This window comes from Crocuta crocuta, unplaced genomic scaffold, assembly GCF_008692635.1.
Source record: "Crocuta crocuta isolate KB4526 unplaced genomic scaffold, BGI_CrCroc_1.0 scaffold1280, whole genome shotgun sequence".
Lineage (NCBI taxonomy): Eukaryota > Metazoa > Chordata > Mammalia > Carnivora > Hyaenidae > Crocuta > Crocuta crocuta.
The window spans coordinates 74,544-139,814 of record NW_027531014.1 but is presented as its reverse complement, the minus strand read 5'-3'; the positions used below and the strand labels follow the sequence as shown (position 1 = coordinate 139,814).

At 35.3% G+C, this 65,271-nt stretch overlaps 3 protein-coding genes across 3 annotated transcripts; all 3 read left to right on the top strand.

Moving 5' to 3' along the window:
- The first annotated feature begins 17,026 nt into the window (after window positions 1-17,026).
- On the top strand, window positions 17,027-17,965 carry LOC144237202 (olfactory receptor 6C2-like). Its single transcript, XM_077770878.1, has one exon. It carries the CDS (start codon window positions 17,027-17,029, stop codon window positions 17,963-17,965), a length of 939 nt encoding a protein of 312 aa, XP_077627004.1.
- Window positions 17,966-36,845: 18,880 nt separating this feature from the next.
- On the top strand, window positions 36,846-37,781 carry LOC144237204 (olfactory receptor 6C2-like). Its single transcript, XM_077770880.1, has one exon. It carries the CDS (start codon window positions 36,846-36,848, stop codon window positions 37,779-37,781), a length of 936 nt encoding a protein of 311 aa, XP_077627006.1.
- Window positions 37,782-53,581: 15,800 nt separating this feature from the next.
- Window positions 53,582-54,520, top strand: LOC144237196 (olfactory receptor 6C70-like). Its single transcript, XM_077770873.1, has one exon. The coding sequence runs from the start codon at window positions 53,582-53,584 to the stop codon at window positions 54,518-54,520; it is 939 nt and encodes a 312-aa protein (XP_077626999.1).
- Window positions 54,521-65,271: the final 10,751 nt, after the last annotated feature.

Genomic DNA, 65,271 nt, shown 5'->3' with positions numbered 1-65,271 from the left:
CTCTCTCTGACCCTCCCCTTTTCACACTGTCTCTCTCTCTCCCTCTCAGAAATAAATAAAACATTAAAAAAAAAAAGTCCAACATGAGTCTCACTGGGTTAGAAATCAAGATGTTTCTTTCCAGTGGGTCTAGTGGAGAATCCATTTCCTTGATTCTTCAACTTCTAGAGACTGCCCACTTTGTTTAATGCCCACACTGTTTAACCATCAAACTCAGCAATTGTATTACTCTGAATATTTCTCTATGGTCAAATAATCCTCTAACTCTTCTATGACTCTACTTCCACAGTAGCCTCCTTGTTATTGCTTTGGACCACCAGGATAATCCTCTATTTATTAATCCTCCAGATAATTTTCCATTTTAAAGCAGATTACTAGCAACCTTACTTAATACCATCTGTAACCTTAATTTTTCTTTGACACTTAAGATAATATGTTCACAGGATTTGGCACTAGGACATGAGCATCTTTAGGGATAACAGGAGAAACTACTCTTCCTAAAACATCTCCTTTGATGGCTTACTAGAAATAATACTTCAAATTGTTGTTTTAGTAATAGATTTAGAATTTATAGTATACATCTTCAATTTACCACAGTCTAACTTCAAGTAATATTATAGCACTTCCCATGCACTATAAGAACCTAACAACATAATTCCATTTCTCCCAATTTAGCATTTGTGCTATTGCTGTTATTTGTTTTACATTATTATTTTTATTATTATTAATTTTTAAGTAGTCAATCATCTTTCTAATGTTTCAAGTAATAAAAATATCATTTATATGAATGTTGTTATCATTTCTACTGCTTTTCATTCCTTTGTGTAGATCCATCTATATCATTTTCCTTTTTTCCTAATAGTTACATGTTATTTTCATGCAATTGTAATATTGAATTATGCACTTGAGATTTGTGCATTCCTTGTATACATATTTAAATTTAATCTTAAAATTAAATATAATAACTAGAAATGTATAATAGGAAACTATATAACCCTTATACTACAGTTGTGTAAATTAAGGGATATGTTACAATTCAGAGGGCATACTGATAATATAATTCATAAGCCTCATAATATTTATATATTTTTTTATTTAAATCCAAGTTAGTTAACATACAGTGTAATAATGATTCCAGGAATAGAATTTACTGATTCATCACTTACATATAACACCCAACACTTATCACCACAAGTGCCCTCCTTAATGTCCATCACCCATTTAGCCCATCCCTCAATCCAACACCCCACCAGCAACCCTCAGTTTGTTTTCTGTATTTAAGAGTCTCTTATGGTTTGTCTCCCTCTCTGTTTTTATCTTATTTTTGCTTGCCTTCTGCTATGTTCATCCATTTTGTTTCCTAAATTCTGGATTGAGTGAACATATGATATTTGTCTTTCTTTTATTGAATTATTTTGCTTAGCATAATATACTGTAGTTCCATCTGCATTGCTGCAAACGACAAGATTCCCTTCTTTTTGATCACCAAGGAATATTCCATTGTATATATAAACCACATTTCTTTATCTATTCATCTGTCAATGGACATTTGGGCTCTTTCCATAATTTGGCTATTGTCAATAGTACTGCTATAAGCATTGGGGTGCATCTACCCCTTCGAATCAGCATTTTTGTATCCTTTGGAAAAATATCTAGTAGTGCAATTGCTGGCTCATAGCATAGTTCTATTTTAATTTTTTGAGAAACCTCCCATATTGTTTTTCAGAGTAGCTGCACCAGTTTGCATTCCCACTGGCAGTGTAAAAAGGTTGCTCTTTCTCCACATCCTTGACAACATCTGTTCTTGCCTGAGTTGTTAATTTTACACATTCTAACAGGTGTGAGGTGGAATCTCATGGTGGTTTTGATTTTATTTCCCTGATGATGGTGATGTTGACCATCTTTTCATGTGTCTATTAGCCATCTGGATGTCTTCGGAAAAGTGTCTATTTATGTCTTTTGCCCATTTCTTCATTGGATTTTTTTAGGTGTTGAATTAGATAAGTGCTTTATAGATTTTGGATACTAACCCTTTATTTGATATGTCATTTGCAAATATCTTCTCCCATTCCACTGGTTGCCTTTTAGCTTTGCTTATTGTTTCCTTCGCTGTGCAGAAACTTTTTACCTTGATGAGCTCCCAATAGTTCATTTTTGGTTTTGTTTCCCTTGCCTCTCAAGTAAGAACTTGCTGTGGCCAACGTCAGAGATATTGTTTCCTGTTTTCTCTTCTAGGATTTTGATAACCTTGGGTTTAGGTCTTTCATTAATTTTTAGTTTATTTTTGTGGTTCAGGTTCATTCTTCTGCATGTTGCTGTCTAGTTTTCCCAACACCGTTTGTTGAAGAGACTGTCTCCCCCATCCCACCCCCCGCATTGGATATCCTTTCCCGCCCTGTCAAAGAAAGTTGACCATAAGTTTGTAGGTCCACTACTGGGTTCTCTTCTGTTCCACTGATCTGTATCTGTTTTTGTGCCAGTACTATACTGTCTTGATGATTACAGCTTTGTAATAACTTGAAGTGTTTATAAATTTTGTTAATACTTTCAAAGAACCAGCCCTGGTTTCATTGATCTGCTCTACTGTTTTGTGTGGTCTTTTTCTATATCATTGATTTCTGCTCTGATCTTTATTATTTCTGTTCTTCTGCTAGTTTTTGGCTTTGTTTGCTGTTCTTTTCCAACTCTTTTTTAGGCTGTGTATTTGACACCTTTCTTCCTTCTTTAGGAAGAAGGCCTGGATTACTATATACTTCCCTCTTATGACTGCCTTTGCTGCATCCCTGAGATTTTGGACTGTCATGTTTTAATTTTCATTGACTTCTATGAAAATTTTCTTTTTAATTTTCTCTTTAATTTCTTGGTTACCCCATTCAATCTTTAATAGAATGTTCTTTAATTTCCAAATATTCATAGCCTATCCAATTTTTTTCTTGTGGTTGATTTCAAGTTTCAAGCATTGTGATCTGAAAATATACATGGTATGTGATCGATCTTTTTGTACATGTTGAGGGCTGATTTGTGACCCAGTATGTGAACTGTTCTGGAGAATGTTCCATGTGCATTCGAGAAGAATGTGTATTATGTTGTTTTAGGATGAAATATTTTGAATATATCTATTAAGTCCATTTTGCTCAGTGTCTCATTCAAAACCATTGTTTCCTTGTTGATTTTCTGCTTACATTATCTGTCCATTGCTTTAAGTGGGGTGTTGAAGTCTCCTACTATTATGGTATTATTCTATATGAGTTTCTTTATGTTTGTGATTGATTTTTATATTTGGGTGCCATCAAGTAGGGGGCACAAATGTTTACAATTGTTAGGTCTTGGTAGATATACCCCTTAATTATGATATAATGCCCTTCTTCGTCTCTTGTTACAATCTTTGTTTTAAAATCTGTTTGTCTGATATAAGTATGGCTACTTCAGCTTTCTTTTGATGACCACTGGCATGATAGATGGTCATACTTACTTTCAATCTGCAGATGTCCTTTGGTCTAAAATGAGTCTCTTGTAAGCAGCATATAGATGGGTCCCCTTTTCTTATTCATTCTGATACCCTATATCTTTTGATTGGAGAATTCAGTCCATTTTCATTTAAAGTGAGTACTGAAAGATATGAATTTAGTGCCATTGTGTTGCCTGTAGAGTTGGAGTTTCTGGTGATGTTCTCTGGTCCTTTCTAGTCTTGTTTGCTTTTTGGTCTCTTTTGTTTTGTTTTGGTTTGGTTTTTTCTCCACTCAAAGAGTCCCTCTTAAAAATTTCTTGCAGGCCTGGTTTTGTGGTCATGAACACCTTTAGTTTTTGTTTTTCTGGGATATTCTCATTCTCCTTCTACTATGAATGACAGCCTTGCTGGATAAAGAATTCTTGGCTGCAGATTTTTCTGATTCAGCACATTGAATATATCCTGTCACTCCTTTCTGGCCTGCCAAGTTTCTGTGGATAGATCTGCAAACCTGATCTGCCTTCTCTTGTAGGTTAAGAATTTTTTTTCTTGCTGCTTTCATAATTCTTTCCTTATCTGTATATTATGTAAATTTGACTATGATATGACTTGATGATGGTCAGTTTTTGTCAAATCTAATGGGAGTTTCTGTGCTTCTTGGATTTTGATGTCTGTGTCCTTCTCCAGATTAGGAAAATTTTCTGCTATAATTTGCTCACATAAACCTCTGTCTCTTTTTCTCTCTCTTCATCTTCTGGGACTCATATGATTTGGATGTTCTTCCTTTTAATAAGTCACTGAGTTCTCTAAGTCTTTTTGTGTTTGTTTCCCTCTTTTTTTCCTCCTTCACTATTCTCCATAATTTTATCTTCTATATCACTGATTCACTGCTCTGCTTTATCCATCCTTGTCATCATGGCATCCTTCAAGACTGCATCTCAGTCATAGCATTTTTTTATTTCAGCCTGGCTAGATTTATTTCTTTTATCTCCACAGAAAGGGACTATCTAGTGTATTCTGTGCTTTTGTCAACCCCAGTAAGTATTCTAATTATCATGGTTAGAAATTCTAGTTCAGACATACATCCTACTTATATCAGTGTTGATTAAGTCTCTGGCTGTCATTTCTTCCTGTTCTTTCTCTTGAGGTGAATTCTTTTATTTTGTCATTTTGGAGTAAGAAGAAACTAACAAAATACAAATAATAAGAAATTAAAAAGAAAAAAATATCAAATTAAGGAAGCTAGGTCCTAGGTGTGTTTGGTCTGTTTGTTAGAAGAAGCTTGATAGAGTAGAGATAAAAGGGAAAGGGGGAAAAAAAGGCAAGAAAAAACATAAAAATTAAAAAAAATTACAAAGTAGAATAAAAATAAAGAAAATGAAACAGAATAAATATTTAGAAAATAAAAATAAATTAAAAAATAAATTTTTCTCTTTCTGCATATAACAAAGATAAAGAAAAGAAAGAAAAAACAAAACAATTTAAGCAAAAATAGATTCAAAGAAAATGAATAAATGAACCAGTAAACAGAATGAAACCCGATTAATTTACATCCATTTTCCCCTAGAACTGAACATCTGAAGCACTGTATAATCAGTACACTAAGCATGGAGTGACTTGTGCTGGTCTTCTGGGGAATGTGCTTGGAGGACACAGTTGGGTGGAACTTGGTGTAATGGCTCTGTTCACTACTAGGTGACCCTGCTTAGCTACTGGAGTGGATCAGTGTGCGTGCACACATGCGCATTCATTGAGAGGTGGAAATTGCCTCACCCACCTCCCTAGTCTCTGACACAAGAACTTCACACTCTCACCAACACACAATTCAAGCACCCCTTTTTTGTCTCAGTCCTCTGTCCACTCTCCGCCTCTACCCTGTTCATGTCCAAGCTGTCCACCTGCCAGGCATCATCTCCTTCCGAGTTTTATCTCAGAGGGGATTGTGTTTCAAAGTCCCACATTTCAGAGACCCCTATGGCTTGGACCAGCACCAACTTTCTGGGGGAGAGTCTCGTTGAGCAATGGCCAGGTGCCAGCTTTCCCCAGAAAACATTTGTGCAAATGCACAATGGCAGAGGTTCAGAGATTATGGCAAATCACAACACACAGATGGCATCAGTTTTCGCCCCACTCTGACATCTTTGTCCCAGTACCAGCAAACGTGGCTGCTTTCCAGGGTCCACTGGGACCTTGCCTGTAGAGAGACCATATGGCCTCTACCAAATGCACTCCAAGCGGCGGAACCACTTCTCCCCATGTGGCACATGAACCCTTCAGATGGCACTGCCTGCTCCTGTGCTGGGAGCCGTACTGGCCTCGCTGGATGACAGTCACAGTGAGGAGATGGTAGTGTTTGCACAGCTCCTGCCATGAGAAACCAAAACTGGTATCTCCTTCTGCTACTACTGGCTCATGTTGGAAATGAGGCTGCTGGTATTGACCAGGCCTCACAATATTCCAGATCAGAACGATATTCCCCACACATATTGCTCATAAGGGAAAGCATATCCCTGCCTTTTCAAAAGAGACTTCAGATGAAAGCATTGTGAATGATTGTCAAAAGGCTCTTCCTATGGGCCTTGCAGATCCAAGACTTACATAATAAAGGGGGCTAAGAATACAGAGTTACAATTGCGTCTGGCCCTGAGACAAAGAGCCTAATTTAGAGTTAAGGACAGATATCTACCCCCACCCAATTGTTCCTGCTTGGAGCATCTTGTGAGTGACTTATTCTGGCCTTGAATATGCTGATTACTCCCTGTGAAGTAACCTATTGAGGAATTTCTTTTGTGATTATGGGAGCAAAGGTGTTTCCTGAAAGATNCATATCAAAGAAGTTTGTCATCAGAAATCATTGTCTAAGGCAAATGCCACTTCTGTGCTGTCCCCCAAATACTTAATGAAATAAAGTTGAGCCCCAGCCAGGGTGGAGATGCCTGCCTGGTGACCAGAAAGACTCTCAGGCCTCTCTCACCCCTCCATTGCCGACACCGTCCATCCTTCAAGGACCCCTGGACCCTGGCCAGAGCCGGTCTCCGACACTCCTGGGGATTCATCCTACTTCCAGATCCCTGCCAGGCACTGAGCTCCAAACCTTCGGACTCTGCACTCCACTGTTTATAGAATCCTGGTGGTATCGAAACCATCTCCTTTCTCCCCATCAATGGTTCTGGGTAATAGATTTCTTGTTCAGTCCCCTAAGAGTGTTTTCACTCTTTCTCTCCAGCTACTCTCGAGGGGAATGCTTTTCTTGCACGATCCTGATGCACCCACTCTCCCTCTTTCTCTCTCTCTGTCCTCTCTCCATGAAAATGGCTCCCTACCCTCCTTGACTTTTCTCTCCCTGAGTTCACATCTCTGCACAGCATACCTGCCAAGTTCTGTGGCTCAAGTTATGCAGATTGTTGCATTAATTCTCAGATCAATTTCCTAGGTGTTCAAAATGGTTTGATGCTGATCTAGCTGTATTTCAGGGAAGAGACAAGCTCAGGCTCTCCATGCTACTCTGCCATCTTAACTCTTTCCTCTCTGTCCCTCAGAATATATTTTAACTGAAAATCTACTTCTAGGAATTTGGATTTTCATAAATGTATATTTTTATAACTGCTTTTTGTGACTTTTAAATAATTTTAAAATAAGAAAAATATCAATTTTAAAGATTTATATAACCATACAGTTAGATATTATAAAGCCCTTTTAATAATACAGAAATTACCCTTAAATTTTCAAATTTAGAATTATTTTAAAATGTGATGGGATAACCAAAAGATATAAAACAGAATGCTCAAAATGATGTATATTCATAAATTCTTCAAAGCATGTCATATTTTTAAGGAAAAATGCAAGTTATATAACATAAAATATATTTTTATATTTATAATAAATACAAAAATACATGAAATTCATTATATAATTTACATTGTATATAACTTATAAATGTGTTGGCTTACTTATATGTTCTATGTTTCAGTACATATGGTCATATGGTTGATTGTTTTTCTCCTTAAAGAAACGCAATTATATTTTTTGAACTTATTCATATAAAAAAGTGTTATAGTACAAAAAAATATTGAAAACATATATTCAAGAATATTAAAAGTAAAATAACTTGTGATTATTTATATGTTTTCTTATTTGATTACCTATATTTTTACTTTTTAAGTATATGAAATAAAAATAATAAAGAAGAAAAAAATGGTCTTTTATGATCATTTAGTTGCTATAAATGATGAAACAAAATTTTAAAAAGTCTGTCTGGTCAGTTTTAGGTTATAACCATAGGTCTATATGTCCATTTTTATAAAGTACCTGTGTTTGTTGTGGACAAGTTTCATTATTTTGTAACCACTAAGTTTTTTGGATGTCCTGATGTGACAATGTAGGATACAACATACAGCTAGTAAATTATCCAATTTATGTTTCTTTTTGTTATAAATGATAGGAGGGACGCATCTTGGGTAAGGAAGTGTTAAGCTGTCTCTGAGTAACGTACGTCAGGACTTACTCATTAGGCTGACAGCAAAGGGCAGAAAGAAGTGTAGTGGGAGAGATATGTGCAGATGTGTTCATATTTACATTTTAATGATAACCACTAATGTGTGTGCATCTCTCTGGCTTATACTATATAAGAATACAGTAAGTGATTCAGTGGAAACATACTTCCTTGCTAATATTTGAATAGTATAATGGAAATTGAATTCTTTTAGAAGCATTATACTTGTGTACACTGTTACTTTATGTCTCATTTTTCATTGAACATTAAAGAATGCAGTATTTTAATTTTAACTGTGCCAATATCTTTATCTAGAGGCCTATTGCCATTTTTGTCCTTTATGAAATTTTTGTCCCCAAGAAAGTCAGGATTACATTTTTTTTTCTTTCAGATGGAGTTGGTGTAGTGCATTTTTAGTTATCAAAATACTCATAGTTTTGGAACTTTGAAATGGTAGATATTCATGGTGTGTAAGAAGGCATGATACATAACTGTATGTCCTTAATTACATTAAAATTACATTAGAGACCTAGAAGTCAAACTGTAAAGTTCTTGTGATTATGGATGACTTTGTTTTTGCTTCTTGTGTTTTTCAGTTTCTTTTTATGCACATGTGAACTTTTAAAAAATAACTTTTTTAAAAACCTAAAGTTTTTTTAATAAAAAATATAAAAAGTCTGTCTGGCTCCTTATCAACTGATTGTCACTGTTTTGTATTAGACTGTGTCTGATGTTACTGTTGAGTCTTCATTTCCCTAAGGAACCAACCCCATCATTGCATTTTCAGGATTCTTGCTTAACCACCTTACACAAGGGATTCATTAGTGATTTTTTAAATCTGAGACACCAAGAAAATTTGTGTTTGTATACTTAGTTTCTGTCTTGTCAGCAACACCCAGTCCCCCCCCAAAAAAAGCAACCTTATTGGTACAAAATTAGAGTGATGAGAATTACCAACTCTTCAAACCAAATAGAGTTCCTCATAGTCTGGAAGCTTCTGAATAGTATTTTACTTTCAAGTATGAAAGAACGAGAAGATATTTCCTACGTTAGAAATGAAAAGTTCTAAGGGAGAAAATATTGCAATGCCTTGGAGATAAAAAAAAAAAATTCAGAGATGTATGAATGGCACCATCTCAGAGTGCCAGTGACTATGTCAGGCCATGAGTAAGAAAGAGTGGCCAGAAACCCAGAGACAACCCATTGTTACCATTGTCTTCTTCATCTTTTTAACCATCAGGGCTATCAATCAGCAGGAACTATTATCGACACACAGAAAAGTAAGTATAATGTTTGTGATTTCACTTATTGTTTCCTTTGAGAGATTTAGATGACAATTTCTTTTGAGTAACAGATTGGATCTATTTTTACCAATGTTGTGATGAAAAGGCTATTTAAGTAAATGTAAAATTGAATCACAGGATCTTTACTGATTGAAATATTTTCATCAAGGCTGCATGATGTTTGTGTAGATAGCTCACCAAATATTATAATTTTATTAGAAATACATGTAGATGATATAGACTAGGTATAGATATTTAATGACATATTGTTTGATGCTGATTTATTTAGTGAACTCTTTTAGACTGAAGAAAAAAAAAATCCCTCAAAGTCAATAAAGTAAATATAACTCAATCAGTCACAGTTCAGGGTCAGTTAATTCCCCAAACATTGCCTCTTAATAAATCTGAAAATAAAAGAGAAGTGAAAAGGAGAAGAAAGATTTGTTGGATATTGCCCAGACCACTTAGGGCTGAGAACATTACTATAAGATGCTTTAGGAATGTCTAGATTGAGGATAGGACAATGGAGAGAATTCAGGGGCTTGTAGAGCTTATGCTTTCAAATATATCACACTAAGTGGCTGGTAAGTGTGACAGCTCAGCATAAAACTATAGCCTCAGGTCAGTCTTCCCTCACCAACATGAGAGCAGTTTTATCTGCAGGAAGTAGACACAGAGTGGGGGCTGACAGAGCCAATAGCAATAGAATGGCAAAGTTTTAAACAAACCAATTAAAGTCAGTAACATAACAAATTAAATGGGATCTCCAGTGGGATCTCCAGGGGAAATTTTCTTTAAATGATCAACTTAAGAAAGATATAACCCCTGGAGATACTTATTCAAGACTAAAATTATTGACTAGCTGCTATTACAAATAATTGGGGGGGGGGATGGTGATAACTTAGGAACTATTATGGAACAGCTATGGTCCAAAATCCAGATTTACAAAGCCATTTTTGGCAGTATCTTACAGAAAGATGAATTGATATGCTATAATTGGCAGCAACAAAGAGAAAACTCTCTAGGGAAAACTTTTTTGTTAATATTTTATTTTTAAGCTATCTCCACACCCACATGGGGTTCAAACTCACAACCTCAATATCAAGAGTCGCATGTTCTACTGACTCAGCCAGACAGGCACCCCTCTATGGAAAACTATCTGCAGAAGGCAGAGGAGAAAATTTTTTGTTTTGCTTTGTTTTATGTGATAATTTTATGCATAGGCTGAATAGGTAACCATTACAAAGGTGATTTCAGAGCCACTAACAATTCCTACACCAAAGTGCCTGTATCCTTTAAAAATTTTTTAATAGAAAGCAATAGTGTTTTTCCTTTTTTTAATTTTTTTTTTTACATTTATTTATTTTTGAGAGACAGAGCATGAACAGGGTAGGGGTGGAAAAGAAAGAGACACAGAATCCGAAGAAGGCTCTAGGCTCCAGCCTAACACAGGGCTTGAACCCAGGAACCGTGAGATCATGACTTGAGCTGAAGTCAGGCGCTCAACTGACTGAGCCACCCAGGCGCCCCAGCCATAGTGTTCTTCATGTGAGCAAAATCAAATATTCATGTAGTGGCCTTGAGGTGTAATACTGATAAAAACTTTATGGGTGTCACTTTGGTAACATTCAAAAGTGTTTAAAAAGTAAGTACATCCTTGTCCTAGAAATTTCACTGATATTATGACAAATGTGAGATTTTTCTACAAGGATGCTATTGAAAAACTGTACAATTTTTAGAAGCAAATTTCTAAGGGGTATCTAAAAACTATAATGAGTCATCGTTTTATTTTATTTTTTTAATATTTTATTTATTTCTAGGAGAGAGAGAGAGACAGCGTGAGCAGGGGAGGGTCAGAGAGAGAGGGAATCACGGACTCTGAAACAGGCTCCAGGCTCTGAACTGGCAGTCAGCACAGAGCCTGACACGGGCCTCGAACCCATGAACCGCGAGATCATGACCTAAGCGAAAGTCGCATGCTTAACCGACTAAGCCACCCAGGCGCCCCATGAGTCATCGTTTTAAAATGAGGTGTATTGCCATATTAAAATGGAGAATTCTTAGGGGAAAAAAAAACATAAAATCTTGACATTAGAGATGAGTTTTAAAATATGATGATAAATAGACATAAAAACCTGAAGTTAAATAGATCCCTGTCTCTAATTATTGAGATGGAGACAGGTGCACAAAATGTTTAAGGATAATAGGATACGAGACAAGTGATGTATTCAATCATATGTCATGCATTTACTGATCCATTAGTATATAGTATTTCTGGGTAAAATCACAGAGAGTAAAGCTGGGGAAAATATACTCCCAAATAATTGGATTAGTTATTTCTACTCTATGATATTTTACATTTTTTTCTTTTGGCTTATCAGATTAAGCTTTTCAATAATATACATTGTTTCTATAACAAAATCATAATAAGGAAGAAAAAGAATATCTTGTAATTTTCCAAATACTTTACATGATAGAAAGAATAATCTAAACTTTTATCTTAAAATATGGTACTATTTTCGGCGTAGCAACTTGTGTCTGCTATTTCCATTATACCCTCCTGTCTCTGGAAGGTTTTTTCCAATATTGTTTCCTGTGAAACACAGAAAAGTTTCTTCATGTCTTTGGTACCTGGGTCTTCAAAAACATAAAAATGAAATCATTTTATTAATTTGCATAGTTAGCAAATAAAATAAATGTTAAATTTGATACTGTAAGAATATCAATATTTACAAGTCAAGAGAATTTATGATGTTTATAAGCTCTTTGCAACAGATTTTCTTTTAAATTATGGACAGCCTAAGAAAAGATTTATTCACTTATAATTGCACAAAAGCAACCAAAGGAAAACTTTTGCAATTATGGAAAAAAAAATATCTCAGAAAGAAGTAGGCAATTATTACTATGCTCCTCAGTAAGGTACTGCACTCAATATCCAACATTGGAAGTAAATTATGTACTAACATGATTTCTGTATCTATTGTATACGTCAGAGAAGCATTAGAAACAAAGGAAGGAGCCTGGAAATTGGTATTCCGTTTCAAACACACACACACACACACACACACACACACACACACACACACACGAGAAACAAAATTACCTTTAGTTTCAGTGATTAAACAGAAACCTCACTTTTTTTTTTTTAAATGTTTCATTTATTTCTAGGAGAGAGAGAGAGACAGCGTGAGCAGGAGAGGGTCAGAGAGAGAGGGAGTCACAGACTCTGAAACAGGCTCCAGGCTCTGAGCTGGCAATCAGCACAGAGCCTGACGCGGGACTCAAACCCACGAACCGCGAGATCATGACCTAAGCGAAAGTCGGACGCTTAACCAACTAAGCCACCCAGGCGCCCCGAAACCTCCCTTTTTAAAAGTAGATCTAGAAAGTCTGTTTAATGATAATGCAGCTATCATTTTGCAGCTATCATTAATGAAGCTTAATTTTATCAAGTTTCAAAACTTCCAGCAAAAACATAAAATTGATTATCAAGTTTAGAGTCAGCTAGTGAAGAGAGAAGCTTTTCGGGTATAAATGCAAGTGTTGTTACAGTACTTTTATGAGTCGATTCATATAGTATAAACAAATTAAATCTAAGCCATAGGTTAAGAATGTAGAGACACAGGGGCACCTGGGTGGCTCAGCTGATTAAGCATCTGACTCTTGACTTCAGCTCAGGTCATGATCTCATGATTCATGAGTTTGAGCCCCCCATGGGGCTCTGAGCTGACAAAACCAAGTCTCCCTGGGATTCTGTCCCCCTCTCTCTCTGCCTTTCCCACCTTGCTCTCTCTCAAAATAAAGAAATAAAAATAAAGAATGTGAAAATACAAAGGGAAATATAATGAAAGAACCTATATTTTTACATAATATTTATAGTTAAAAATCTATAAAGATATCTTTCCCATAACTACAAAAAATATACAGTTGAGGAATTATGTCAAACTATATAGACAATATTTATTAGACATTTAAAGAAATGCCAAGGGAAAGTTTGTTTAGCTTTATTAATCATTGCTTATCATGTCTGGACTTTTTAAATTATTGTTTTATTGAATTGTAATTCACATGCAGTAAAATCCAAATATCTTAAGTATTCTATAAGATTTGAGTATTGGGGCAACTGGGTGGCTCAGACGGTTAAGCATCCAACTCCTGATTTCAGTTCAGGTCATGATCTCATGGTTTGTGAGTTCAACCTCCACAATGGGCTCTGCACTGACAGTGTGGAGCCTGCTTGGGATTCTCTCTCTCTCCCTGTCTCTGCCCCTCCCCTGCTCATGTTCAGTCTCTCTTTCCCAAAATAAATAAATAAAACTTTTTTAAAACTTAAAAAAAAAATTGAATATTGTAAACACTGAAGCAAACCACCATTCATTCTAAGCAACATGTAGACTTCTACCACAATGTAAGTTTCCCTCATTCCACTGCTTCAACAACTGTTTCCCACATGCCCACAAGAGGCAAACACTGTAGAGACTATTGTTCATAGATATTTTGCCTGTTCAGGGACTTCATATAAATAAAATCATATGGCATTTTCTGAGTCTTATTGTTTTTACTCAGCATAACAGTATTAAGATTCATCATTTTTTTTAAATGATTATTTATTTTGAGAAAAAATGTGTGGGGGAAGGGGAAGGGGCAGACAGAGAAGGAGAGAGAGAATCCTAAGCAGTCTCCACAGTGTCATTACAAGAGCCCTACATGGGCCTCACTCAATCCCACAAACCATGAGATTCATCATTTTTGTTCCATGCATCAATAGCTTGTACTTTTCAATTTTATCAACATTTAGTATTGTTGGTCTTTAAGATTTTAACCATCCTAGGGGCACCTGGGTGGCTTAGTCAGTTAAGCATCTGACTGTGGCTCAGGTCATGAACTCATGTTTGGTGGGTTTGAGCCTGCACGGGGCTCTGTGCTGACAGCTTAAAGCCTGGAGCCTGCTTCACATTCTGTTTCTCCCTCTCTCTCTCTCTCTGCCCTTCCCCCACTCGTGTTCTGTCTCTGTCTCTCTCTCTCTCTCTCAAATAAGCATTAAAAATTTTTCTTTTAAGATTTAGCTATCCTAGCAAGTGTGAAAGGGAATTTCATTGTGATTTTAATTCACATTTTTCTGGTGACTTATGTTGACAATTTTGACAATTTTTATTGTGCTTATCAGCCATTCATATGTCTTTTGTGAAGTGCTCACGTATTTTGCCCATCTGAATTGGTTTATTTATTTTTTGATATTTGGATTTTTTATTTTTTTTTAATGCTTTATTTCTGAGAGAGAGAGAGACACCATGAGCAGGGGAGGGTCAGAAAGAGAGGGAGACACAGAATCCGAAATAGGCTCCAGGATCTGAGCTGGCTGTCAGCACAGAGCCCAACGTGGGACTCCAACCCACAACCGCGAGATCATGACCTGAGCCGCAGTCAGACACTTAACCAACTGAGCCACCAAAGCGCCCCTTTTGATATTTGATAAACAGAAGTTCTTTATATATTCTCAATGTGAGTCTTTTTTCAGATATATATGGTGCAAATATTTTCCTAGGATTACTTGCTTATTTCTTTACTGGTATACTTTTTGGACGAAAAAATATAACTTTGATATTATCTAATATATAAGGGTTTTTTCTTCTTTAATATTTGGCACCTTTTGTATTCTGTCCAAGAAATCCTACTTTATGGTCATGAAGATTTTCTCCTGTTTTCTTACAGAAGCTGTATTGTTCCATGTTTTAGGTTTGGCTTTATGATCCATCCTAAATTACTCTTTGGAAATGAAGTGTGATCAAAGTTTCTTCCCCTATGGACATCTGATTTTTCTGTCACTATTTGTTCAGTTTCATTTTTCTTTCCCCATTTAATTGACTGGGAGACAATGAAATCAACTGACCATATTCATATGGGTATAAATGTGGACTCTCCAAGATATTCCACTGTTCTATTTTCTATCCTCATGAAAATACCATATTGCCTTAGTTACTGTGATTTTACAATAAATAAGTCTTAAAATAAGGTAATATAGGATATTTAACTAGTTCCCTCTTTTTTTCAGTGTTATCCTAGCACTTATAAATCCATGACGTTTTCTCATAAAATTCTAAAATTAGTCTGTTAATCTCTTCAGAAACCCCTGCTGTAGGGATGCCTAGGTGGCTTAGTCAGTTGATGATCCGACTTTTGGTTTAAGCTCAGGTCATGATTTCAGGGTTCATGAGTTTGAGCCCCATGTCAGGCTCTGCGCTGACAGCACGGACCCTGCTTTGGATTCTCTCTCTCCTTCTCTTTCTGCCTTTCCCATGCTTGCTTGCTCTCTCTCTTTCTCTCTCTCTCTCTCTCGAAATTCATGCTGTATTTTTCTAACATTGCACTGAGTCTATGGACCAATACAGAGAAAACTGACATCTTAACAATATTCAGCCTGCCAATTCATGAACATTTTATATCTCTTTTAGGTCTTCACTAATTTCTACAGCTAGGATTTAGCCTTTTACAGCTTTCATTTGATGTTATTTGATGTTATTGATTCTATTTTTAAAAAGACTTTTTCATTTTCCAATTATTTGCTGCTGATGTATAGAAACAAAATTATCATTGTTCATTGACCTTGCATCCTGGAATCTTGCTAAAGGCACTTACTAATTCAGAAAGGTTTTTAAAACACAGACTCCATGGGGCTTTCTAAATTTAAAAATGATCTTATATGTAGAAAATGACAATTGTACAATTTATTTCTAATATTCATGTCAATTCTTTAAAGAAAATAAAAACACAGATAGACAAAACATTGATAGATACATATATATAAAGATTCTAAGAAAATCATGGTTTTTATATTTCCAAATTCTGGTACTCTTTGTTTCTGCATACCTAGTTTCCATCTGGTATCATATATTTTAACACAAAGAAGTTTTAGCATTCTTTTCAGAGGAACTCTACTGGATATAGTTTGCCTCAGCTTTTTCTGTGTAAAAATGTCTTATTTTGCTTTCATATCTGATGGACTTTTCACTGAATAAGAATTTTAGTTTTTTGTTGTTGTTGTCTATTTCAGCATAACAAAGATGTCATTCCCTTGTCTTCATACTGGTGATTTTTCTTTGCTTTTCAGCCCATTCCCAGCCTTCTGGATCCTAGGAGATTTTTCTCTGTCCTGTTACATTGCCCTCATTTGGGGAGATTAGCCTCCACGTATCTTGTATAGATTGAGAATATATTTAAAGGATTTCTCTTAGTTGTATGCCCTCCTTCCTCATTCTTCTGCATTTGAAAACTTGAAATGTATTCAGAAGATATTTGACTTGCATTTGGGACAATATCTGTTCCTTACCCCAATTGTCGATACAGTACCTGGTGTACCTGGTATAGATTTGCAGGAAAGAGTTGATAAGAAAATTCACTCTGACTAGAGAATCTTGAAATTAGATTCTGTCACAAGGGCTCTTATGCAGCTAGTAAAATTATGTTAACATTTTGGCTGGTTTCTTTCTACTTTTACCTATAGCAAATCCCTCCATCTTTATCCTTTCTGCCTTAGTTGAGAGTCTTTTCTCTCCTATGAAGGATGTCTTATTTTATGTAGTTTCTTTCATTTAGGTGTTTTTGGATCTTCAGGTCTCTGAGATTTTTTAATACTATGATTTTGTTATGAATCTGGTTTGTTTTGATTATAGAAGTGGGAGCAACAAAGTGGGACTCTCTACACCCTAACAAAATAGGGCATTGTACCACTTGCCTTTGATACCACTCTATTTATTTGGAATCTCTCTGAACTCTTCTTGAAAATAATGAAGAAACTGGAGGTCAATGATGAGAAACCAGACAATAACAACCTTCATTCTCCTCGGACTGACAGATGACCCTCAACTTCAGATTCCAGTTTTTATGTTTCTGTTTCTCACTTACATGCTAAGTATAACTGGGAATCTGACCATTATATTCCTCACTTTGGTTGACTCCCACCTTAAAACACCCATGTACTTTTTCCTACAGAATTTTGCCTTATTAGAAATTTCATTTACATCTGCTTGTATTCCTAGATACTTATACAACATAGCAACAGGTGACAGATCAATAACTTACAACATTTGTGTCATTCAAGTGTTTTTTATTGACACATTTGGGGTAACAGAATTTTATCTTTTGGCCATCATGTCTTATGATCGCTATGTAGCCATCTGCAAACCCCTGCATTATGTAACCATCATGAACAACAAAGTTTGTGGAAGGTTTGTCCTCTGCTGCTGGACAGCTGGTGTGTTGATCATACTCCCACCACTTATTATGATAGTAAATCTAGAATTCTGTGACTCGAATGTCATTGATTATTTCTTCTGTGATTCATCTCCTATCTTGAAGATTTCATGCTCAGACACCTGGCTTTTAGAACAGATGGTGATAACCTGTGCTGTGTTGGCCTTCATCACAACCCTTCTGTGTGTTGTTCTGTCCTATATCTACATTATCAAGACCATTCTACGATTCCCCTCTGTCCAGCAAAGAAAAAGGGCCTTTTCCACCTGTTCTTCTCACATGATTGTTGTTTCCATCACATATGGAAGCTGTATCTTTATCTATGTTAAACCTTCAGCAAAGGAATCAGTGGCTATTAATAAGAGTGTGACAGTGCTAATGACGTCCATAGCTCCCATGTTGAACCCATTCATTTACACTCTGAGAAACAAACAAGTGAGACAAGCTTTCAGTGACTCATTCAAAAGAATTGCATTACCCTCAAAGAAGTAAGAGAATGCTGAAATCTAGGAATCAAGTTTTCAAAAGATCAGAGTCTCCTAAACATAGTTCTTTAAGCTAACAACTCATTTTGTCTTCTTTACCTGTGCACTAATTCAAGTTATCTTCCCCAAAATGCCCTAAGGCCCAAATTTCAGTTCATTCTTTACTCTTCTCATAAATGAACCTCTATTGAGATAACATCCCTTAAAAAGTAAACATGACTTTATGTTTGTAAGAAGTATATCAATTACTATACCTTCTATCCAATTTAACCAAAACTACAAAATATTGCAAAATTTTTAAAGGATAGAAAACCAAATTAGTAGCTAATTTGTGAGGGATGTGTTCAGAACAAATTGACACTGCTCTACCATAAGGAAGTTATACTCTGAATCTATCTGCCACTGCCTCAGGCATACACACATATTGATATTTTAGGTTATGAACAATTCAGCAGAACCAAGCCCTATCATAATCCTGCCAAAAAATATTGATGATTGAGGTTGGCCAAACAAGCAACAGTCTAAAATGGACAAATATTCAGAATATTTTGGATATTTTCTCTATGCCTATCCAGATCTGTCCAAAATTCTTCTTAATGTTTGAGTCCTTGCTAGAAAAAAAGTCACATCAAAGTTTTAGATTAATAAATAATTTGAGGCTTTGAAAAACAAATATACTTCAATATACTTACATGATCATGAGAAACACTGGACATTTATTCAAACTTCTTCAGTCATCCCTGGAATCTCCTCTTATAATATTGATTATTTCACATCAGAAAAATATCAACATTAAAATTCTTTCTCACATTAAACTCCTGTTAGTTTGTTTTGACATTAAAATCTCTAATGTTTTTATCTCTTTTAATGAAAGTATGTATTAAATCTATAAACTTGAACACTATCTTTATAATCTATATAATAGTTTATAATCTAGTAGACTATTTGTAGGTAAAAAACAAAGAGAGTAGTCTAATTCCTCCTTAAGATTCCCAAAAGTGTTTAGAATCCCTGAAACTAAAAGCCTACCACCATCTATAACAATATGCCATCTTTTTGGTTCAAGAGTTACTGATGGATGTAGTTTATAGACACATCTAATTAAAGACAAAGGACCAAATACTGTAGAAAATAAATTTGGCTAGGTCTTAATCTGTATTTATATCTCTACTTTTTGAAGTCACTTATTTATTACTAAAAAGAAATGTGATTGGGCAAGGAAGCAGGTGGGGGGAAAAGTCAAGAAATATGATAAATTAATGATAAATATTTATGTCCTCAGTCTTGTCACTATCTAGCACTATCTAGCACTGTCACAAATATTGTCTGACAAGTTATAACCATAATGGACATTTTACTGAACATATCAAATATATCAAATATGTAAAGGATATAAATGATATTTTATTTGCTTCATGAATCTAGAAAAATAAAGAAATATAACCAAAGTGAGACAAGAATTCATATATTGGCTTTGCTAATAATAAAATATTGAAAAATAGAATGCTTTCATTCTAAGATAACAGACAAGATAATAATGTCCTTAGTCTATGTATCTCTAACATTTTAGCTCATGAAATAAAGCAGGGGGAAAAAATTAAGCTACCAGAATGGACAAGAAGAAAGGAATACCTTATCTTTATTTGCAGACTACATTGTTGTCTTTGTAGAAAATGTTGTAAAAACTCTTTAACAACTACTAGAACTAATAAGTGAATTTAGAAACAATATACAAAAATTAGTTTTCTTTCTATATACTAGCAACAAACAGTCAAAAATTATAATTATAAAATAATATCATAGACAATTTACTTAAAAATAAATACTGGGGGTGCCTGGGTGGCTCAGTCGGTTAAGCATCCGACTTTGGCTCAGGTCATGATCTCATGGTTCGTGGGTTCGAGCTCCACGTCGGGCTCTGTGCTGACAGCTAGCTCAGAGCCTGGAGCCTGTTTCAGATTCTGTATCTCCCTCTCTCTCTGACCCTCCCCTGCTCACGCTGTCTCTCTCTCTCTCTCAGAAATAAAGAAAACATTAAAAAATTTAAAAATATATATATATATAAGTACTGAGGGATTAATCTCACAAAATACATGCAAGATTTGTACATAAGAATACAAAACTTGGGTCTGATAAATTAAAGGAGACCTAAAAATGGATAAATATATCATGTTCACAGATTGCAAGATTTCCTATTGCTAAGATGTCAACTTTCCCCAAATTTTTCTATAAAATTCAATATTATTCCTGTCAAAATCTCAGAAGATTTTTCTATAAAACTTGACAACCTTATTCTAAAATTTATACACAAAGGTAAAGGATGTAGAATATCTAGAACAGTTTTAAAATGAATACTGGAGAACAAAACTCCCTAAATTCAAGATTTATGAAGCTATAATAACCAAGATAATATTTCATCAAGATCAATAATAAATGGAACAGAAAAGAGAGTCCATAAATAAACACACATATGCATTTTATTTTTTACAAAGTTCCAAATATTATCATGTATATCACTACAGATTCTAGAGATACTAAGAAGAAATGAGGTGACATTCTCAACCATGTAGGCCAATGAGTTTTTACATGTATTTGAGCAAAAACTCTCCTAGAAGATCACAACTCACCAAAAATGACACATGATTAATCAAATACTCGTATTTCTATATCTGTAAAAAGCAAATGCATCTGTCAAGAAAAATTTTCCCATAATGTAAATGCCAACCCCAATGGCATTCCAAGCAGATTACTCCAAATATCACCAATTTCACACAAGCTTCTCAAAAACTGGGGGGAAAAAAGCAAAACACATTCATTTTAAAAGCCCAGAATAATCTGATCTGAAAGCCTGGTGGGAATATTAAAAGAAAGAAAACGTACTAGACAATATCTATCATGATGATAGACACAACAATTCTAAGTGAAGCATCAATAAATTAGCAAATTGAAACAAACAATATATGAAAACAATAATACATCATGATACATTACAATTTCTTCTGAGAAAAACCAAGCCAGAGAGAATGACATTAGAAGGAGATCTCACTTAACACAAATATTCAGAACATTTCATCCTAAAGCAGCAGAATACACATTCTTTTTCAAGTGCACATGGAACATTCTCCAGAATAGATCACATACTGGGTCAAAAATAAGCCCCTACAAATACAAAAAGATTGAGATCATACCATGCATATTTTCAGACCACAATGCTATGAAACTTAAAGTCAACAACAAGAAAATATTTAGAAAGATGACAAATATATGGAGGTTAAAGAACATACTACTAAAGAATGAATGGCTTGACCTGGAAATTAAAGAATAAATTTTTAAAAAACATACAAGGAAGCAAATGAAAATGAAAACACCATAGTCCAAAACCTTTGGGATGCAGCAAGAGCAACCATAAGATGGAAGTATATTGTAATTCAGGCCTATTTCAAGAAGCAAGAAAGGTCCTAAATATATAACCTAACATTATACCTAAAGGGTCTAGAAAAGGAACACCAAATAACCCTAAAGCCAGGAAAGTAGAGAAATAATAAAAATTAGAGCAATTATAAATGATATAGAAACAAACATGCCAAAACATAAAACACTAGTTGAACACATCAACAAAACTAAGAGCTGGTTCTTTGAAAGAATTAATAAAATTGATAAACCCCTTGCCAGACTCATCAAAAAGAAAAGATCAAGGACCCAAATACATAAAATCATGAATGAAAGATGAAAGATAACAACACCACAGAAATACAAACAATTATAAGAGATTATGAAAAATTACATGCCAACAAACTGGTAAAACTGAAAGAAATGGAAAAATTCCTAGAAACATGCAAACTACCAAAACTGAAACAGGAAGAAATAGAAAATGTGAACAGACTCATTAATACCAAGGAAACTGAATCAGTAATCAAACATCTCCCAACAAACAAATGCCCAAAACCAGATGGCTTCCCACGGGAATTCTACCAGACATTTAGGAAAAGTTAATATCTACTCTTCTCAAACTATTCCAAAACATAGAATTCAGAGGAAAACTTCCAAACTCATTCTACAAGCCCAGCATTACTCTGATACAAAAACCAAATAAAGACCACACTAAAAAGGAGAATTACAGGCCAATATCCCTGATGACATGGATGCAAAAATTCACAACAAGATACCAGCAAATCAAATCCAATAGTACATTAAAAGAATTATTCACCATTATCAAGTGGGATTTATTCCTGGCTGCAGGGATGGTTCAATATCCACAAATCAATTAACTTGATACACCACATTAATAAAAGAAAGAACAAAAACCATATGATCCTGAGGAGGGACTGAGATGGCAGAACAGCATGGAAGTTTTGTTTTGCATCTCTCATCTCTGAAATGCAGCCAGACAATCACTAAACCATCATGCACACCTAGAAAACTGATTTGAGGATTAACACAACAATCTGCACAACCTGAACCACAGAACTTAGCAGGTATACGGTGCGGGAAAGTGAACTGGGGGAGAGAGAAGCCACAGAGGGCAGGGAGCTGTATTTGCTGGTGTAAAGAGGACAGAGATGGGGGAAGAGTACAGGAAAAGCACCCCCCCCCCCAAAAAAAGCAGCTAGAGAGAAAGCAGAAAAGTAGAAACAGCCCCAGGGACAGAACAAAAAAAAGGAGAAAGGGGATGGTTTCAATTCGATTAAGACTATAAACAGGGGGAGTGCAGAGTCTGAAACTCTGCAGCCCATTACCTGGTGGTGGTCTGGCGGGAAGGGTGAATCCCCAGGAGCAGAGAGGGAGATCCAAGGGGTCCTCAGGCCTCTTGCGGAGAGGCCGTTCCCCTGTGGGAGGACATTTGCTAGAGGCTGTATGGCCACCCCACAGGCAAAGGTCCCAGCAGACCCAGAGAACACCCACATTCACTGGTGCTGGAACAAGGGCGTTAAGGGGAAAGCCTGGCGCCAGATGTGTGTTGTGATTTTCCATAAGCCCTAAAGCGCTGCTGCTACAAAAATCATGTGAACTTTTTCTAGAGCGGGCTGGCACCCAGCCATAGGCCCTAGGCATCGGCTGCAGTCTCACAAACATTACTGAGGTTGGCAGGTACCTGGCCCGCTATTGCTCAGCAAGACCCTCCCCCAAAAGGTCTGAGCGGGTCAAAGCCGCAGTCTCTCAGAAGTGAGGGGTTGGGAAACATAGCCCCAGCTGAGGTAAAACTCAGGATGGAGGTGATGCCTGGCAGCCTGACAGCTTGGTCATGACAGTGCAGAAGCCAGGAGTGGGCGGAAGTCAAACACAAAGGACGGGTGTTTGATTGCCAGCGGCAGAGAGCACAGAGTTCCAATACTGGAGACTGGGTAGCTGGTGACGCCATTTTCACCTCTCCCGCGAATGCGCATACAAGCCTATAAGCATCACAGCAATCCACCCCAGTAAGCTAAGCAGCGCCATCTAGTGGAAAATGGAGCCGTTACACTAAACCCTACCCAACTGACCCAACAGCACTCTTAAGAAGCACAAGTCTCAGACCCCCCTGCTTACATACTGTAAAGTGCTTCATAGCTTGACTTCTATGGGAAACCAGATGTAATTACAATTATACTTCATTCTGATCACTGGTCCTTTATTCAATTTTTTTTCTTTTTCCTTTCTTATTCTTGAATACAGAAAGAGAAAAAAATTTATTTTCCATTTTTATTAAAAAGATTTTTCTTTAAGTTTTTTAAGTTAGCCAAACTTTATTTTTTGTCCTTTCACAGTTTATTGTCAAATTGGTTTCCATATAACACCCAGTGCTCATCCCAACAAGTGCCCTCCTTCATGCCCATCACCCTCCATCCCCTCTCCCCTGCCTCCATCAGCCCTCAGTTTGTTCTAAGCATTCAAGAGTCTTTCATGGTTTGCCTCCTTCCCTCTCCCCAACTATTTTTTCCCCACTCCCCTTCCCCATGGTCCTCTGCTAAGTTTCTCCTGTTCCACTTATAAGGAAAACATATGGTATCTATCCTTCTCTGCCTGATTTATTTCACTTAGCATAACACCCTCAAGTTCCATCCATGTTGCTACACATGGCCAGATTTCATTGTTTCTCATTGCCATGTAGTATTCCATCGTATAGATAAACCACATCTTCTTGATCCATTCATCTGTTGATGGACACTTAGGCTCTTTCCATGTTTTGGCTATTGTGGAAATTGCTGCTATGAACATTGAGGTACATGTACCCCTGTGCATCAGCACTCCTGTATCCCTTGGGTAAATTCTTAGCAGTGCTATTGCTGGGTCATAGGGGAGTTCTATTGTTAATTTTTTGAGGAAACTCCACACTGTTTTCCAGAGGGGCTGCACCAGTTTATATTCCCACCAACAGTGTAGGAGGGTGCCCATTTCTCCACATCCTCGCCAGCACCTAGAGTTCTCTGATTTGTTCATTTTAGCTACTCTGACCAGTGTGGGGTGGTATCTTAGTGTGGTTTTGATTTGTATTTCCCTGATGATGAGTGACTGAGCATTGTTTCATGTGTCTGTTGGCCATCTGGAGGTCCTCTTTGGAGAAGTGTCTGTTCATGTCTTCTGCCCATGTCTTCACTGGATTATTTGTTTTTTGGGTGTGAAGTTTGGTGAATTCCTTATAGATTTTTGGATACTAGCCCTTTATCTGATATGTCATTTGCAACTATCTTTTCCCATTCCGTTGGTTGCCTATTAGTTTTATTGATTGTTTCCCTTGCCATGCAGAAGCTTTTTATCTTGATGAGGTCCCAATAGCTGAGAACTTCCCCAATCTGGGGAAGGAAACAAACATTAAAATCCAAGCAGCACAGAGAACTCCCCTCAGACGTAACTTGAATCGATCATCTGCACAACATATCATAGTGAAACTGGCAAAATATAAGGACAAAGAGAGAATTCTGAAAGCGGCCAGGGATAAAAGAGCCCTAACATACAAAGGGAGATCTGTAAGAATAGTTACAGACCTATCTACTGAAACTTGATGGCCCAGAAAGGAATGGCAGGAAATCTTCAATGTGATGTACAGAAAAAATAAGCAGCCAAGAATCCTCTGTCCAGCAAGCCTGTCATTCAGAATAGAAGGAAAGATAAAAGTCTTCCCAAATAAACAAAAATTGAAAGAATTCATCATCACTAAACCAGGCCTACAAGAAATCCTGAGGGGGACTCTATGAGGGAAATGTTGCAAGGAACACAAGTTACCAGAGACACCACCACAAGCATGAATCCTACAAAGAACACAATGACTCTAAACCCATATATTTCAATAATAACACTGAATGTAAATGGACTAAATGCTCCAATCAAAAGACAGAGGGTACCAGAATGGATTTAAAAAAAAAATCCACCTATTTGCTGTCTACAAGAGACTCATTTTAGACCTGAGGACACTTTCAGATTGAAAGTAAGGGGATGGAGAGATATGCTACTAGAAGTCAAAAGAAAGCTGCAGTAGCCATAATTATATAAGACAAACTGGACTTTAAAGGTAACAAGGGATGGAGAAGGGTATTATATAATAATTACAGGGTCTATCCATCAGGAAGAGCTAACAATTATAAATGTCTATGCACCAAATATGGGAGCACCTAAATACATAAAACAATTAATCATAAACAGAAACAATTTTATGGATAAGAATGTAAATTTTTAAAATTCTATTTTACTTTCATCATTTCATTTTATTGTATTCATTTTGTTCAAACTTTTAAACGTTTCCTTTTTTCTTTTTTTCTCTCTTATCTTTCCCCTTTTTCTCTAATATGTCAAGTTTCTTTCAACAACCAGACCAAAACACACCTAGGATCTAGCATCCTTTATTTTTTAATTTGTGTTGTTTTTAATTTTCAATTTTAACCTTTTTAACTTTATTAATTCCTTTTCTTCCTCCAAAATGATGAAACAAAGGAATTCACCCCAAAAGAAAAAGAAGAAACGACAGCCACTTAATCAAAACAGATTCAAGCAAGATATCTGAACCAGAATTTATAATCATGATGATAAGAATACTAGCTGAGGTTGAAAATAGATTAGAATCCCCTTCTGTGGACATAAAGTAAAAGTTAGTCAGAATGAAATAAAAAATGCTATGACTGAGCTGCAATCTCGAATGGATGCCATGGTAGAAAATATGGATGAGGCAGAGCAGCAACTTAGTGATATAGAAAACAAATTTATAGGCAATAATGAGGCAGAAAAAAAGAAGACTAAGGCAAAAGCATGAAATAAAATTTAGAGAACTCAGTGACTCATTAAAAAGGAATAACATCAGAATCATAGGGGTCCCAGAGGATAAACAGAAAGAAAAAGGGTAGAAAATTTATGTGAACAAATCACAGCAGAAAACATTCCTAACCTGGGGAAAGAAACAGATATCAAAATCCAGGGAGCACATAGGACTTCCATTAGATTCAACAAAAACCGACCATCAACAAGGCATATCATAGTCAAATTCATAAAACACTCAGGCAAGGAAAGAATCATGAAAGCACCAAGGGGGGTAAAAAGTCCTTAAGCTACAAGGGAAGACAGATCCGGTTTGCAGGGGACCTATCCACAGAAATTTGGCAGGCCAGAGAGGAGTGGCAGGATATATTTAAAGTGCTGAATCAGAAAAATATGCAGTCAAGAATCCTTTATCCAGCAAGGCTGTGTCATTCAAAATAGGAGAGTTAAAAATTAGTCTGTCAGAGAAAAACAAATATCATATGACTTCACTCATATGAGGACTTTAAGATACAAAACAGAGGAACATAAGGGAAGGGAAGCAAAAATAATATAAAGGAGGGGGACAAAACATAAAAGCCTCTTAAATATAGAAAACAAACAGAGGGTTGCTGGAGGGATTGTGGGAGGGGGGATGGCCTAAATGGGTAAGGGCATTAAGGAATCTACTCCTGAACTCATTACTCATTATTGCACCATATGCTAACTAACTTGGATGTAAATTAAACACTAAAAAAAAAAAAGAGAGAGAACCATATGATCCTGTCAATAGATTCAGAAAAAGCATTTAACAAAATATAGCATCCACTGTTGATAAAACCCCTTAACAAAGTAGGGATAGATGGAACATACCTCAACATCAAAGGCCATATATGAAAGACCCACAGTTATTATTATCCTCAACGGGGAAAAACTGAGAGCTTTCCCTCTAAGGTCAGGAACAAGACAGGGATGTCCACTCTCACCATTACTATTTAACATAGCACTGGAAGTCTTAGCCTTAGCAATCACAATAAGAAATAAAAGGCATCCAAATTGGCAAAGAAGTCAAATTTTCACTATTCATAGATGACATGATACTCTATGTAGAAAAATCCAAAATATTCTAACAAAAAATTACTAGAACTCATACATGAATACAGCAAAGTCGCAGGATGTGAAATCAATGCACAGAAATCAGATGCATTTCAATACCCCAATAATGAAACCAAAAATGAAAAGAAATCAAGGTGTCAATTCCATTTACAATTGTACCAACAACAATAAGATACCTAGGGATAAATTTAACCAAAGAAGTAAAAGAATTTGTACTTTGAAAACTATAAAACATTTATGAAAGAAATTGAAAGGGACACAAAGAAATGGAAAGACATTCCATGCTCATGGATTGGAGGAACAAACATTAAAATGTCTATATTACCCAGATCAACCTGCACATTTAATGTAATCCCCATCAAAATTTATCCAATATTTTTCATAGAGCTAGAACAAACAATGCTAAAATTTCTATGGAACCACAAGAGACTCTGAAAAAGAAAACCAAAGCTGGAGGCATCATGATACAGACTTCAAGCTGTATTACAAAGCTGTAGTCATCAAGACAGTATGGTACTAGCACAAAAACACATAGATCAATAGAAAAAAATAGAAAACCCAGAAATGGACCCACAATTATATGGTCAATTCATCTTCAACAAAGCAGGAAAAAATATCCAATAGAAAAAAAGACAGCCTGTTCAGCAAATGGAAAACTGGACAGCAACACGCAGAAGAATGAAACTGGGACACTTTCTTACATCACACACAAAAATAAATTTAAAATGGATGAAAGACCTAAATGTAAAACAGGAAATCATCAAAATCCTAGAGGAGAAAAGAGGCAGCAACCTCTTTGACCTTGGCCAGAGCAACTTCTTACTAGACATCAAGGGAAACAAAAGCAAAAATTAACTATTAAGACTTAATCAATATAAAAAAGCTTCTGCACAGTAAAAGAAACAGTCAATAAAACTAAAAATCACCCTACTTGGTGCACCACGGTAGCTCAGTCAGTTAGGCATCTGACTCTTGATTTTGGATCAGGTCATGATCTCACAGTCCATGAGATTGAGCCCTACGTGGAGGTCTGTACTGATAGTGCAGAGCCTGCTTGAGATTCTCTCTCCCTCTCTCTCTGCTCCTCCCCCTCCTGAAAATAAATAAATAAACTTTTTAAAAAAGGCAGCCTATGGAATGGGAGAAGATACTGCAAATTGCATATCTGATAAAGGATTAGTATCCAAAATTTATAAAGAACTTATCAAACTCAACACTGCCCAAAAAACAACAAATCCAATTAAGAAATGGGCTGAAGACTGAAAACTATATTACACTAAAATTTACACACAAATTTGGATTAGAATTAAAAAAGGCCCCAGTCCTCATCCCCCCACAGAAATATAGATTTAACAACTATCCACAGATGAAAATATCATTAAGAGATGCAGATTTCAGGTGAAAGGTTACAGCATGCTAGTGATGGACAGAAACAAGACACACTGGAAAGGATAAAAGAACGGTTCACTGTACCCAAGCATAGTGCCAAGGAGACTAAGTTGAAAACTGTCACAAGACACAAAGGTCATTGTATAATGATAAAGGGTCAATCAACAGGAATACATAACAATTATATATGCACCCAACATCAGAACACCTAAATATATAAAGCAAACATTAACAGATCCAAAGGGAGAAATAGCAATACAATAAGAGTAATAGACTTCCAATGCCCTATCTTTAACAATGACAGAATATCCAGACAGAAAATCAATAAGGAAGCAGTGCACTTAAACAATGCTATAGAACAACTGGATCTCACAGATGCAAGAAGAATAGATCCTAGAGATCTGGGGTACCGCATAATGTCTCTAGTTAACAGTACTATATTGAATGCTTAAAAATTTGCCAACACTATAGATCTACTGTTAAGCGTTCTTATCACAAAAAAATATTTTTTAAATTTTGTTCTAAGAATATATTTGTTTTACATTTTAAAATATATAATTTACATTTTATTAATAATAAAAATATTTAAATAAATTAAACTAATAATAAATATTAAAGTAGAAATTTTATTTTATTATCTCAGTGAATATGGAATATTTGATAACATTTAAATTTATTGTCAATAAAACTCTCAGGAAACTAAGAGTAAAAGCAAACTTCTTTTTCTGTTGGAAGGAATGTAAATAACAATTTGATTAATACAGAAGACGTTTTCTAAGTACAAATTATAAAATAGCTGAAACTACAAGGGAGTTTTACTGTAATTTTTAAAAACAATACAAATAAATAAATTTGAAGACTGATATTAAGAGAAAAAATATTGTCAACATATATTAGAAGTTTTTATTGACTTAAAAATTATAAACCACAGTGTTTAACTGAGTGTTGCCATAGGAGCAGCACTCTTACCAATTAAAATTGGATAGAGAGATCAATATGGCCTTTTGGAGAGAATTCTGATACTATTATATAAAAGCCTTGGAATGTGAAGACACCTTATTTCTAACATTCTAAAACTATAAGTTTGCAAAAATATTTATAGAAGGATAATCTCCCAAAAAAATAAATTTCTGAAAAATAGTTAATACAAGCATACAATTTATTTATTTATATCTATTTATTTGATAATGAATACTTGCAGACAAATTTTCAAAAGTTAGGAATGACATGAAAAACTAATGAAATCCTGAACTGTGGATATTACAAAGTCATCAAAAATGATGATTCATCACTATTCTGTACACCTGAAACTAATACAACATTATACATCAACGACACTTCAATAAAAAAAATATTTTTTAAAGGTGGTTCATGATCTATAAACTAGTGATTTGAAATAGTTTTGTGTTGTTTGTGTGACAAAAGTAGTTATAAAAATCATGTAAGAAATTTATGGGGCGCCTGGGTGGCTTAGTCGGTTAAGCGTCCGACTTTCGCTTAGGTCATGATCTCGCAGTTCGTGGGTTCGAGCCCCGCGTCGGGCTCTGTGCTGACTGCCAGCTCAGAGCCTGGAGCCTGTTTCAGCCTGTGACTCCCTCTCTCTCTGACCCTCCCCTGCTCACGCTGTCTCTCTCTCTCTCCTAAAAATAAATTTAAAAAAAAACATTAAAAAAAATCATGTAAGAAATTTTATATAGTGTTGTATTTTTATGTAAAATGTTGACATTTGTGCATAGGAAACATTGAAAACATTAGGATTCATAGTAAGAACATTAGTACATAGTACATTAGTACATAGAGTAGTTATCACTAGATTTGTGATTATTCACATATTTTCTTAAGATTATCTCAGTTTTTTACCTTTTTTAATTAAGATGTGTGATAAGAGAGAAAACTAAGTCCTGCAGAACTTATATCAGCCACAAGAGATGTGGAACATATGTAGGAAAGACAGAAATGTACTCTACCATCTGATTTTAATGCCGTGTATTGGGCTCTATTGAATGCTATTGTTGCATCTTCGTTTCTCTGAGGACACTGTCCTCACAGCTACATCCTTCAGAATTTCTGCCAAGTTAATTACACAGAAGATTCCTTAGTGATTTTTTGAAATGGGTCACCAAGGTCCCTTGTGTTTATTCATTTCTCTTTAGCTTTGGCAAATAAAACCATTGTTAATCTTCTTAATGTAAAAAACCTCTCACCCTACTTATATTATCCTACTTTTTAAACCTGTAACATTGAACCTTTTCAATGTTTATTTATTTTTGAGAGTCAGAATATCAATACTTTCAAAACTGGAAAGAGCTCCACAAATTCCAAAAACCTTTGAATACTGTATCATTTTCAACCTTAAGAGCTCTAAAATGAGATGAAGCCGTTAACAAGAAAAACTTGGCAATGTGTTAGAGATGAAAATCTCAGAGATCACAGACATTCCACAGGGCCTGTAATGGGAGGGCTGGTCCCTGAGCAAAAGTGGCCAGAAGTCCAAACATAAGCTTCTGCTAACAAAGTCTACTCTTCCTAGTAATCAGCAGGAAAATTATTGTTAAACATCCAGTGAAAGCTATCACTGACTCTCAGAACAGTAAGTATAACAGTTGTGATTTCACGTACTTTTCTTTTAGAGAAATTAGATCAAGAACAACTTTGACTTATAAAAATTAGTGATGTATATAGCTATTTGAAATATTATAAAAAGGATTAAGTTTAATATCATAGTTGTATTTTCAAAATGTAGAAAGCAATACCTTTGGATAGATAGCTTAGCAAAAATAGTGTATAATGAGTGTTATCGACATGGTTTCCTGACTATTATCCAACATGAATCCACCCTCCACTTCAAAGTGAAAGCAATGTAGGTTTATATGAAAAAATTACCTCAAAACATGACTCACTAGCTAAAAGTGAATGATAAAATAAATGGTCTCTTCACCCTTAATTTTTTTAAACTCTCTGAAAGACATATAGAAAAAAAACAAAAACAACAGTTACAATTGGTTTCAATAATTTTCTCAAACTTTGTCTCTTAGTATTTTGCACAAAAGGACAGCTTTAAGAACTAAAAGAAAAGATGGATATTTTAGAACAAACGATGCTGCCCTGTGTGGTCTGGGATGTATTTGTGCATACTGCACTAAGTACTTAAGAGCTCAGGAAAAGGGATTGACAGAAGGCTACATGGGCTATAAAAATAAACCTTCCATGCATCTTGATTTGATCTACTTAGTTATCTCTGGTGTGTACCTACAATCCCTGAGAATGTCACAGCTCTCCAGAAAGTTCTTCTCCATCAGAGTGATAGTATACTCTGGGGTTTTACAGGTACTAGACACATTTGGTATCTGACCTTGCTCCCAAATCTAAAGGAAGGAAAGATTTTAAAGAAAGAAAGGGAAACTATTCACAGTCCAATACAATAAGAACCTCCAGGGAAAATTATTTTCCATTCATTGATATAAACTAATCTCAAACCCTATAGACACTGATTCAGTATTTAAAACACTTGAGATTATAATGTAGTTTATTAGTCATTACTAAGAAAGAATTATGGAAGAACTATTGCACAAACTCAGATCACAAAGTCCTTAAACACGCTAATATGTTACTGAAAGATGACTTGAAGGGATATATAAATCAAAATAATGAAGGAAAAATTATATATTTGCCTAAGACAGGAAAAAGAACCCAAGTACCATTTTGTTCCTTGGTTTGAATGTCATGATTAATGTATCAAAGAGATTATACAGGGGCGCCTGGGTGGCTCAGTCAGTTAAGCATCTGACTTCAGCTCAGGTCATGATTTCACGGTTCATGGGTTCGAGCCCCGCGTCGGGCTCTGTGCTGACAGCTAACTCAGAGCCTGGAGCCTGTTTCATATTCTGTATATCCCTCTCTCTCTCTAATCCTCCCCTTCTCTCTCTCTCTCTCTGCTCTCTCTCTCTTTCCCTCAGAAATAAACATAAAAAAAGATTTAATACAAAGATTATACAAATAAACCCGAGACATTTCAAGATAAATAATATATGACAAATTACATATTCAGTTGTACAAGTTCTGTATTTAATATTTACGTTTCTGTGATTTTTATAATATATAGGTCCACTTTCAGAAGAAAAATCTAAAGCCATATGTTCCAAAACATTTGCCATCTCTGTTATAACATTTTACATTCTTTTCCCCTTTTTACTAGTGGACAAAATTTTTCTAATTTATAGATTATTCATATAATAAAGACAGATAAAGAACAAATGAGAGATCTTATTTTCAACTGTCTTATGAATGTATGAAAATAAAAACCAGCTAGACTGATACTGTAAAGTTTTATTCTGGCAGTCCATAGCAGACATTATTGATTCCTTACTCTTTTCTCTCAGGACGTAATCATTACTGATTATTGTCAATGGTTTTGTTGTTTTTACCATTTCAATACATAGAAGATGCATTAGTACCTTTTAAGCCTATGTTTAAAAAGACCTTCTGATCTTTCAACTTAATTATAGATCATAAATGTCATATTGGTAGTGTAATAACCTCTCAGCCCAGAGAATTTTTTTAATGGGTAACTTGTTAATTTTATTTACTTTGGTCAAAATTGACAGTAAGGCAAAAATTATATTATCCTACTTTTTAAACCTATACCATTGAACTTTTTCAATGTGTATTTATTTTTGAGAGAGACAGAGACAGAGCATTAGTGGAGGAGGGTCAGAGAAAGAGGGAGATACAGAATCCGAAGCAGGCTCCAGGCTCTGAGCTGCTAGCACAGAGCCGATGCAGGGCTCAAACTCATGAACCATGAGATCATGATCTGAGCCGAAGTCTGACGCTTAACCGACTGAGCCGCCCAGGTGCCCCTAAACTTTTGAATTATGAATTAGTAAAATACAAACATGATGTGATTCTCTTGCCAACATTTGATAAAGTGTGCTGTGGTAAACCATTCTTCAAAGTTCAGCCCAGAGAATTGTAAACATTAGATTTTTGTCCCAAAGAGATTATTCCTATAATTATTCACTTTGACAAAGCTTTTCATTCCAATAATGATAAATATTGGAGAATAATAAAGGAAACATTGCCCAGACATATAATGACAGAAAAGCCACTGAGGGTATGCATTTGCACTACATTGCAGATAAGAAACACCATAGATTCCCAAGGCTACAGGTGCATGGCAAGAGTGACCATAAGTTCACATACAAGTCTCAACTGCACATTCATTTCCAATTTGTATTTTTAACAATTTTTGTGGTTTCACAGTGAACACACACTATGAGTAACTTTTAAAGCATGAAAAAACTAACACTGCATACATTAGAATCATTAATAGCAGTAATTAGAAAGGTCCTCAAGAGGTGCCTTGGTGGCTCAGTCGGTTGAGCATCTGACACACGATTTCAGAACAGGTCATGATCCCAGGACCATGAGATCAAGCCCCACATCGGGCTCCATGTTGAGGGTGGAGCCTGCTTAGGATTCTCTCTCCCTCCCTTGGGTTCCCCTCCTTCTCTCTAATAAAAATAATAATAATAATAAAAATAAGTAAAATAAATGTTTAGAAAAGGTCATTAAATGTCATATTATTGATTGTCATGCAACAGCATCATATGCTACACTTTCAAACTAAAGAGTCATTTCAGATCCCTACAGACATTTTAAATGTAAAATATTTGAAAGATAAAGCAAAAATATATCAATCAGACTTCAGAATCAATTATTTTACCGTATTCCTAGAACCTCTAATACTTTTTTCAAAGTATGCACAGTTTAGTTTAATGCCATAATGAAGCATTTGTTATCTGTTAGCTGAAGAAATGGGACTCAAAGGGAGTAAGTAGATTCCTTAAGTGGGTCTTCACTATATCTAATGTGATCCACTGCAGTTGTTCCCTGTGTGACCCTACAGAGTTCCAGCTGTCAAGAAAACCAAGAGCCTAGCAAATGACACTTCTCTGAGATAGTGGCATAATTGTGAGAATTGGACATATAGATGGAGTTATCCCTGTGCCCACCCTGGTAAGAAGAAAATATTTTAATCATTGCATTGAATCCATTCTTGTAACTATTGGAGTCTCCTGGAAAAATACATTTTCATTCACTGATATAACAAAAACAGTAAGCCCTAAAGACATTGAAAATATTTAATTGGTTGCTATTGTAATTAATTCATAATAACAGGGAAACAAACTATGAAGAAGCTATTAACTGAAATGTAGTATTGCAAGGTTGACCTATTATTTGATTATCTTAATGAGAGATATCTCAAAGAAACAAAATAGAGTTTCAAATACTATTTGCAAGTAGGTAAGGCAAGAAAGAGAAGCCAGTTATCTCTTTAGTAATAAATACTAGAGGAGAATGTGGCAGTTTTGTGGTACGACTTAATTCAGTAGCCAACACTCCACTTCAATGCAAACAAAACAAAACAAAACAAGACAAAACACAGAATTCATAATCTCAACAGATTTACCTTACGGCGGTAAGAACCTTGATAGAAATAAGCATTATTTAGCAGTGGTGCATAAATGGAGGCTGGGGGATTCAACACAGCTGCCAGGTTTCTAAAGACTTCCCAAAAGAAATAATGTGTAAGTTGGGAATCAAAGAAAAATCAGTGTTCTTAAGGTGAATTCAAGAAATGTAAAGGAAGATAAAGTAGAAGAAGGGAAAGGATTAAAGGTCCATTTAGTCCAGATAGGTGCTTCCTATGAAGTTATTACATAACACTTGGCATATTGTGTGAGTTCAATTATTATAATCAATTAGCTTTATTAGAGGAAACACATTGGATGAAAAGGATAGAGATACAGAGTCCATGAAACCAACTTTGCATGTGTTCAATATGAGATATGTGTGGCTATATACACCTGGATTTCAGAAAAGAGATCACTACTGCATATACAGACAGAATTATTGTTACATACTGATTCTATTCAAAATCAGAGGATTTGATGCATAGACATACTTCCCAAAGTGTATAAACACTTTATATACAATGCAACAAAAATACTCTTTTGCTATAGGGGTTGAACATAAAATTATAATTGATGAATGGGCTTTGGAGAGCCTCTCTAACAAGCCCGAGTTACTTGTTATGTAAATGTATTTTATCAAGGATCAAGCTACCAGCAAAGATACGATACTGGTAGTGCACTTTAAGATTTCAACTTCAAAACAGAGAAGAATGGCTGTGTAATATTCCATTGCACATATATACCACATCTTCCTTATCCATTCATCTGTCAATGGACACTTAGATTGCTTCCATATATTAGCTATTGTAAATTAAGCTGCAATAAACATAGAGGTGCATTTATCTTTTTGAATTAGTGCTTTTATTCCCTCTGAATACCCAGTAGTGGAATTACTCAGTCTGCTATACTCAAATTTTTAAACATATTTTAAAACATAGAGAAGAATGCATGGGACTAAAAGAAAATTTTAACATTGATATCACAATGCACTATCAATCAAACCAATCCAGAATATAGACAGAATTTTAAAATAAATTTGTAAAAATTCAATGGAGATACAGAATCCATAAATTATTGGATTGTGGCCCAAGTAAGTTGATCTATAAGAAATTTCTCCTTGGGGCACCTGGGTGGCTCGGTCTGACTCTTGATTGCAGTTCGTGAGATCGAGTCCCATGTCAGGCCCTGTGCAGACGGTGCAGAGCCTGCTTGGGATTCTCTCTCTCTCTCTCTCTCTCTCTTTCTTTCTCTCCCTTACAATAAATAAATAAATAAAGCTTTAAAAAGTTTCTCTTCAAAAACTGCAAGGATATTTACAAACTAAGTCCACCAGTATATTAACAATATTAATCACCAAATTGAAAAGCAAATCTCAAGTGAACCAGTTACCTGCTTGACTTTGTCCCTGTTTATCACTACTAAACTTTTTTTAAAGGTTTTTATTTATTTTTGAGAGAGAGAGAGAATGGGGAAGGGGCAGAGAGAGAGGGAGACACAGAATCTGAAGCAGGCTCCAGGCTCTGAGCTGTCAGCACAGAGCCCGCCACGGGGCTCAAACTCACAAACCACAAAATCATGACCCGAGCCAAAGTCAGACACTAAACCGACTGAGCCACCCAGGAGCCCCATCACTACTAAACTTTGACATCCTAATAAAATAACTGATCTTTTTCATGCAGAATGGACAAAAATCAGAAATCAGAGATGAAAAACTGTACAATAACAACATTCATTCTCCTGGGACTAACAGATGATCCACAACTTCAGGGTCTACTTTTAATTTTTCTATTTTTTACCTACTTATTAAGTATAACTGGGAATCTGGCTATCATCTCACTTACATTAGTGTATTCTCACCTTAAAACACCAATGTACTTTTTCCTACAAAATTTTTCCTTCTTAGAGATCTTATTCACATCAGCTTGTATTCCTAGATACTTATATAACCTATCAACAGGTGACAAGACTATCACCTACTGTGCCTGTGCCATTCAAGCATTTTTCACTGATCTTTTTGGAGTTACTGAATTTTTTCTCCTGGGTACCATGTCCTATGACCGTTACGTGGCCATATGTAAACCCCTGCATTACACCAACATCATGAGCAGCAGAGTTTGTAAAAGGCTCATCCTTTGCTGTTGGATGGCTGGCTTGTTAATCATACTCCCACCATTTAGCTTGAGCCAAAATCTGGAATTCTGTGACTCAACTGTCATTGATAGCTTTCTCTGTGATGTATCTCCCTTCCTGAAGATTTCATGCTCAGACACAAGGGTCATTGAGCAGATGGTTATAGTCTGTGCTGTGTTGACCTTCATCACAACACTTCTTTGTGTGGTTCTCTCCTACATATCCATAATCAAGACTGTTGTAAGATTTTCTTCTGCCCAGCAAAGGAAAAAAGCCTTTTCTACCTGTTCTTCCCATATGATTGTAGTTTCTATTGCTTATGGTAGCTGTATCTTCATCTATGTCAAACCTTCAGCAAAGGAATCAGTGGCCATTAATAAGGGTGTAATAATGTTAATTACTTCCATCGCTCCTATGTTGAACCCCTTTATTTATACTTTGAGAAACAAGCAAGTAAAACAAGCATTCAATGACTCAATCAAAAAAATTGCCTTATATTTCAAGAAATAAAGGAATGCTAAGGTTGATGATTCAAGTTTTCATAAGAGATTGGCTTCCCAAAGCATATATCAAGTTCCTAAAATAATTTGTTCCTTCCAAATCTGAAGTCCGTTCAAATTAAATCTTTCAACATGTTTCTTATATCCAGCACTTCCCTTACTTAGTAAGGCCACTTCTTGTAAATGTCTAGTATTGATGTTTTATTAATAGTTTTCCATGAAGAACAAAATATCACATCACATCCAGCCTTATAAAAAGGGAAAATGAAGTAAAATTTTAAAGAACAAAATATGAATATTATAAAATATTAGATTTGCAATTAAAAATTAAGTAATAGTGCTCACTTTAACTATTCTATCTATACCTTCTCAAATAATGACTTGATTCATTAAAGACACTTAATTCATGCTAAATAACTGAAATAAAATACAGAACAAAATCAACAATAATCCTGCCCACATGTAACATATATCACAGAAAAAATGTATACTCAAAATGTAAAAATAAATCTGTGTCATTATTAAGAATTCTGGGACAGGGGTGCCTGGGCAGCTCAGCCCATTAAGCATCCAACTCTTGATTTGAGCTTAGGTCATGATCTCATGGTTTTTGAGTTAGAGCCCCATGTCTGGCTCTGCACTGACAGCACACAGCCTGCTTGGGATTCTTTCTCCCTTTCTCTCTGCTCCTCCCCTTCGCATGTTCTCTCTCTGTCTCTCTCTCTTTCTCAGAATAAATAAAATAAACTTTAAAAACAAAGAATTATGAGACAAAGTTTACATGAAAAGAAACCAAAACAGCAATTCATAAAATTTATATAGAGATCATGAAGAATTCATCTATAATGTTGAAATTAGTAAGATCACAAATAAGTTTCCTAAACAAAGTGATAAAAGCTCTTCTCAAAAGGGCTAAGAAGTTATTTTTTAAGACAAAAATGGTAACTAAGTTTGAGGAATCAGTATGACTATTGTTAATGCAATAAGCATCCAAAAAAACCTGAAACACATATTGTTTTTTCAAATTTATATCGTAACTTAAGCAAGCAAGCAAGCAACAGCAAATCAAAGGAAGTGTGTTGTTCTCAGGATGAAATTAATAAAATTAAACCCACAAAATATACAGAAGCCTCAGTAAATATAATACATCATTAATGCAACATTTGCATTGCTAAAATAGCAATGATTTTGTTTGAATATGTACTATAGCAAAAAAAAATAATACAGTTTAATTTTTAGTTCATTGTATTAACAAATGGAGATTGGAATGAAGATAAGCCTTATAACATAACACCAACCTTATTTAAAACAGTATTGAATATTCAGTTAACTATGAATTATTATAATAAAGTGGTTATGACTGTAGGACGACACTGCTACCAAGAGCAAGACACGGCAATCAAGTAGATAGGACAGGCAGTAGGGAGAAGAAAGCTGTCTGGTGTTGTCAGAGAGCTTCTCGTAATAGAGGAAGCATTCTCTGATAGCCAAATGATTCCACTATCATTTCTTCTATCTTTTTTGATCTCCTTGCTCTAAAATATTCTTGACTCAAACTTTTTCACTAACTTGGACTTCCTTTTCCAATTTCCCCATATTTCCTTGACTTGCCTCTTTTACTAAAAACCCTAATTTGACAATCTTGAGTTCCCTATTGGCATGAAGCAGTACTTTTAGTAATTCAACACTTTACTCTTGCTATTGGGTTTTTGTTTTTTTTGTTTTTTTTTCAGCTTTCTAAAAGCTTGTAGGCTTTTAGAATTCTCTGAAAGCTCTCAGGGAAAAATTAAGAAAATCAAAACAACAAAATACATGGAAACCTCCTGGTATCCTCCGATCTGCCAAGAGTCATAGAGGGGCTAGAAACTTCTCTGAGTATGTTGTGGGGTCAGGTCCATCCTGCAGCTACAGGAATTCTGGTGTTGTGGGACAGTAATTAGGACTACAAGCATTGTTCTAGGGTTCTTAGAGCTTTCAGTTCCAGGTTTACCTTCGCTTAATCTCCTAATTCTCCTCAAAATGTCCAAAACAGCTAAACAGATATATCCTAATGTTAATAGCTAATATATTTTGTGTATTTATGTTATACCTTTCCTTGGGCTATGCACTTTAAATGGATTATCTTATTTTATATCCACTATGACTATGTAAGTAGATATTAATTTCATCTTAATTGTTTAAAATGAAGTAACTGAGACTGGGGAGCTAGTTGAGACTACATTTAAACCTAAGGTATGTGACTCAACAGCTCTACTTATACAAGAGATGTTTAAAAACTTTAAAAAGTTTAAAGTAAGAGTTCTCCTTTCTCTTTGTAACTAATACACCAGTAAGTACATTGAGAAAATAGCCCCCTACTTGTATATTAATGATTCATAACAAAATGTGAAAACCTTTCATTATCTCCAGACAAAGAGACTAAGAAATTATAGAAAGAGATTGAGCATTTAATTGCTTATACTATCATGTTTATTTCATCTTCTCAAATAAGGTTTATATTATAAATATATTTGTATATATTGCTATGTATATTTACATACAAATATAGAGAGAATATATAATATAAATACAGACTATATGCTTATATATTCTAATATATATAATAATAAACTATAAATCAAAGGTTTCTAGGAAAGATTTAGAAATTTCTCCAAGATAAACTCTCACAGGAGGCAGTTGTATTCCTGCTCAAGTCAATGTGCAAATGGCATAAATTAAAAGCCAGTGGCACTTCTGGCCAGAGTTTCACTGCAGCTTACATTCTATGTCCCCCTCCTGCATGTACACATATACATTTGTACTTAGGTGAGGCCCACAGAAGATGTTGCAATACCCCATGCATATCTTCTAATCCTACCTGCTGTGATGTGCACCAGCCAGACTTCCCGACTTCCAACTACCAGAAGGTACATAGGGCCAAGGGTCTGTTTTCCGGCCTCAGAGGTGTATTGTGCCCATCTTTGAGGCAGCCCAGAAGTGTCTAAAATTAAAAGTCCTCAAGAGCAGTACTCATTAAATGACTCAGATGAATTAGTGTAAAATATCATTCTCCCTTGACCTTCCAAGTGGAAGAATTCTGAAGCATGTGTTTTACCCTAATCCTGAGTTTCCACAGTAGGATGGAAATATCTGAGTAACTGTGCTTAAGGATCTTGAACCCCTAGATTCTCCTTCACTCTCTGACTTAAAGAAGTGGTCCAATCTCCCTTGCTAGAAAATAACAGCCTTCTCCTACTTGGAATATATATATACCTGAGCCAGTTTCGATAGATAGATAGATAGATAGATAGATAGATAGATAGATAGTCCTCATCTGAAGCAAATGCATTGGAAGATGATTCTGACAATCTGCCCTCACCTCAAATCATGGCTTCTATTACAATATCTAAGATCAAGTTTCAACATTGCCTTCCTATGTAAGTACTTTCCCTTCTACAGAAGGAAAATAATTATTCATCAAAATAGCTAAAGTGTACTGCAGAAATCAAGATAACACACCTAAGAGTGGACCATGAGAGTACTAGACTTGAGTAACAGTTAAATAAAATGTTGAATGAGGCAGAGATTACTGATATAGGGCCACTCTTGAAGGACTCATAATTTGACATCCTGGCAAAAACACCTAGAGCTAGCCCTAACCTAATGCTAGTCTGACTCCTGGAAGCTTGGACACGTTGGAGCCTACAGTAAATGAGACTTTACACAGTGTTTATAAATGGTGCCAAAGTCTCAAAAAGTTAAGAATGTTAGATTGGATTTGCCAAATAAAATGAGAGAACATACGAGCTGTGGGAAGCCAAAAGAAATTCTCTCCACAAAACAAATAAGTTATGTTCTATTAGAAGAAGCAACATCAGCATCACTGGGACCTTAATAATGACTGTTCTTTGTAAATCAGTGATTTGGGTGAGGGAACCTGCTGTTTGTCAATGACAAGATTCAGAGTATCAAAAGCCAAGCAGCAACACTTACTGTCAAGGGCAAGGTGGACTAATTTTCATTTATCTGAGAATGGAAATACAGGGTCACTGACCTGCAGAGCTCTGTGACAATATCTAATAGAATAAGACTAAACTAGGCAGCAAAAGAGGGTATTATTTGATCTCTGTAATCAAGAAGTTTCCAAAAGAAAGCTGAGGGAAGCCATCCCAATGGGAATTCATAGTCTCTTACCCAGTTTCCATACCTGAGCCAGTTTCCAGCTGTCAAACCCATCATTGAATGAGAGTCCATGTCTTCTTGTGGAAGGATCCTGCAATGTCACAGAAAATACCAACAAAAGTTTTTTAGCCAATCCTTCTCCAAGAAGAGGTATGTCGTTTATCAGAGTAATTCTAGACTTAGAAAAAACACAGTCCCAAATTCTTTCAAGGTGTGTTAAAATTGACCTTTCAGTTTTTGCTGGAACTGACTCTGACACCACAGGACACAAATGCAAATAGAGTCTGGGTGTTTCAAAGCCAAGTGATGGAATCCTGTCTAACCATCTTGTAGCAGATCCAATGGATCCACAGTCCCACCCAGTGATCATTTCTCTGGATCCTGAGGATCTAAAAATCAAGGTGGACAAATTAGTAATTGTCAGATCTCTTTCATCCATTCATTGATCTATGAATACAAGCCTGGCTAAAATTGGCAAAATTAACAATTGTTTGCCAGTGTGGTTCATAACCTGCCAGTTGGAGAAACAGTACAACCACTGTGGTAAACTTTCACTATATACTAAAGTGTAATGTAGGGGTTAAATTTCATTCATTCTTCCTATAGGACTATCCAAGTGACATGGCATTATTCATTGAATCTTTTCTTTCTCCTTGCAGCTGTGAATTTGCTGTAATTCAGGTAATCAAATAAGTCTAGATCTGTTACTAGAATTTCTATTTTATTTTGCTGGCCAATTTCATTTTTTTAATTTTTCTTGTACCAATATCACATCTTTATTGCTTTTGCCTTAGAAATCTTGATATTTGCAGTAAGTTTTCCAACTCTGTTGTACTTCAAGATTGTGTAGCTATGTTTTGTCCTTTTCATTTCCATCTAAATTTAGAATAAGCTTCTGAAATTTCTTAAAATTAAAATGCTACAGGTTTTTACATCACGTTGACTCAATAGATAAATTGCAAGAGAACTGACATTGTTATAATATTGAACTTTCTAATACATGACTATATATAGCCACCCACATGTTTTTTTCAGCAAAGGATTCTTCTACTTTATCCTCAGTTCTTACAATTACAAGTATTGGCTTCTGCAAGATCATAGTTAATACTCTCTGGTGTGGGATATCTATTTTACATATAAGGGCTAGATCAAAAAAAATTAAATTTGGGAGTCTTTGATACAGTTTGAAATTTTTTAAAAAACCCTAAGTGATAAAAAGTTAGGATGGTTAAATATTCAATGATATGTCTACATTCTTTATCATAAAGAATATAAAATTAAGAATTCAGTTATTTTTAATGTTTTTTACATTTATTTATTTTTGAGAGACAGAGTAAGACAGAGCATTAGCGGGTGAGGGGCAGAAAGAGAAGGAGACACAGAATCCAAAGCAGGCTCCAGGCTTCAAGCAAGCATTCAGCACAGAGCCTGACATGGGGCTCAAACGCAAAAACTGGGAGATCATGACCTGAGCCGAAGTCGGACACTCAACCGACTAAGCCACCCAAGTGTCCCATGTTTATTTATTTTTGAGAGAGAGTGTGAGCAGGAGAGGGGAAAAGACAGGGGGGACAGAATATCTGAGGTGGGCTCCACTGTCTTCTAAATTTTTAACTTAAAGACAAATAAGAAGATTCAGTAAACTTTCATTTTCCAAATGTTCTCAGAAAGAGTTATGAGAGTTACCCACTGCTTACAAAACACAGTTGGATGACCCATTTACCCGAGATGAACTACCTGTGTGTTGTGGGGCTAGCAATGACAAACTATGATCTTCTGTGGAGATGGTACCCTCTCTGCATAGACAATCCCTCCTCACAGGAAGAGTGAGTATCAAGAAGGGACAGAGTCACCCTTCATTATTTCATCAACTACTGGTGTTTTCATAGTTTTAAATGCCTGATTGCAGTTTTGTCTCTCCTTCTAGTGAAATCACTCCAGTTTCATGTAATTAAGTGATTTTTTTGTGTGTTTCCAGGACAGCAGTTTTGCACATATTTTAATAGATTTCTTCCTTGGTATTTAATTTTTAAGTTTATTTATTTATTTTGAGAGAGAAAAAAAGCACAAGTGGGATAGGGACAGAGAGAGAGGAGAGAGGAAGAATCCCAAGCAGGCTCCACACCGTCAGCACAGAGTCCTAAGCAGGTCTTGAACCCACAAGCAGTGAGATCGTGACCTGAGCCTCAGTCAGATGCTTAACCAAATAACCACCCAGGTGACCCAGAATTTAATATTTTTATGTCACTGTAAATAGTATCAGTATTTTATTTTATTTTCATTTTCTAATTCTTTGCTGTAAGTATAAATATACATTTTATATTTGTATGTGACCTAAGGGACTTTGCTAAAGTCAGTGTTTAATTTTAATGTTTTCTCTAGATTCATTTGAATTTCCTATATACATAAACTGTTATCTATAATCAGTAACACTTATTTTTCCTTTTTCAATTGACTGACGTTTTCTTTCTTTATTTGGCCCCTTTAAACTGGCCAGAAATATGAATACAATGTTGTGAATATAAATAATGAAAGTAGTTTTTTCTCATCTCAGAGGAATAGCTTTTATTTTATTTTTTTATAGTTTATAATCAAGTTGGTTTACATATAACACCCAGTGTTCATCCCAACAAGTGCCCTCCTCCATGCCATGACCACCCTTTCCCTCTTCCCCACCCCTCTCAGCCCTCAGTTTGTTCTCAGCATGAGGACTAGCTTTTAATACTTCACCACTAAATATGATATCTGCTAAAAAGCTTACTTTTACTTTTTAGGTTTTCTGAGTCAAATTAAGGAAACTCCCTCTACTCCAAGGTTGTCAAGAATCTTGTGATGAGTAGTGGTTTTATCAAATGCTGTTTTTAATCTATTGAAAGTAACATATTACTTTCATCTGTTTATGTAATGAATCATTAATTTGTTTTCTAGTAAGAAATCAAGCTGACCTACCTAGAATTAATTTAAATTGGTCATGATGTAATATCAATTTTATATATCATTAGATTTAATTTTCTGATACTTTTTTAAATTTGCCATATGCCAAAGAGAGATTAGTTTATAATTTTAACTTATTTTCTTTAACTCAACAGTTACTGATATTGATATTATCAGCTAGCTCCATAAAACTACCAAAGGAACTTCTCCTTTTTACCTATGCTCTGAAAATTGTTGTGCAAAATTTGATGTTGTTTATTCCTTAAGTTTTTCAGATATTTTATCAGTGAAGCTACTTGAGCCCGGAAATCAGCTTGTGAAAAGATTTTATCAAATGCTGTATTTCCGTAAGCATTTGCCTATTACATTTGTTAATATTCAATTATTTATACACTTCCAGAACATACAAATTTAATGCAATTTATATCAAAATTCCAGGAAGATTTTTTTACCTATGTGGACAAAATTAATATAAAATTTGTACGGAGAAGCAAAATGACCTAAACAGGCAAAACAATTTTGGAAAAGAGAAGAAAAAGTAGGCAGGGTTAGCCCATCAGACTTCAAAACTTTTTCTTTAGTTACCATGTTCCAAACTTTATGCTATTCACAGAGGACTGACACAAAGATCAACAGAACAGAAGAGGAACTCAGAAGTATGCCCCCATCAATATGCTTAACTAACTTTTTATAAAGTGCAAAAGCAATTCAATGCAGAAGGATAGACTTTTCAACAAGTGGTACTAGAGCAAGAGCATATCCACAGACCAAAACAAAACAAAACAAAAAGAAGAACCTCAACCTAAACTTCATACTTTACATAAAAAAATAACTGAAGGTACATAATAGATTTAAATGTAAATTGTAAAACTATAAAAAAAATTATTTTGAAAGGGCACCTGGGTGGCTCAATCAGGTAAGCCTCCAACTCTTGATTTCAGCCCAAGTCATGATCTCACTGTTTCTGAGTTCGAGCCCCACCTCCTGCTCCATACTGACAGCTCAGAGCCTGCTTGGGATTCTTTCTCTCTCTCTCTCAAAAGAAATAACAAACTTTAAAAAAATTATTTCAAAAAAAATCACTGCGTTCTAGGGCAACATAAAGAGTACAATCAGTAAACAGAAACCAAAAGCACAATCCATAAAAAGAAAAAGAAATAAATTAAATTGAATCAAAATTACAAACATTTACTCTGTGAAACACACTGCTAAGAGGATAAAAAAGACAAGCCATTGATTAGGAGAAAATGTGCAAAGCATCTATCAAACAAATGACTATTATGTAAAATATATAAAGAACTCTCAAAGTCAAATCAAAGTATAAACATAAACAATACAATTTAAAAATGAGCAAATGACATTAAGAGATGTTCTACAAAATAAAGATTTGTAGATGTCAAATAAATGCATGAAAATATTTTCAACATCATTAGCCTTTAGAGAAATGAATTAAAACTACAGCAATTATCACCACACACATTTCAGAATGGCTAAAAAAAATAGTGACAATATCAAAGTCTAGCAAGGATGTGAAGAAATTGAATCACTATGGCATTGTTGGTGAAAATATCAAGTGAGATAGCCACTCTGGAAAACAGTGACTCAGTTTCTTCTAAGCTACTTCTTATATCTACTGTCTAACCCAACAATTGCACTCTTCCACATTTTATCCCATAAATGTGAAAACATGTTCACGGAAAAGCCTATTCATGAATATTTATAACATCTTTATTCATAACAGCCAAAACTGATACAACCCTGAAGTCCTCCAACAGATGCATGATTAAATCCATACTATATATTACTACTCAGAAATTAAAATTGCTGATACATGCAACAACTTGGATGAATTTCCAAAGAATTATGCTATATGCTAATTATAATACTTTCACATGACAAATGACACACCCGCAGGAGCCATGACAGTACTGACCAGAGTCATTTTAGGAAGAAAAAGAGATGGGGCGCCTGGGTGGTTCAGTCAGTTAAGTATACAACTTCGCCTCAGGTCATGATCTCACGGTTCGTGGGTTCGAGCCCCCATCAGGCTCTGTGCTGACTGCCAGCTCAGAACCTGGAGCTTGTTTCAGACTCTGTGTCTCCCCCTCTCTCTGACCCTCCCCTGCTCACGCTGTCTCTCTCTCTCTCTCTCTCTTTCTCAGAAATAAATAAAACATTAAAAAAAAAAAAAAGGAAGAAAAAGAGGTGGCACCCCCATTCCAGAAAAGTCATGCCCCTTTCTGGAAAAACTTATGAGTAACTGTGTCCTCATTATCCTAACCCCACAAAACTGCTCTAAACACACCCCAAATGAGAAGTTGATCGGGGAATTTAGTTCCCCACTCTATATTCTTTGGCCATTGAATAAAGTTCATGATGTCTGACGCTCAGTTTTGAATTCGTTCTGGTTTTGTGATACCCAAAGTTCTCGAGAAAGGACTCTCAAGAAGAAGCAGAAAGCTTCTCCAGAGGTCCTTACCCCTTGGTGGGGAAAGGGAAAATCAAACAGTGACAGGTTTCACTTTGGCTGTCTCACCCCTCCCCCAGGCTGCATCGACACTACACTTAGAGAACTCTCCCCCCATGCCCTGGCCTATGATTTCTCCAATGAGAAAAAGCCCAAGGTGGACATCAAGCTTCATCAACATTGTAAAATGCTTCCCAGGAGCTCTACTTGAGTCTCACTTCACAAGGATTGCTGGGGGAATGTGTGGGACTAGACCACTGGGGATCAGATAGAAATGGAAAGGGAGAATGGGATTAACAATAACCATCCCTCAGATCTTGAAGACCTTGGAGTGGCACTTAAGCAAAAAGGAGGCCTATCTGCAGAGTGGGCTTATCGGGACAGGGAGCCCAACCAGAAGTTCTGCCTGATTTGTGTTCCCAGCCAACAGATTGTATCAGCCACAGAACCCATTTTACAACCCTTCCTGGGCAGGGAAAGAAGTTCAATGCCTATCCAACAGTTCTGCCTCAATGGAAAGCCTGGCTGAGGATGTCTGGCAGCCACCAAGCACATTCGATTGCTCACCTAGGCAGGGAAGCAAGTTGGAAGCCCCACCCAACTGCTGAACGTAGCCACCAGTCCTGTCCCACCAGGAATCCTGGCCAGAGAAAGTAGGCAGCTGGGGAGCCCATATGGCACCCCTGCTCAGGGATGGACCCAGGCTTAGAAGCTCTGCCCAACTATTAAGCATAATCTCAGGCCCCACAAAACAAGAGAGCCTGAAGAGAGAAGCTGGGGAGCCTGTGTGCCAAATCTATAGTAGTATCTAGCCCTAGAGCCCATCCTACAACCCCATCCAGCTGCAAGGCCCAGCCTCTGGCCATGGCTGATTGCCGAACACAGCCTTTGGACACATCCAGGCAGAGAGCATGGCCAGTGACCCACCCCTGTAATCACAGAACACAGTCTCCAGCCCCACCCAACTGTGTGGCACAGCTGTAGGCCAGCCAGCCAGCCAGAGCGCCCAGCCAGTGCCCTCCTCCAACAGCAGAGCACAGCCAACTGCCTACCCAATCAGGAATGCCAGCCTATAGCCCTGCCCAAATTCAGGCACAGCCTATGGTCCCATCTAGTCACAGATGCCTCACTGGACAGCAAAGCCCTATCTGTGGCCCCACCTGAACAAGGGCTCCAGCCAGGAGTACCAACCAGTTGGGGAGCACAGCCTGAGGCCCCACCCAACAAGGACCATTTGTTGAAGCCATCCCACAGTCCTGCCGAATCACAGAGTACAAGCAGCAGCATTGCCCTGCCAAGGAACATAGCCTGTGACACTGTGCGACCAGAGGTGACTGCGAAACCCAGCTGGTAGATTGCAAAGCCCACTCAGCAGCCCCACTTGACATGGAACCCAGCCAGCAGTCCACCCAAACCACAGAGCGCAAGCAGTGGCCTGACCCAACTATAGTCCTGATAACAAGCCCTGCCACAATCAATACTCAGTGACCTGTCCACAACCCCAGGCTGGGTTGACTGGTGAAGGTCTCTTCCTGCCACACAGAACCAATAAAGCTTGGAAACTGGAACAATTTCCTCAAATATGCAGATATTGATGCAAGGATACAAGGATGATGAAGAATCAGATAAACCTGATACCACTAAAGGAAACTAATAAATCTCCAATAATGACCTTAAAGAAATTGAAATACATGACCTGGCTGATAGAGAATTCAGAATACTCCTCCTGATGAAGTTTAGTGAACCATAAGGACACACAGAGAGATGACGCAACAAAATTAAGGAAATAACGCATGAGGTCAACAAAGAAATAGAAACCATCCAAAAAGAAAAAGGAAAAAAGCCAAAATCCTAGAGTTGAAGAATACAATAACAAAACTGAAGAATTCAATAAAAATCTTCAACAGCAGACTAAACCAAGCAGAAGAAAAATCAGTTAACTCACTTCTGGATATATATCTAAAGAAAATGAAATCAGAATCTTGAAGAGTTACCTGCTTTCCCACATTCATTACAGTTTTATTCATAATAACCAAATATGGAAACAACCTAAATGTCCATATATAGATGAATGGATAAAGGAGATATGACTATATATGGATAGGTATATACAAATATATAGTGAAATATATAGAATGGAATATTCTTCAACCATTAAAAAGGGAATCCTGCCATTCGCAACTATATAAATGGAGCTTGAAGGCATAATGCTAAACAAAATAAATGAGACAGAGAAAGACAAAATACTACATAATCTCACTTACATGTGAAATCTGAAAAAGCAGAACTCCTAAAAATAGAGTAGAATGGTGGTTAGCAAGGGCTGGAAGTTTGGGGAAATGAAGAGATGTTGGCCAAAGGATACAAACTTCCACTTATAAGACAATTAAGTTTTGTAGATCTAATGCACAGCATGGTTGCTATAGTTAATAATACTGTTTTATACACTAGGAAGTTGCTAACAGAGTAGCTCTTAGATGACCTGACCACAAAAAAAGAAACAGTAATTATGTGACACGATTGAAGTATTAGCTAATACTATGAGGATAATCATTTTGCAATGTATAAGTGTACCAAATCAACACATTGTACACTTTAAAATTACATATTGTTAAGGGTGCCTGGGTGGCTCAGTCGGTTAACCATCAGACTTCAGCTCAGGTCATGATCTCAAGGTTTGTGAGTTCAAATCCCACATCAGGCTCTGTGCTGACAGCTCAGAGCCTGGAGCCTGCTTTGGATTCTGTGACTCCCTCTCTCTCTGCCCCTCCCCTACTCAAGAATTGTCTCTTTCTGTCTCTCAAAAAATAAATAAACTTACACAATGGCATATGTCAGTTATACTCAATAAATGCAGGGGAGAAAAACTTAACAAAGAACAAAACAATTCACTACCACCTCCTGCCAACCCACTCCCTGGATTTCAAAATTTGTTCAAAGAGGAAGGACTAGAAAATCTTCATTTTGATTTTCTAAGACATAATAAATGCCAATATTCCAAGGACAACAACAAAGAAGAAATTATACTTTCATTCCTATGCTATCATTATGAAAATTCATATTTTCCCTTTCCTATTCCTGTCTTTTACTTCATAGCTGGAATGCCTTCATCTATTCTTTGAACACAAATTATCCAACCCTTACCATTCTGTGTTAAGGTATGTTAGCAGGTTATGCTGGGCTTCTTTTCCAGTTCACAGGTTTTCTATTTCTTTCATGTGTGGCAAGTTAAGGATTGAGACACCCTTTCTGTTAATATTTTTATTTTTCTAACACATTTGAGAGAAATGCCTTAACATCACTAATGTCTGGCTGTCATCCTTCCTTAATTTCTATGCCACTAGAAGTGTGTCCTATGTTTTATACTTCTTGGCTGCAACTCTCATATCATCACTTAGCCTCATATCTCATTTCACTTAGTAATGTTTCTTTTGGGTCTTAGGATAATGCTCTCTACATTGTGTTGGACTTTATGCTTTCAGATAATGGATCCCCAAGTCAGTTACTTTGAAGCATGCCACAACACATGATAAAATGAGTAACTTTGCAACCATTTTAACAAGGACTTTCTAAACAAAAGATTTTGTTAAGTGTGGTAAATCTAATGGGATTATACACCTCCAACCTGAAATAGTAAAGTTAATTACGGAATAATAAAATGAATATGGTCATGACCCACTAAATGCTCTTATTTGCTTTGTCATAGATAGTGACCCTTCATATTCTATTAAACTGTGCTATACAAGTTAGTTTTATCAAATATCATTAGTGTCTTCTGATTATTAATCCCTGGGTAATGGTTTCTTTGTATTGTTTTGTTTCTTTTCCCTTCTCAATAGAATCCCTTGAGTATGCAATTAATTAAACGATATAAGAACACTCACATTTTTAGCATGTAAAATTAACAATGAAATATCCCCCTACCTAGTGGCTATAATAAGTGTTCACAGTAAGGCTTGAGAACTTATCTTACCTAAAATAAAATTAAATATAGCAGTATCCAAATCTAGAATTGGTATAAGTTCAAACTTACATACAAGGATGAGGTGAAAAGTAGAAAATTTACAAAAACACACCATATATTCCACCTTTTTGCATTAAGTTACAACTTAAAATCATTTTTTCTTTCAATTGCTTACTGAAACAATATTGTGTAGGCTTTCAGTACATTCATAATCCATTTTAGCTTTTTTTTAATTTTGCCTTTTCACATCTTATAAGAAAATATGAGAAAACACAGGAATTAAGGTAAATGCTTTACAGTTTGGATCTTTTATTTTTAATTGTAAATTAAGTAATTTTGTGGTAATCAAAAGCAGATATTTATAAGTAGCTTGATTTTTTTGGTTAATTATTTCACTTTTTTTGGTAAATACAAAGTGTGCAAAAGGTATCTATTTACAAAATGCACCTAAATCTGTCCACTGCTTTTTTTGTTAATAATATAAATTTAATATAGCAATGCATAAGTTGAGGAAAAAAGACTAACAAAATGATCTAGAGAAAGAGAGAAATCTTCACTCTATGGCCATGATTTTGCTACATTTTATATATCAATTTCTTTTTGCCCAATTTTACCTTCCTAAAGAGATATTTTTCCATTCATTAATTTTAAAAAATAGGAATTATGAAGATGGTGATTACGAGAGAATAGATGTGAAAAGGAATACACTACTTCCATTTAACAGCCAATAAACACAAAACAGCTTTAGACAGAAGGTATCATGAATTACTTTAAATAATTTCTCACTTGATTCTGGAAATCACTGTGATGTTCAGCCAGACTTCTGAACTAGGTCAAACAAATTTTTTTAAATCAAACTAGGAGAAAACTATTTAAGAAACTATACATAATTTTTCTGGGCAAGCATAAATTTTGACATGAGAACTGTAAAAAAAGAAATAAACATAAAATGGTAGAAATTTTAGGTATACAGTAGATATTAAAAGACAGTTGAAGAGTTGACTGTATTAGGAAAGAAAGTCATTACCAGCAGTCCAAAGTTTCACAGATAAAGATAATTCTGAAGAAAAGAAAATGCATTTTGTTTTGCTTACTTGTGTTTTGTTGTTTGTTTTGTTTTGTTTTTTGTCTCTTAGGGATCCTGTTAATGGTAAATTCCATAGGAAATAGCCCAACTGGTCTACAGTCTGGCTAACAAAACATTCTGAAGGAGGGGGAAGAAAACTCTTGAATTAGATCTTATAAACAATATAGCTAATTTCTAAAACGTTTCAGGGTGTTGAAAACCATTATTTAAAATGCGGTTGTAAGAATTTTGTTTTTTAAATTACAGGACAATTTCTCACTTTATTTATGTTTGTGTTCTAAAGTTTTTCTTAGCCTAAAAGCTATCCATTATGGTAATTACTATGTTAAAAAGTAAAACCTAAATAACTACATACCTTCCTTAATTTTGTAGAGAGGAACTTAGCTTTATATACAAGATTGGACAAATGATCTATGAAATTTCTTTTTACACTAAGAAGTAGTGACTATGTTCTATGATTTTCAGGCCTATCTGCAATTTTCTGATTTGCCACCCAAATGGCATAGATTTTGAATTATGTTCTTATTGCTACCATTCATGAAATAACAACATATATTCTAGTGAGTCTTAAACATGTTGTATCATGTGCCCTTTAAAAAAAATGTGTGCCCTCTTCATACACAGTTTCCATAGAATTTAAGTGCATTCATGAATGTTCTGAAATCTATTCATGTATTGGAGGCTAAGATCTTATACCAGATATTTAGTATGATAAAATTAAAAAGAACAAAGGTGTAGTATTTAAATGGTTTTGGATTCAGTTCCCAATTAAATTACTGACACAACACTTCTCTACTTGGCTATGAACCTGTAAACTTTGTAGAAATGCAAATGCCTAGATCTCACCCAAGATATTCAAATGAATTGTGTGGGTATGTGTTGGGCATTTATCTTTGTTAAAGATTTACCAGCTTCAGAAAGCCAGCATTTAGATATATACCACAGACAAACTCTTTAATCTGAACCTCAATTTCCCTCTCTAAAAAGTGAGGATTGTAATATTCTGTTCAGAGAAGTTTGTTGCAGATATTAATAAGAAAATTTATGTAAATCTCCAAACACAGTACATGGTACATTGTTGGTGATCAATGAATGTTAGCTTCTCTCTCCTTTGTTCTTTCTTACTGACTCTAATAGCTAATCTTGACCATCTTTTTTCTCTTTTTGTGTAGCTTTGTTAAAACCCAGAAGAGAGAAATGAGGAACCATTCAATGCAGACAGAATTCATTCTTTTGGGTCTGACAAATGACCCTGAATTGCAGGTTGTAATTTTCCTCTTTCTATTTTTTACCTACTTGTTGAGTGTGACAGGAAACTTAACCATCATCATTCTCACTCTGCTGGATTCCCAGCTAAAGATACCAATGTATTTCTTCCTACAGAATTTCTCCTTTTTAGAAATCTCATTCACAACTGTTTGTATTCCAAGGTTCCTGGTAAGCCTTGTGACAAAGGACAGAACTATTTCCTATATGAGTTGTATGACTCAGTTATTTTTTTTTATCTTTTTGGGAGTAACTGAATTTTACCTTCTGGCTGCTATGTCCTATGACCGTTATGTGGCTATATGTAAACCTCTGCATTATACCACCATCATGAGCAACAAAGTTTGCTACCAACTTGTACTCAGCTCTTGGGTAACTGGATTCTTGATCATCTTTCCTCCAATAATCTTGGGACTCAGGTTGGAATTTTGTGCTTCCAATGTCATTGATCATTTTATTTGTGATTCTTCTCCCATCCTGCAGATTTCTTGTTCAGATACACATTTCCTAGAGCTAATGTCCTTTTTCTTGGCTGTGATGACACTAATGGTTACACTGATGTTAGTGATTATCTCCTATGGCTACATCATCAAGACAATTCTCAAATTCCCTTCTGCTCAGCAAAGGACTAAAGCCTTTTCTACTTGTTCTTCCCACATGATTGTAGTTTCCATCTCTTATGGTAGCTGTATCTTCATGTACATAAAGCCATCAGCAAATGACAGAGTGACTTTAAGCAAAGGAGTGGCTGTGCTCAATACCTCAGTCGCCCCCTTATTGAATCCCTTCATTTATACACTAAGAAACCAGCAAGTGAAACAGGCCTTTAAGAATATGGTCCAGAAAGTTTTATTTGCTTCAAACAAATGAGAAAATTCTAAAAAAGTATGAAGGGAAAAATGAATGCAAATGTTGCCCTTTTAATCTTGGATTACTTTGTCTTACTCTGTACATATGTTCACATTATATTAGTAATTTCAGTCCACTTGGGGACTCCTTTCATTCTATTATTTCTGGCTAGAAATTCTATTCCACAAATCTGCTCCTTTATTGTTTTCAGAAATGCAGAATTTTATGTGTGATATTTTTCACAGATCACACTGTATGAAACAAATATTTTCAGTGAGTCTCTGTATGAGTTTGCATGTTATATGCCTTTCCAGAACGTGGCATGTAAATGGAATGTCTGTAATAGGAATCATATTTTTAGGACAAAAATGAATATTTGAAGCAGATCACAGAGTCAGTCATTTAACCAAGAAAATAATTCAGTGATAATAGATAGCATTTTATGCTATGGAGAATATTATGTCTCATAAATGTCATTTTTTAATGTGTGACAGATTGCACAAATTATAAAGTAAATCAAAGTAAGATAAGATTTATAATAATTTATTTTACAAAATGCTTTTCTTTCTGTAAGATAAGAATAAATTTTAATCCTTGTATCTGACATGAATGAGAAAAAATAATGATCAAATTCTATATGATCCCAACTGAAAATGCTTTTAATTAAATTTCTAAAATTTGAATTCCTGAAAGATATGTCTACCTATAACAGTGAATTGCACTACTATGTAAGAAATTCTTTCATTGCTTTACTTTAGAGCTTAAAGTATATTCTACCGCTTCCACAGAATTTTCCCAATTATATAAATCTATTTTCTTTACTTAAAACATTTCTTATTTGAATGTAATGGTAATTTTCCCATATACTGTTGAATTGCATTTTTTTTTCTTTTTTCTTTTCTCTTTTTTTAAGTGGGCTTCATGCCCAGCATGGAGCCCAATGTGGGGCTTGAAGTCATGACCCTGAGATCAAGACTTCAGTTGAGATCGAGAGTCAGACACTTAACTGACTGAGCCACCCAGGCTCCCCTAAACTGCACTTTAATATTCTATTCCAGTTTATTAAGTCTTTGGTGATGTTACTGGTAATAATAGCAATACAGGATAAATCTCAGAAAAGTCATTAAGAAATTTTTCTTCTTCTTAACCTAGTTGTTTAAATGTAAAATATCACTGTACTTTGAACAAAAGAAATGTGAGAAAGAAAATAAAATATTAATGCAAATTACTTAAGATAAAGACTGATATTTATAACTTACTGAAGGAAAAATCAAATGAATGTCAGAGGTCAAATTCAGTGTCTCTGCAAAAGATAATTATATTGCCTCTAAAGTTTCATAGAAAATTGGCTTATACAAAATATATTAATACTTGCATTTGAACTTCTATTATTTCCTTTTTGGTGTAATCCCCCATATGATTCTTTGGAATTTTTAATTGTCCTACAGGAGTATCTGAGAATAGGGAAAAATATTTCTTAGATGCTATTCTCTTGGAAACTTATTATGTGAGGTTAACAATTTAGCTCTGCTAATAGAACAAAAATGAAAGCATACATGATGACAAGAGTTTGAAAATATGTTCCATTCTATAACCCTATACCTTAGTCAATAATAAACATACAGTGCAAAATATTTCTCTTGAGAGTCTACAAATTTGACGCATTATAGAATGCCTGTCAAAATCAAAGCTCTAAATTTTAGTGTATTTATACCTAGCTTCTCTGTGAAAAAATAGTTGAAATACTTAAGTACTCCCTAAAATTATTTCAAGATTGATTACTAAAATCATGAGAGGATGAAAATATATTCATAGTTTTCTTATAGATTAAAACACAATTCGATTAAAAATAGCTATCTAAGACTATGTTTAAAATTAAGAAGTCTAGCACAAATGTGTATTTTATTGCAAGTAGATCTGAATGTTTGTCAAATGAACATTTCCACATATAGTAATAGTGGGGATAGTGTTATAAGGCAAGATATGAAGAAGTATTTATGATCTAGTATTGATTCCAGGTACCTCTGTATTCACAATCAAATAGTTGATTAACTCTGCATATAAAAATGTGATACATGGGCACCTGGCTGGGTGTGTTGGTTAAGTGTCTGACTCTTCATTTCGGTTCAGGTCATGATCCCAGGGTTGTGGGATCAAGCCCCATGTCGGACTCTGCACTGAGTGTGGAGCCTGCTTAAGATTCTCTTTCTCTGTCTCCCTCTCTCTCTCACACTCTCTCTCTCTTTCTCTCTCTCTTTCTCCCCCTCTCCTGCTTGTGCTCCCTTTCTCAAATAAATAAACTTTTCAAAAAGTGTGATATAAACACTATATAGAAGTAGAATACTTAGACCTAAAGCAGTCTAAGCCTCATACAAGTTATTAAATAATGGACATATTGTTAAAATTTATGGAAAATATAGCAGCTATCAAGTTTTGCAAATACATCTAGCATTTTGAGCCAACTATTAATAGGTAGAACTATGAAGATAAAGTCCATTTTTGAGTAAATTCTAAGAACAGACACTAAAACTGTTGAATTAAATGGTGTAAATTCTTTGGCATTAATTAGGGCCCAATATTCATATTAGATTGAAAGCAATTCTGGTAGCAAGATGTAGTTTCTAAATACTATTTCCCATTGAATGGAATCAGGACTTCTGGGAGAAAGAGTTGTTTCCACCTTAGGGGTAGGAAACATATGAACTGAACCTGGAACATCATTTGGTGCCAGAAGGAAAGGAAATAAATAAATAATTAATTAATAAATTAATAAAATGTTATATTTTAAATTTTTAATAAAATTATATTACATATATACATATATATAAATATCATGAGGACACAGGAAGAAATTTGGATCATACCTACTAGCCCAAAATGAGACAACTTGAGCATAAAAAATATATTAATGACTGTAATGTATTGAAACATATCAAATATATAAAATCCATGAGTATATAGCATTGTAAAAGGAAAATGGTTGATCATAAGTGGAAGTTGCTAGGACATCAAATTATTACCACAAAACATTGATAGCAGAGGGGAGGAACCAAATGCTTATCTGCTCTGCCTGTATATAATGTATTTCAGGTAATCAAACAGTTTATCAAAACAGTTGTGGATTCCCAGAAATACAAAATAAAACAATGGTTTGGACCTCTTTAACCCTCAGTCCTCCACTCTACCAGCTGAGCTATCAAAGGGTACAATGGTTTGGACCTCTTAATGCAATAATAGATCTAGATAATGCATTAGTTTGTGCTAAAAATGATCTGTGAAATATTGATAGTGATATTTTTAATAGAGATATCAGGCTGACAAGACTGACGCACTGATCAATCTAAATATTACTGAAAGTAGGTCAAGTAGGCTCGTGATGTAATTCAATAAAAAGCACACAGCTTCATCTATCAACTTTTTGCTAAAAATACAAATCAGGGGCGCCTGGGTGGCTCAGTCGTTTAAGCGTCCGACTTCGGCTCGGGTCATGATCTCGCGGTTCGTGGGTTCGAGCCCCGCGTAGGGCTCTGTGCTGACAGCTCAGAGCCTGGAGCCTGCTTCAGATTCTGTTTCTCCCTCTCTCTCTGCCCCTCCCCTGCTCACATTGTCTTTGTCTCTCTTTCTCAGAAATAAATAAAACATTTAAAAATTTTTTAAGTAAATAAAATTTAAAAAATAAAAGAAACAAATCTAGATGTAATCAATAATTAAATATAGTTAGCATATAAGAAGTAATTGGGTAATGGAAAAACAAGTTAGGTCCATAAGGAAACAATTATTTAATCATTTAATCATTCCTGGGTCCTGACTTCTGCCCAATCTGCAGGTAAAACTGAGGGATAAGATCTGAGAAGACAGTAAAAACAATGTTACAATGGATTTGTTTAGAAAAGCCAAACAATGTATTTTACATGTAGCATTTTGTTTTCCTTGATAATGAACATTTTTTAAATAATTCATGCTCTCAGCTCTGCTGTCATGTCATTTCCATAGGCTTGAAACTTAGCTTTCAAACATTTTTACCACAATTTATAGTAATATACACATTTTACATTGCAGTCCAGTGCACATGCACACACACATACACAGAAACACACACACACTTGCATGTTAGTGAAATAAAAAATGTCCAAAAAAAGTATAAAACACTTGTCTACCTTGCTTTCTGATGCTTTCTTGTCTAATGTATCTCATTAAAAATAAATGCATATATCACAAATTGACTTCATATACTACTAAATGGTCATGATTCATACTTGAGAAAAATACATATATTAGGGATTCTTTAAATAATATAGTCCATGGAGCCTGCTTGGGATTCTCTCTCTCCCTCTCTCTCTGACCCTCCCCTGCTTGCGTTCCCTGTGTGTCTCTCTCAAAATTAATAAATACACTTTTTAAAAAATAAAATAAAAAGTTCTTTACCAGATCTTTCCCATGATTTTCTCAAACTGTTGTTGTCCTTATCTGATATTTACTGATTGACTACTTTGGTGCAAAACAAAGAGCATTTTGATACACACCAAATTCACTAACAAGTGGGAAATGTTTTGTACACAACTGAAGAATATCCTTAATTCTTTCTAATTCAGTCTGATATTTGTCTTGTTGCACATAAATTTAGCCTCAGTCCTTCCATCTTGACCCAGAGTTTACCTTCTGGGCCTAACCAGAGGGCTACGTGACTAACCTCAGGTGCAAGAAAAAAAACAAATAAGAAGACAAGGGTTAATGTCCCCTGCTAGTGGTTTTTTATGACACAGTTTGCATACTTTGTCTTTGAGATAATGGCTATTCCCTTGAAACTCCCCTACAACCCAAAACCTTGCCTTCAAAGTAACAAATGTTTTCCTACATACCAGGATAAGGGCCGCTCTCTCTATCACTTTTAGTCTTTTTACAATATTCGCTCAATTCTGCTTCTGCACTGCCCACTTGCTTGCTTGCCTGCTTGCTTGCTCATTATAAAAAGCCCCAAGTCTTTGGACTCAGGGTCGCACATTTAGAGTTCTGGGTTAACTCTGGGCGGTCCCGGGCAGTAATAAAGACTCCCTTAATGCAGCTTCAGTGGTCTCAGTTGGTCTCTGTGTCTCTCAGCATAACAGTCTGACTGAAACACTTAGATCTTCTTATCAAGTCACTTATGCTATAATCACCTCTGTAAGTATTAAATGCATTCACCAATCTGACTTCTATCCTTAGCTTCTAATAATTTTCTCTGATTCCTGACTTCCAACCTTTTCCTCAGCAGCTTATAATATGCTTCCTGAACTCACCAGTCCACTGAAACTCTTCTTGATAAGTTTCTGTGATATTTCTTTAAGTCTCAGGAACTGTAGCCATTTTATTTGCACCTTTCATTGCATTTGACACTGTCAATCACTCGTTTCTTTTTACGGTGTTCGTGACACATTGTTTGCATGATATCCACACTCCTAGAGTTTTTTGTTTTGGAACCCCTCCCCCCCCGCCGGCCCTTCTGTTTTCTCTTTTGTAGTTATCTCTCCCCTACCCACCTTTGTAACACTGATATTTCTCACACTTCATCCCTAAATCCTCTTAGCTGCTTCTGTAGGTGTTTTTCCTGAGAACTGATGAAATCCCATGACTTCAACAAAGCACATAAAATTTGACATTTCAAAATGTGCATTTTTTATAAGATCTCTTTGAATGTTAGACATCTGCCCCTGGCAATTTTACATTCCCTCTAGATGAATTTGTTTAAAATGGATTGCCCCATCTTCTGTATTTCTACTGATCCTTGCCTGACTCTGTTTGCTGTCTTAAGGCCAAAACCTAACATTTATTGCTGTATATTAACAATTGATATCAAGCTATATTGTTTCTTACTTTAGCCCTATCGTTAAATTCTCTTGACATTATCAGTACTTTCATTTAGTTTTGCTGCTTCCCTGACTCTACCAAGGGGAAAGTTTTGTTTGTTTGGTGAGATAGAGCTACAAAGATTGACTCTAAAAACACAACATGATGAGAGCCAGGTATGTGGTAGTCATCTTACGTAGACTGCCTGGAAAAAAATGTCATCTAATCATCTGTGGTTTTCCCCTCCCCATTTCTCCATCTGTTTGCTGATTCTGACCTATAACTGGCTCTTAGTGACTCATTCCTGTACTCTGCTTAGATCTTCAAAGGAGTTTTTCCAAATTACAACAAACCACATTTACGAACTTTCTATGTGCTTTGTTACCGCCTTTGCTTAATAGACGATATTAAAAAAATGGTTGGAAATAGGATTTCTATGTTATTTAATGTAACAAAGCTGAAGGAGTCTGACATAGAGAGTTAATTCAAGATAATATTTGCTCTCAGACCTAGATCATGTTATATTGATTTTTTATGTTGACTCAATTTTAAAACTGATCTAACACCTTTTACTTTTTTCATATCCCTGACCCTAGGGAATTCTTTTTGGCTTTTACATTTGGTGGGGGAAATGTTCCAAGTGGCATTTAAATCACACCATACCTGATCTGGCAGCCCTTATATAATACCTACATTAAGGCAAAAAGTGTTATTATTGTGTTTGGCACAGAAATTAGCTTTCCTTTCATGGTTTCCATTCACACCTCCTCAATACACTTATCAGAAACATTAATACCAGAGATTAAAGACTCTTAGATTCTGGGGGCGCCTGGGTGGCTTAGTCGGTTAAGCGTCCGACTTTCGCTTCGGTCATGATCTCGCGGTTCGTGGGTTCGAGCCCGGCGTCGGGCTCCGTGCTGACTGCCAGCTCAGAGCCTGGAGCCTGTTTCAGTCTGTGACTCCCTCTCTCTCTGACCCTCCCCTGCTCACGTTGTCTCTCTCTCTCTCCTAGAAATAAATAAAACATTAAAAAAATTTTAAAAAAATAAATAAATAAAGACTCTTAGATTCTGGATTTGGACCAATAGCTGTTCTGGAACAATAGGATTGTTCCTTAGCCAACACCAACTACACTAACTACACTAACACCAGCTGAAAATATTTCATTCTCCAGTGCTTGGTTAAGGCCATCAATAAATTGGGGGAGGATAAACTGGGGGGGCATAATTTCTTTTGGAAATTCCAAGTAACTGATTATAGGAAGGCTTCACCTGATTGCTTTAAAATATTCCTTTCCTCCAGAAATGGGAGATACTCTCTACCCACCATCTGCCCATTTCCCAGAGTAAATCTCCCAATGTTTACAGACTCCATTAAAGAGATGAAGAATTACTATAACCTTTTGGAATGAGCCGAGGGGACTCCCAAAAATGTGAGCATTGCACAAGTAACATTAAATTAAATAAAAATCAACAGTAGATTTAGTAACCAAAATAATTAAATAAAATAATAGACTCCAGATATAGAAGAGGATTACATATACAGCCCACTAACCCTTCTTTTCTTCATGCTTGAGACATCTAATTGATGCCTTACACAACTCTGGAAACTAGACCATGTCCTTGCTCCTAAATATCTTGAAAACTAAACTGACACACTTGTTTGACTGATACCTGTTTACTTCTTAAGTCTTTTAGACAGCTGAACATTGTAGAGCGAAGGGTAACCTTACTGATATCAGCAGGTAATTTGCAATTCAGGACTGCTTCTTGAAGTCCTTATTTCGCATATTTTTAGGTGACCTGCTATTCAATGATGCACAAACCCAGCCGTATCAATATCTTCAATCAACTAAAAAATGAAGAACTCTTGTTTCCTTTAACTATAATTCAATTAACTACTCTATCTCTCTAATTTTGGCAAGACATACAAAACTTTCTAAGAGAAAATAATTTTCTAAGTCCCTCAAAAACCATACACACAATGGTTTCAGTTGATTATTTATCCCTGAGCATCACTGAAGATTAGAAAGATGAAAAAGAGTATGTTTGTATGGGCTTGTATGTGGACTTCTGGTTCACTCCTACTCATGGCCCCAGACTCACCTCACAGACAGCTCTGGGATGGCACTGATTTATCTAAACATTTCATTTCTAACATGTGGCCAAGACTTTCCTATCAAGGTATTTATGCTACTCCAAAGTCTGGGGGAATAAACCAAGAACTCTCTCTGGTTTAGACAGGCCTGATGTTTGGACCTTCCTCGAAAAATGAGAATTTTATCAAGATTGATGTTTGTTTTATGTGCCAAACAAGAAACCAAGTAAATAAATACAAGTCCCAGGTGAACTGGGTTCCAACGTTATTATCATTAATAATAATGATAATAATATCCTTTTGTGGATAAAAATGAAAATAATAACCTTTTGTGGAATCTTTTGGCAAAGATCCTGACACATTCAGGACTGGGGACCATGTTCTCAGAGAACTGAAGATTTCACAATGATACTCAAAACAGGACTTTTACACAAAATAAAAACCAAGTTAAAAAAGAGCAAGTCTACCATTTCTTCCTTTTATTCAATAACATATATAGCTGCTAATAGCTTCTGACAAAATACAGTTATCCCTTTTCTCCTTTTGTAACATATTATTACTTTAAGTAATGACTTCTTATTATAAACAAAAGTTAATACAACAAAAATAGATAAATTAAATTTAAATGTAATAACCACTCTAATATCTCAGAAACAGCCTTCAATGAATTTCCTATGTAAATATATTCATATTGTTATATTTTCAAATATGAAACACTTTACATGTTGCTTTACAGATTACTTTGATAATTAAAAACTTAAAACAAACTTTTTATCTCAATAATTACAAATTTGCATCGCCATTTAGGTACCCATGTAATATTTCTTTTTGAAAAGAAATATTTTGAAATAATTTGAAATCATTCCTAACAGTTGAAACTTTGTTTGTGATTTCTAAAAAGCTTTATTCACCATTATAACAAATAGCTACTTCGAACTGATCAAATGGTTCTACAACTTTTATTATAAATTTATATTGTCTCTTTTTAAATCAACTATCAGCTGTGATGCAAAATGCATTTTTGTACAAACATCTTTGTGTACTTACAGTATTTCCTAGAAGTGGGCATTATTATTACTTGTATGTATAGTAACAATTTGATTGTTCTGTGTGTTGCAAATATTTTCCCCACTCTTTTGTTGGTCTTTGTGTTTATGCCATGCTTTATTTTTTTGACATGGAATCTCATGATATATTTCAGAAAAAAATGNAGGTCTTACATATTTTTCATATCTATTCTTCATACTTTATACTTTTAAAATGAGCCATGTTGCTCTAGTTTACAAATTTGTTTAATAACAGAGTTAAAAATTTTAAATGTGACGTTAATAATTTTCTTCCAAATTGCTCAATTTCAGAGATTTAAGTATGTTTTTGTATTATTTGTGGTTACCCTCAATATTTATTTTTGTTTATGCTTTATTTTATTTTTTATAATTTTAGTAAAATATATATAACAAAATTTACCATCTCAACTACTTTTGGAGTATAGTTCTGTAATGTTAGGTACACTTTTATTGTTCTGTATTACCCTTAATACTTTAGCATACATATTTAATTCTGTTTTTTATTGTAATATCTAGGAGCTGTTAATATCTAGACACTTGTTCCCAATAGGACATGTCACTCTGACTGATATTTCCCTCTTCTCCTTATTTTGGACCATTTTACAGAATACTATAGTCTAGTGCTTTATTTTGAGATGGTAATTATTTTCCTTTTTACTGTCAATAACACTTCAAATTTACTCATTTCTATAACAATCCCACTCCTGTTACCCTACAGATATTTTCCTCACCTGGATTAAAGCATTTTTTTTCTTGTAACAGTATATATTTCATGATTTTTCACTTATACTAAAAGCTAAACTCTTTGAGTCCTTTGATTTCTTAAATTGTATGGATTTTGAATCACAATTGAATGATTCCTTTCCCAAGTATATAAATTTCTATTAGGGCTAATTTTCCTGGGGTATTTTCATCTTGTATCTAACACTTCCAATAAGGTGTCTGTTTTTATATATTGTACGCTGAGAGATAATTATTCTTGGAAGTGTTTAGGATTTTTCCATTTATTTATACTATTCTTAAAGTTACTACTATGCATTTAATTCATTTCTATTTTTTTATCTTGATTCCCATTCAGTGATTAAAATCTTATTGACCATGAAAAAATTGTTTTCTATAATTTCATCTAATTTCTCTTCCCAACTCTTTTCTGTGTAGCACACTGCATAGATATTAGAATTAATTGATCCATCTGTAACAGCATAACTTTTATTTCTTATTTCTCTCTCTACTCTGTATTCAAAAAACTCATCTGTTCTAGATGTTTAGCATAATGATCACTTTACTTGATTATATTTGATTATATTACTCAATCACTATTTCCAGTTTTAAATTCCAATTATCTTAAATATTTTCAATACTTAAAAACTTTCATTTTTAAAAATTATTAAAATTTGAGTAAACAACTTTTTTCTTTTTTTGCAAAAGTCAATTACTTTGTAGAGTAAATTTTCTACTGAGGCTCCTGTGTGGCTCATCAGGTGAGCATCAGACTTCAGCTCAGGCCATAATCTCATGCTTCCTGGGTTTGAGCCTCATGTCACACTCAGCGCTGACAAGTAGGCTCTTGGGATTCTCTCTCCCTCTTTCTGTCCTTTCTTGATTCGTGCTTTCTCTCTCTCAAAATAAATGAATAAACTTAAAAAGATAAATAAATTTTCCACTTATGCCCAGTGCCCTATTGTGATCCCCTCTTTTGAGCGAATAATTAAATAATTATCTTATATTTTATGTTCCTGATAATTCATTACATGTATACATAATTGTAGAATCATTTATTTATTA

Excerpts from the sequence above, each read along its gene's own strand:
- LOC144237202 (XM_077770878.1), top strand. The coding sequence starts at position 17,027 with ATGATGAGAAACCAGACAATAACAACCTTCATTCTCCTCGGACTGACA.
- LOC144237204 (XM_077770880.1), top strand. The coding sequence starts at position 36,846 with ATGAAAAACTGTACAATAACAACATTCATTCTCCTGGGACTAACAGAT.
- LOC144237196 (XM_077770873.1), top strand. The coding sequence starts at position 53,582 with ATGAGGAACCATTCAATGCAGACAGAATTCATTCTTTTGGGTCTGACA.